The following is a 58,764-nucleotide window of genomic DNA, read 5'->3' as shown; positions in this document are numbered from 1 at the left end:
CTCAGTTTTGTTTGTCAGAGGAATAAAGTTGCTGCGTGGGATGTTTAGGTGATGCAACAACATTCACATCAAGCATGCTACAGTATCTTAGCACCAATGATATGTCCAATACTATGATCTCGAGATGGAGTCAAGCCTCTGCAAATTGATTTCATGCTCTATCAAAAGTCTGCATGGTTGGGTATATAACAGCTCAAATATAAAGGGCAAAGGTAATCAGCAATAGATAATATTTACAGTATAGGCCTTATTTAATATAAGAAAAAGATAGTAGGAATATGGGTTGACCCCACCCCTTAACCTTTATCCTAAAAACAGAACACATGTAAGAAAATATCTATCTGCTGTCCTTTAAGACTGTCTAAGAGAAGCAATAATATCAAACATGCCGTTCTCACTTTTTTTTGGAAGCCACATATTGCAGCATCAGCCAAAGCATGGGCCGCATCTTGAAAGCGACCCTCAAGTAAGGAAAGGAGGAGTCAGTGCAGGAGCTTTCTACTGGAAGCATCATTAAGCCTGACAAATGTTAGTCAAAAGATTTCTGATGTGTTTGGCTCGGGCATTATTGTTATCTGACGGAAACATCTTTGTGTGTTTCCCCTTTTGACTGTTATCTCACAGAAAGTGTAATAAATGCCAGCAGGCTCCCATTTCTGCCTAAACTATTCCATATGATGAAAGTGCACAAGAAACAGACGAAAAGCCTCCATTAAAAGATACATTAGTGGGTATTATACTGCTAATCCCAGGACCTTCAGGGACCTGCTTATCTGGATTATTCTGTTTGTAGATCATTTTATAGTATCATTTGACAGCTGCCCTATATCAATCCTTTGGTTTCCTTTTCCTTTAAACCCTTCAAACCAAGGGACACTTTATCTTTGCTTGATTACTTTACACTTCGGGTATTTCCACGACATGTCACAACACAGTCAATCAAAGATTCTTAGTTTTTCGATAGTTAAGGCTCTGTATGCTTAATAAAAATTGCATGTGAGAGGTTTCATATTCTTTAATCTGGATGATCTTTTATCATTTAGACACAATTTCTACCATGCAATTTTTAATTTGGCTTCAATAAGCTTCCAGACTAATGCTCCGTTAGCAGTGGTTTTTTTTAAGATTCAACATGTAGTGGATCTTTGTCTTCATTATAGGTTTATTAGTGTTTGTGTTATATGTTTTAAATCAAAATATCCATTGGTTCAGAAAAATTGGTTCAGAAAAATTGGTTCAGAAAAAAAGTATAAAATATTGATATACTGTAAATAGCCAAACGTTTAACTTCAACATAAGTGGTAGTTAAAATGCTAAAACCATTGAAATTGTTTTATTTTATGTATTTCTTGTTAATGTGTAAACTGTGGCTGGCAAGTTTGTATAGAAACAAAATGCCCTGTGAAAAAAAAAAAACATCTTTGCTTTTCACTATAAAGGTTGTAGCCCTTTCAGGGCATGATGGCCCTGATGCCCTGTGTTGTAGGTCCAGAGGATACATTGTTAAGATGTTAAAGGCTTCAAGGGCTGACTGCAACATTAATTGGATGAGTTTGACATGTGGTTTAAAGTGGATATTGGTCTCACATAAGGACATATTTACAGTGTAATCAAGCTATATACATTAAGGGCAATTACAGAGTAGTTTCATGATTGTTCAGTCTGTGATTATTAAGAATTTGATGTGAACTACAATTTTTAACAATACAATGATGTGTGAGACAGACAGAACATAAAGACCATTTTTAAAATATTATTTTATAATGTTATTCTGTATAGAGCTACTACTTGTATTCTGTCAAAAATAGCTGAATTGGCCTTTGAGGTATGCTATATTTGGATGTTGCTACAACATCCAAGAAGAACATGCTGCAATGGCCAGTTAAAGTACTGGATGTTGCTTGGCAACTGTTTTTGAAACACAATGGGGTGTCTTGATTGGATGTTGGAATGAAAGTCAATTAACGCCTCAACGATTGCAAGCAATACATTTAATGGGTTTGCTGAGGGAATTTTCCCATTATAATCACTATACTGATAAAGCTGCCTGTACTCTTTAAGGTTATCTGTTTTAGCTGTATCCATATTATGAACCACAATCTAAAGGCACCATCACAATGTAGAACATTTGTAGGGATGTTTTGGTGTACTATGCAATATACCTTATTATTATAGCAATAAGTATGTGCCCTTAACAGAGTATTGATGATTAATGTTGTCCATTGTCTGAATCGACTTTGTGTTTAGACTTTTTTTCTTGACCAAAGCGTTGCTTATAGTCAAATGTCTTAATCCCAGACCACAGTTTCAGAAATCGATGGATCATCTATAATATTCTTTATCTTGGGTAAAATGGTAAATAGTCTTTCCAGGGAAAAAAATATATTGATAAGTTAAAATATTATTATCATGATGTACTGAACAGAGATGCAAAATCCCAATAAAAATGGAATTCTAAACTTTGAAACAGATTTAAAAAATATGGCTTTTTTAAAATTGCAACTTTTCGTTAATAACCAAATGTTTATTGCAAAAAACTCAAAAAGTGAGTCACTGATGCTGACCCTGCCTCCCCAGCTTCTTCTCCTTCCTATCTTGTTACCCTCCATGTAACAGCAAACCACAGAGAGCCTCAGTACGGGAAATCACATTGAGTTTTCCATGATGTGTTCACTCTTGAGAGCAATCAGACCACAGCATGTCTGACTCATCCTAACACTTTAATGTAGCAGACCAGCTTATCAGCAATCTTATTATGGGAATGTGGCTGGAGCGATGGAAATCAGAGCCAGTTCTACTATGTAATCCTGTAATTCTGGCTCTACAAACAACAATTCCACGTAAAGGTGATAAAGAAGAGATTGAAGTGATATAAATTCCCAAGTTTGTAACAACCAGTGGGCAACGTATCGTGTTTGTCTTTTGGACTTTGGCTGTGTTTACATATTTGTAAATCATGGATTGAAAAATCTTGTTAATGAAATGTGCTTCCATGTGTCAAAATGTTTTTATGCTGAAATACACCAAACTACACAACACCCAAAAATCAATCAATTTATTGCTCAAATTTTACAGAAAGGTGTGATAGATTCATGACATTCAATTCATATTTTAAACAAATACATTTCCATTGTATAAAGAAGCTAAATTAGCTCTCAGAGGGCATTCAAACATTTTGCTCTTCTTCCAATGGATGGCTACAGCTGAACCGTAGCTTTAAAGACCACAGACAATCTGTGAAAAACTGGATGTTTTCCATCCAGTGCAATGTTAGTAAGTGTACACCTTGTGGGAAAATTGACTGAAGAGTACTTGCAAAGAGGTGAGAGGTTGCCATGGAAACATATTACCAAGGAAAGAAGATCTGTTTGCCAATATCTTAACAAAACATCTGACTCAGCCAATATATCTGTTATTAGTCAGACATAACTGGCATGGCTGCAGGCAGTGTGAACAAAGCATAGGCCATGTGTAGAGTACACAGAGTATAATTTATCACATTTGATCATAAAAGATATAAACAAAGAAATCCTATTATATCTTGTGGTGTTGCAGGATTTAAATCACATAAAAGTTGGAAATCTGTCAAATTGCATCATTTATCTTCCTCGTAATTTATCATCCACTTAAGAGATAATGGAAAGAGAATATCTGAAGAGACTTGAGGCCATACAACAAGATTGAACATATTTAACAACCCATTAGCTGCCCTCAGACGCTGGCTACAGATAACATTCAACCATTTTATAGCCAACTTTACAGTTTACTTGGATTCATGACTGTCCTATATGCCTACCATCACTTTTTCACATAATAATGGTAGCACTCAGCGCCTTCATAGCTAATATCAGATAGTAATGGCTTGTATAGCACTTTTCTAGTCTTCTGACTTTCAAAACACTTTTTTACACTGCAGGTCACACCCACTCATTCACACATTGATGGCAGAGGCTGCGATGTAAATTGACCATCAGTATGGACTAATCCTGTAGCCTACATAACCATTCACACGCCATCAACAAAGCAGTGGCAGCAATTTGGGATTAGGTGTTTTGCACAAGGACACATCAGATGTAGGTTACCTGCAGGAGCTGGGGATCAAACCCCGAACATTCCGGTTGAGGAACGACCAACTCTACCACTTAGCCCCAACCCAAATACACATCCATATGGGTTAACTCTTATATTTGAACATTAACAGTATTTGTATTTTAACAGTATTTTAACAGTATGTCAAAGGAGCACTTTTGACTAGGCTATGATATTAATGCTAATATGATGGATGGTTTTATGAGTGAGAGAAACGGAATTGACCAAAAAAAAAAAAAAACACTTTTTTTTTCCTAATCTAAAGGAAATAAATTCCAGTGTCATAAAAAAGTAATTTCATGTGAAGCAAACCACAGGCCTGTCTGTTGGTTGCAGCATCCTCTGCTCTTCAGTCCATTAGCTTTACACTGCAGTCAATGGATCATTAGGCTGCATCCGCTTCAATAATGCAAAAAGAGCAAAGTGGGCTAACGCCACACAATCATACCTCTCACCTTTCAACACAGCAGGAAGTAAACAACACATTAGCCATCCAATACTGTGTGTGCACCAACTGTGCTCCTTGGCTGTAAACTGTGTTATGAACAAAGTCATGAAGTTAATCATTTTCTACAACCCTGTAAATGTAAATTTAGGAGTACTTCAATAATACAAATCATAGGAAAAAGTGTGCACACATCTTAGCAGTGCTGTTTAAAAAAAAAAAATCACAGAATATCTTGACAGATAGCCACCGTTTTACTTCTCCTCTCCTGATGACTAATCGCAGGTAGAGGCAGGTAGGTTAGTGCTTTGTGATTTGACATAGCCTTTCACAGCCCTGCCCACGTTGGGGACAGATCAGCCAATGGTTGGACTTGATGTCTGTGCGACAGAACCAATGGGAGCGGAGCTGCTTTGGTTCCCTGCCTGCATGGCTCTGTTTAGTGCGCACATGTGACCACAGAAGGCGCTTACCGTTATTTAAACATCATCAATTGGATGCAGAAGTGGACAGCACCCCATACAGATAAACAAAGTATTACTCAATGGATAATTTAGCTCCATGTCATGGATGCTCTGAAGCCCTCACGTCTTTTTAACTCTGAGTGAAGATCTCCATTTTCCCAGCCGCGCGTCAAAACATCAATGGACTTGTTTTAAGCTGCGGACGAGAAACGCATCGTGTCCTTTTAACAGGAGACAGTCACAGGCGGATGCTGTGACACTTGTAGCTGAATCTGGATGTCCACCTAATTGTCTAAAACAAAGAGGAGGTTCAATTGTTTCACATCCATCAAGCGTCCGCGCCAGAAGTGTGGAGCTCCGGAGCTGTTTGATCTCGAGTGGGGAAGCGCAAAGGTAGCCTAAAGCCATTTACGGACGCATTAATTTCTAAGCCGCTCTCGGTGCCTGCTAACAGACAGGAAGGAGCATGGATAGAGAGGAATTTGCTGTGACTAGAGCGTTGAGGGGATTTGTAGAGCTGGGGGTGTGCGCCTGTGGAAACTAAACTAAGGACAGCTGGCTAACGCGCCGACACTGTCAGCTCGCCATCGCTCTCCGAGCCATCTTTTTCTTTCTTTTTCATATTTTTGACGAGGGGACGGGTACCTTTTTTTTAAAAAACGGTCATGGGGAAAGAGGAGTGCAAAACAATGCTGGACGCTTTGAACAAAGTGACAGCCTGCTACAGGCATTTGGTCATCGCATTGGGAAGCACCTCGGACTCGCAGAACCTGCGTGAGGAGCTGAAGCGGACCCGCAAAAAGGCCCAGGAGCTGGCCGTGGCCAACAGGACTAAACTGACCTCACTGCTCAAAGACAAGAGCATCAGTAAAGAGGACCGGGCCGAGTACGAGCGTCTATGGGTTCTCTTTTCGAGCAGCATGGATCTCCTGGAGGTGGACATGAAACGGTCCCTGGAGATAGGGCAGGATTTCCCCCTCAAGGTGCCCACCAGGCACCTCATCCAGACCGGTATGACCGGCAGCACCACCACCGTGGCGGCCCGTGCCATGAGCGTGCAGAACATGAAGTACGAGGCGGATAGCAACATCGACACGGCCGACCTACGGGACCTGCAGACCGAGATCACCCAGGTGAGCCAGATGATGGAGGAGATGGAGATGAAGGTGCAGGTAGCGCCGTGGGCCGTGGAGGCGAAGCAGGAGGCGGGCGCAGAGCTTAAGTCCAACATGAGTGTGGGAAATTCCTCTGTGGGTGTCATCTCCATCTGCGAAGAGGAGCCCAAAGACGAAGAAGGAGGTGGAAGCAGGAATACTGGCTCTGCATCGATCTGCGCCGTGTTAGTGTTCCTTGTCATCGTGGGGGTCGCTCTTGTTTTGGGATATCTGGTCATCAATATGTCTTGAACTGTCTGATCCCGAAGCCCACACAGATGGACACGCTGCGCGGCTTCCCCCGCAACCCAGAGAGCAGGCAGCTCCACAAAAGAGGGAGAAAGAGGTTTAAACATTTTACGCACGAAGATTTAATCGCTCTCGGATTTGTGAATGTATTCGGTGGAAATTGGAGAGTTGCACTAGAGATAATATAGAAGAATAGAGTCAGAGAGTGGACGATCAGTGGGCACAATTTGAAATATTTGAGAAGCCAAGAGGGTCGTGTTAATTTTCTGAACAGTGGGGAGGGGGGGGGGGGGGGGGGGGGGGGGGGGGTGAAAGTCGTGAAATTACGTGACAGTGTCTGGCCATCAGGATGATACAAACAACACGTAATCCAAATGGATTAGTGGAAAAGATCAAGCGTAAATGTAGCCTATTGTTAAGTATTCCCCCCTTGATGTTCTGCTGATTGTTGCTTTCAATTTATGAATACAATCCAGCAAAGTCAGCTGTGATGGACCATGTAGTGAGAGCAGTATAGAGCTCAAATAGTATGGACACTAATAGAGGCAGCGTTACAGCTAAACTCCTCACATCACACAGGTTGGATGTGATCAAATCTGCACTGTCCCACACTCCCGTTACAACACTTCTAATACAAATCTGTACAACCAGGTTGTAGTGTAGGTCTGGAACTTGACTTTATAACATTAAATCACAATGTGCTTAATGAGAGCCTTGGGACCTAAGAGACACCCACTGTCTTTGAATAATGCACCCATTCACTGTAAGCCTGTTCATGTTCCTTTACTTCAGGGTTTCTTCTTGCAAACAGTGTTGAATGTATACATTGCAACATGTGAATATAGAGGGTTATTTGTACATACGGACTGCTGTGTCAGATAGTGTACATACATAATTATATTTAATATAATAAAATTTTCAAACACACTTGAAAACTGAACAAAGCTGTTTACATAAGTCAGATGTGATTTATTCTTTTTTAAGAGTGAAATGTTTGAGTCAAAGCTGACAAGTTAGATTAGCCCAGTTCATGTAGGCCTGCACCAGATGCACACAGAGGTATTTTCAGCAGAGGATTAGTATCCTAATGCCTTGGCGTTAAAATAGTGTTTGGTTTAAAATGGAAAACAGACTAACATAGATGCTTTAAATCCCTAATGGTTTTAGATGTAAGAGCCTTTGAAGGTATTCCTGGTATTCCTGGTAGAGAAGCCTATGTAGGTGAACTGAAGCCTGCTGCTGTCAGAGCCAAAGCCTCTGTAAAGTTGGCTGTTGGTGCACGGGCCGGTGGATTGGAAACGTTCTCGTTGGTGGTGCATAAACTCAGGGTACTTTAAGAGACACTTTCGGGTCATCTCAGAAATACTTTAGATATCTTAATTAAATGTTATGAAAGACCAAGCTGAAGAAAACCTTATCTACTGGTTGTTAGTTTACACACAGCATTGTTAAAAGTGAATGCAACATCAGTCAGTAACTTAGTCTTTTGTGAGTTTATGAAATAAGGAACACAAACAAGAAATGCTATTGGAGATCTACATTCCCCTCTATTATCAGGTTTTTAAAAAAGGTTCAACTACGGGAGGCTTTTCCGTAAGCAGATATGTGTATTTTATTTAATCAGATAAGCACAGCAGTATTATTTTGAGTCAGTAAATACTGAAACATTACATTGCAGTATTTTATTATTCATTTGGGCTGAATCAAAAAGTAGATGTATACTACACCTTGTTTAGTAACTAACAGATCAAATATGAAAGTTGGGTTCAAAGAGACAAAACATGGAAAGTGTTTCAAACAAATCCTATTAAGGAGAAGCATTTGATGACCAATGCTCAAATGTGCTACCAAGGATCTGTGTCTCTGTTTCTATCTTTCTCATAAGCTTGTTTGTCATTTGCTGCTGGTGCTTTCAGATAGCCAAAAGAGTTACCTTAGGATGCATGGACCCATCTTCAGCTGGTCTTATTGGGCATAATCACATTACAGACATATTAACTGGGTTATTGCTTCAGTGTGACTAATATTGAAAGGTTTGTAATTGGTTGCAGATTAACAGTTGGAGATAATTGTATGCTGTACACAGACCCCTGGCATTTCAAGAGCTCTCAAATTTGTTTGCAGGCCGTTTAAGTAAGCGGTCTATAAAGGAATTAATTTAAGCACAGATACTCTCCCATAGAGGGCAGAAGCCTGCCTGACTCCCTGTGGGAGTAATTGATTTACAAAACAACATTTTGAGTTACATTTAAAAAAATGTACAAGTGTCAAACATACAAGATGCAGAATTAGACAAGCATCGCCTGGGACGTTAAAAGATTATTCAGCAGACTGTGAATATGCATTTTCCTGTTTTATACTGTTTTACTTCCCAATTGATCTTTTTCAAAGCCGTTCTGGGTTAGAAACCTGTGGATGAACATAAATAGAAGACAGGAGAAAAGACAGGGTTGAGACAATCATTTGACAGGACTTTGATGAATGAAAATGAGCGGCATGCTAAGCTCACACCTGATTCACTGTAGGCTTTGTGACATCTTGTTTATCCGTGTTGTCCTCTCAAGCAGGCACTAAGCTGTGCTCACAGTGAGTCCGGAACTTCTTGAAAATCACCACAGAGTCACATTGTCATCCGGTGATCCAAAAATATAAAGCCAATTAATTAAACATGGGTAAGAAAAGGAAGAGGACTTAAATAGAGACGGAATAAAGCCTCCTAAAACGCTGCACTTTCTTTGTCCCTCGCGCTTCACAAGGAGGAGGAAGGCTCTTGCAAAGTCTCCTTTGATGCAACTTTCTAAGACCTTTTTATGTCTGCTGGGACAATTTTGTTGCAGTCTTGTTATGTAAGCTGCTTCTCAAAATAGCCGCAGCATCAAAGTTTTAGAGTATCTGCTTCATTAGGTATAAAAAGTAACAAGCAAAAGGTGAGTAAAAATTCTCTGCAGTCATCTGGAGGTGTTTCGTTTCATTGGAACATTTTATTTACTTCTCTGCGTCGCTTGGAAACAAATAAAGTAAGCAGACCGGTTCACAGAGAGGAGCGCTCACAGCTTGGCAGAGACAGACCACTGCATCATCACCTCATCTGGACGAAGATGGTGGGTTTCCAAGGCTGTAGGTTGCCATAGAAACCCCTCAACGGACTCTAAACGGCAAAACAGCACAGAAGGTTGAGCGGTGTTATTTCAACTCCCCTTTCTGCCGTCACCATCCTACACATGTAGCACTCTGAGGCAGAAGGAGATGTGGTGTGAGGACAGAGAGGGGGCAGTGCTAAAACCAGGGACTAAACCTAAGCTTCCTCCCCCCATGAGGAGAGATCAAATGTGTCGAGAAGATGAAAATGAGATTGAGAGGTGCTGACCTGTTCTGGTGTGGTGCAGTGCTTTATAGAAGAAATCTTTTCAATCAGGTTAATGTGATTTAAGGGGACCCTTTTTTTTTCAAATTACACAGAGCAACATTAAAGTGCAAATATTTATCTTCACAAAATGACATAATAAAATCCCCTGCTCTCTTTTATAGTAGAAAAAAACAACTTTCATGATACAGTCTATTCAGCTTAATTCCTGCTTATTTTGCTCATCTCAGCAGCACACTAGTCTGTCACATCAAAAGAGCACTTAGTGTTTCCGTGCCAAAAAAGGGCAAACATGTCCTGAAAGTATCCTTCAATCTTCTATAAGTTTCATCTGCATTTCTCCATCTTACTGTTCCACAATGTGATTGTATGTCTTTGCACATTTCTTGTCTTTGCACACAAAAGGTAGAAAATAAAGTATTTTCTATTCTATTCTATGAACATTAGGGCCACATCGAAAAACAAATAAAAGTCTGGTTTAGAGTACTGTGACTGCACCCACACAGTAACTTAAAAATGATATCTTAATTGATTATATAATTTGACCATTAAGAGCATGCATTAGACAGATTGTCAGGAACTCTAAATTCAACTTATTCTTATTATGCATTACAAGCAATCATTAGTAAATGAACTAAATGCAGTGATGACCAAATTAATAATGAATAAATTGATCAGTTTAATAATAAATGAACTCATAAATGGCAGACACATGGGTACAACCCATTTGGCAGAGATGATTCCTTATGAGTTATCAATTTGCTTTAAAGGGCACCGCTGTGAGCAAGGAAGACACCCAAAGGAGACAGAGTGGGACCCCTGCAGAGCCTCCATCACTGACATATGCACTCCAACTGAGAGGCACCAGCATAACACTCTGAACACACACACAGGCCTATAAGCTGCTGTAGGCGTCATCTTAAAATTCCTTTGACATTTTAGGTCAGAACAAATAGTACTAAATTTATATATATTATTTATATAGTAAAAAATGATACATATATTTATATATACACACACAGTATATATATATATGAATATATTTTCAGATAGCACTGACAATCTGAGTTAAACACAATAAGGCCAAAGCAATCACTTCAGTCTCTTTGTGTTTGCTGATAAAAAGGTTTTACCTAAAAACAAAAAGTCCTTACAGCCATTCAAACCGCCGGGAGAAGAGCGGACTACCGTCATTGGCAAGGTCACAAGAACAGTAAACACTCAAATAAATAATGACTGAGTTTCAATGAACTGCTTCAATGTCACAATAATAATGATTAACTTAATCAGTAGTTATTGTAGTATAACTAAATTGATGTAGAACATTTAAAAACAAGTGTACAAGGTGCATGTACAAAAACAGCATGCAATTTAAGGGTCCTGGATTTGAGCAGGCTGCCTCACTGCCAGCATAAGGCCTGGATACATGTGGATTTAAAGAGGTCAAATTGTGAGGTAAAATCAATGCTTGTGGGATCGCTGTGATCAGATGATTTCCGTGCCACAATGTTTTCATCATTGGTAAACTTAGACACATAAATGTGTTCAAGGTACTGATAGCATGCTGCCTTGGCAGTGCTGCTATAAGTGGGAGCCGAGATCCAGGGAATCAAAAATGAAAATCATGGCAACATATCAGAAGGTTTCAATGCTCATTTCTTTTTAACCTCCTCCGTCAGAGTAAAATCAAAACAGTTGTGATTTACAGGTTCAATGATGGAAGAGGTAAAGTTACAAATACATCTTAAAAATAAATTGTGTGAGTGAGAACATGTGTTGGTTGGCTGATTTGTTTTCCTTTTTCCCCTCTCCCTTCTCTTTGTTTTGATTTGTGCGTGACTGAATTGTTTTCTTGAGACTGGAGCTCCATGCTACATACCAATGTTTTCTGAACACCATGTGTAAATCTGATATTATCATCAGCAGTGCTATAGTCTGTTTCTGCAAGTAAAAATGTTCCCATGAATTGGCCTTACTGGTTCAGTACATGTGCACAGAGAAGTCATGAGGGGAGTCACAGCTGACTTTTTGAGTCCAGAGGGGCAGCTTCCTCCAGAACAGGGAGCAGGTGGTTGTATTTTGGTGGGATGGTGATCTGCACATTTATAGTGTATGGATCTACGATCACACTTCGGTGCAGAGCAGGAGCATCCTGTGGAGATTCAAGGTCTGACTCCGTGCATGTATCCACCTGAGCCTCTTCTGAAGTGTCCAACGGGTAACTTTTGTCACCTGGAAATGGTGGAGCCCAGGAGAGCAAGGGATAGAAGCAGACAAGAGATGAAAAACAAGAAAAGGTTAATCCACCATAAACTGGTACTGTTCCATCACTCACATTACAATCAGAACAAGAGAACATATTTGATTAAGTGCCAGGAAGCAGATGTGCTGTCAGCCGTTACATCTGGGTAAGTCAGGATGCACCACTAAACGAAATCAGCAGCAGGTGGAATCCAGCCCCCACCACTAAACACAGAGACATTACTGTATACTGTACAGTCATGACAGACTGTAGTTTGACTTCAACTGGAGTAAAATGTGTATGTTTGGAGACTATTTTCAGAAACTTATTTTGAAGTGATTGTTTGTATGAAGGATAGAATATGTGGGATTGACCCACAACACACAACAAGACCTGTGTTTATTATAATGAAGGATTGTGTCACCAACTGTGTGTGGCTAAGAAGTGTGTCTTCTTTTGTGTTTTGACAACACGGTAGCTGTAAGGCTTAAAAGATGAAGATAAAAAAAGGCTCCGACTACACAACAAGGCGCCGACTGTAACTATGATCATTTCATTGTTGGTGCTGTGTTTGCTAAGAATAAAGGAAATCATTTTAACATACACTCACTTTCATTCCTGATGGTAATATAAAGCCGCATTAAATCAATTACTTTACCAGTGGAATAATAATGAGGCTGCTTCACTGCAGGTCTGTATGAGGATAAGTTAATGTAGACAATCAGCACCTGGCAGCAGTGATATAAAGGCTCCATCTTCAGTGAAAACAACAGGCAGCCATTGCTCCAAGCCCTCTGTGGCACGCTGGCTGGAGAATTTGTGGAGGTCATTCAGCAGAGGAAGACGACACATGCGGCTGAGCTCGTAAAACTGTGGGGGGGCGATCCAAAACTCCTGTGCCTGGTAACTTTGCAGGACCTCGGAGGGTGTGGACCACTGAAACATACAGAGAGGAAGGCTTCTTTCAGTTCGGTACATTAAATGATACAGCGGTATCTGTGAACTTGATCAGTAGCTGTCCTTCAAAGGACTCCAGCCAGAGTCAATGTTGTTAAAACTTCTGTAGTGATTCATTTAAAGCAGTGCTGAGGAACTTGCATTTTGTGTGTAAAGAGGCAGTGTGTCTGGTGTGGTGAAGATGTTGATCAGGCTAGCATTGCAATCATAGTTGAAATTAATTATGGAAGGATATATCCTTGTAAACAGTGCTGTTTGTAGGACAAAGAGCTATGAGAAAAGTTATCTTATTTGTAGCTATGTAAGGTTAACAATTGTAAAATGATGGCGTTTAAACTTTAGTAATTTTGTTGACAATGTTTACAGTTATTGGTGTTTCCTAGTTATGTTTTGTTTTCATTATAAGATTGGTTGCAAAGCCAACATAAAACAATACGTTATTCTCTCTATAAGAGAGACTTTTCTTTAGACAGCAACGCCTACTGTAACCTTCATTGACTGAACCATGTCTTCAAGAGTAATTTATTAAGTCAATAGATGTAATAGATGTTTAGGAGGAGGACGGACACGGGCTGAGTTCTGATTTTTTCTTCATTGTTTGCATGACCAAACAAGGTCACCTCACCTTTTACCTTTTCTTCATCACTTCAACTTTTTTTACCACACAATTCTTTCAACAATATAAATTGTGTAAGAAAAAAACAATCTGTACTTGTTTTTACCTAACTAATTTACAACTTAAAGGTGCACTATGGAGTTTTTGTAATGACATTTGAAAGTTGGGGAAGTGAAACAATTCTATGTTATATTTTCTGAACTGAATACACAAACTTTATTCAAAGGAAAAAATGGGTCCCTGGGACACTGTTTGGAGTTAAAAAGCTACCAGGAGACTTACGGTTTCACTGTTGCGGGCCCTCCACCATAACTTCTCGCGTATCATTTCATCTTCAAACAGTGCTCCAGGGACAGTTTGCGTATAGAGTTATGAAGATATACCACAGAATCTGTACACTTCTCCAACTTTCACATTTCATAGTGCACCTTTAAGTTACTACCAAACTATTTTTGTGAAAACACAAGAACAGGCTCATCCAGTGTACCTGCTATGAAGACCATTGTCTGATTTCAAGGATCAGTGACAGGCTTTAAGAACTACAGTATGTAGAAACAACCTATGTTCTCTGTATGTTTTGATTACATGCAGAGGCCCGAGACAGTTTCATAAGTGTAAGCATTAGAAGTAGTACCGTATTTAGAAAATCTTGTGGTGTGCTTTTAAAGTCAATAAGCGATTATTTTCCCAACAGTCACATACTCTCTGCTTATAGGATTTAAACAAAGCAATTTCATGCTCATCTGAGTTAATAACAGACATCAGGTCCAGTAGGCCAAAGTTATACCTAACTAGGATCTGGTATCTGTTAGAGGAACACCACACTGAATGTACAACAATAACACTCATGTCTTGTCTGCAAATTGCAATACATCATGATTAAATATGCTTGACGTGGGATTGATTATTTTGGGAATCTGCTTCATGTTTTCATTCTAAAAACTTGCTACTACTATGTTTGAATCCGTAATCCCAAGGATCAGCAAGAACAGGTGTGTCTCAGCTTTATCTGTCCTCTATGCACTGAACATTGGACGACCTTTAACAAGGGCCGTTTTTTACAACTGACTTAAAGTGCCCTCAGTTATCTGAAAACAGGGCTGCAATAAAGTATCACGGTCATCATTGCTTGATCCTGCGCTTTAAAGCAACATAGTGTAAACAAATGTTTTAACTGGATCGTGTTGGTTTTTTGTAAACTACATTATTATACATGACGGCTGAATCATACGTTTAACAAATGACTATGTGTAAAGTGAAGGCACCAATTCTAAATGGTATTAATCCTGGTTTAGCATTTCTTCTCTATACAACTAGACATACATAATTAGATCAAAAAAACATTAATTTCAGCAAAATAGTAACAACATTAACTTTTTTGTCAATATACTTCAGTCATTAGTTTTATAATTAATTACATTTTTACATCACTTGGTCAAAATGTGACATTTCTAAATGTGGTCTTTAAATACAAAGATTTGATTCACGCTTCACCTTAAAGTGTACTATTTCTTTTTCATCTTGCAGTGTTAATGGGATTTCCTGCAGGCAGCAGATGAAGAAAACTGTGTCATATCTAGCCCCACGTCGCCCTGTAGGGGTGAGCCAGTTGCTCCACTCATGTAAAGCCCAGATGTTGGGCAACACCTCCAGCTCTCTGCACATCCTGATGAAGTTGGAGGGGTTTTCATTCACCAAGGCCCTCCATTTAGTGACGTCACTACTGTTTAGCTCGCTCACTTTGTTATGGAGTACTTTATCAGAGTCACACCTGCCACCAATGTCTTTTAGCAAACTTTTCTCCTCCAGTTTAGACACGACCAGGAGCACGCCGGACTCCTCAAACGTCTCCCTCAGGGCGCATATCCTGAAGGCGACCTCCCCGGGGATAGGAGAGCCCAGTTTCAGCCGGTCTGTGGCGAACATTGGAGGTCTGGTCTCCGGGGGCTGTTTGACCCTCCTCAAACCAAAATTAGGAGAGTTGCTAAAAGATTTAAAAATGTCCAGCCATTCACTGGAAAAGTCCGAGGCGTCCACCATACCTCCTGGAAACACGTAAGCGTTTGGCATGAATCTGCTTTTACTGCTTCGTTTGAGCAGTAACACGTCGTAGTCATAGAAGGACTTGTGCGGCAAGTGTGACCGTCCATCGATGCTACCTGGCGGTGCACCCGGTCCCGGAGCAGCGGTCGGCGGTGCACCTGGTCCCGGAGCAGCGGTCAGCGGTGCACCCGGTCCCGGAGCAGCGGTCGGCGGTGCACCCGGTCCCGGAGCAGCGGTCAGCGGTGCACCTGGTCCCGGAGCAGCGGTCAGCGGCGTCCTTGACGGTAAACTGCCCGGACCAAGCCTGTGACCGGCGGCTAAAATAAGAGTTGCCGCCTCCTTCCAGTGCCTCAGTGTGGTGTTCATGTTTCTTATTTCACTCAATGCCTCTGAAAAGTTGCAGACCCAGGTTGGTCTGACATTTGTTTTGGCGGAAGTGACGTGGTGCGGGAAGGATACGAGCTCATCGGTCTCCAGCTTCTATCGCCACCTACAGGCATTTCATTCCTCTGCACCTTTCTCTGCAGATTTTAGGAAATTGATGCATTTTACAAGTTGAAACCTCCCACATTCTGAAAATACTTATTACTGTATTTAACAAGAAAAGATAACTGAAGGAAACATTATAGCTCAACTTTGATAAACCTGAGACCAGATAAAAACTGTGTACAATTTCTGATAAAGAATAATAAATGTTAAGTGAACAAATGTATTTGTCCATATTTTTAACAAGATTTGTATTAATATACACACCCTGCCTTTCAAATAATAATAATAATACATTTAATTTGTAACGCACTTTACATTTTTGCAAAAAAATTGTGCTAAAAGTGCTAAATCTATTTCACTGATTATTTTTATGATATGGCAAAATTTCATTAATATTTTTTTGCATGCATGTGTGACAGATGTGGTCAGGGGAGTGAAGAAAACCAGACTTTGACTGTTTTCCAGTTTTTATTTTCTCCTGCAGAAGACAAAAGAACATTCAATTTGCCTTCTGGACATTTGTTTTCTGCACCTCTGCTCCTACACATGCAAAATAAATATTATTTCAACTGAGAATATCTGCCTGTGTGAATCACGTGACACAGGCGCTGTAGGATATTACACAATTCAAAAATGACAAAAATACTTAACAGAAATAAATTATAAATGAAATCTCAAACATAAATTGTAAACTGTACTCAAAAATAATGTGCATTTTAACTCCGTTACACATGTATGATCCACACCAATCTATGTTTTTTCTTGATATAATTTCAAACATTTCTCCAAGTCTCTCTTCTCAAAGATTGTTTTGCTTTAAAACTGTTATTGAAAAAACGAAAGTTATATAGTGATTTTCTTAACAAGGTTACAAATTGTTTAAGATCAAAAAAATACAAAGGGATAAAGAGGAAAGAAGATAAAAACAAAACAGATAAAGTAGTTGTAGGGCCTGTCTTTTGAGATTGAATGAATGGTCACGCAGGCTTAAGACAGGCAAACAATGGACTTGGGCCTGCATCTCCATGAGCTTCTCACAGAGATCTCATTTGAGTTATTCACTGAGATCACAATGAGACCTAAAGGACTCTTACTCCCAGAATCCCCTGCAATACTTCACACCTACGTGTGAAGAAAGGGGGAGGACCAGAACCTCCCTCTTCTCATTGGAGGGGACCTGAGGTAGACCCCCCCCCCCCCCCCCCCCCCCCCATGAAGCAGGCCTTTTAAATTTAGGCGCGCAGAAAATCCGCGGACGGCAGCATTCTAAATTCCGAGCTCGGATTGTCCAGTGAACGCATCTCAGTTTCTTGGAGCGCATCAGACTATAACAGATTATCAGAAAGATAACGGTCTATGGTCTTATCTCACAGGTGAGGCTTAATTAGGTCTGGGCAGAATTAGCTTTAGAGAGTGTTTTTAACAATTGTTTGATTGATACAGAAACTGTAATTTTTATCTTTGTTGGACCTCCGCGTCCTGAGTTTATCTGTTTAAAACTCTTGTTGTTGTTTCGGACCGCTGCGTCCTGTATGTGTTTAGTGTAACAGCGTTATAACCGGGTATTACTCTTCTGATCAGAAAGGCCAGTGTAAACCGTATTAACTTGAATTCGGCCATTGGTTTGTTTCTGTGAATGAAGGGAATTACTCCGAGTTGTGGCGCGGGATTCGAACTGTGATCCAGCCTCTTCAGGCACGCATTTCTCTCCTTCTTTTCTCCTCCTCTAACTAACGCGCGCGCGCGCGCGCACACACACACACACACACACACACACACACACACACACACACACACACACACTCCCGTGTAGTCGCACATCTGGAGACTAACTCCACCACCGCGCCATTACGCACATAGGCTGCACAGTCACACATAGAGATCTGTACACTCGCAGATCGTGTAGGGCCGAACTTAACTCAGCCTCTTTAGACAATAGACCACATCAGGTCTTTGTTAGGTGTGCGCCATCGTAAGGGCGACCACATGAGTACGAAGCCATCTCCCCCTCCTCTCTCTCTTTCATCCACAGACACACACACACACACACACACACACACACACACACACACACACACACACACACACACACACACACACACACACACACACACACACACACACACACACACACACACACACATACAAGCAATTTCTGCACATTTTAGCATTTTGTTGTCACCTGGGTTTGATGCCAAGAATGGTATCATAACTGTTTGCTCTTTCATAACAGTGTGTTTTTTCCAGTTTAAACTTTCTAATGCTTTGACAGTATCAAAAATAGTGCAAACATTTGGCTTCCGACTAAACAATTAAACCAAAGTTCATTTTTTTGTTATAATTCATTTTGCTGGATTTCCGACAGAACACATTGACAATAATTCACATTAAAGTGTAGAGTTGCACATTGTAGTGTATATGTTTCTTGGTCCTTACAAAAGCACAAATTCTTTTCATATTTCTCTCAAACCCCCTCTCATTTCAGGGGAAACAATAGTCTGCAACTTAAGCTGGAGCTTAAATTCATGCAGACCCAGGGGGGATAAAGGGGGCCAACTCAGACGATGCTTGACTTTAGACCTCTCTTATATGTCTGATCAAAGCTACAGACAAAGGAAAGTGAAACAGGTCATTAGTATGGATCTGGTGACAGAAAAAATATGTAGGCTACAACAAAAATTATATACAACACTTGCAACAGGTTTTTCTTTCATTTTTGGGCATTTTTTTTCCTTTATTGGCTAGGACAGTTGAAGAGAGACATGAAAAGTTGAAAGGAGAGAGTAGGGGATGACATGCAGAAATGGGCCTAGGTTGGATTCAAACCCACAGCTGTTGTGACGGGGACTACAGCCTCTGTACATGGGGTGCGTGACAGGGTTATTCTTGATGCAAAAATTTCCAATTGAGTAGTATGTAGTATATAACATAATATTGTATCTTATTGCACTATATTATATTATACAATGTTAGATTATGTTTTTGTTTTAATTGCACTGTTATTATTATACTGTCATATACACTGCTGTTTACTTAACTTGAAGCTTTTGATCACATTAGTCACTTTAAATTATCACTGGTCACTTTAACTTGCACATAACTCTTAATTGTCCAGTACAGTTCACCTCAATATTTATATTCTTCTATATATACCTCCCATCATTATTTTTTTACTTGTATTTATCTTACCTATTCTGTGAATTTTGTTACCTACTTCTCTGTCTTGCTGCTGCAACGCCCACATTTCCCCCCTGGGGATCAATAAAGTATTATCCTATCCCATATATTTAAGAATAACAAGGTCACACGGAGCGCATGCACATCTCTTCTCAGCTATCATGTCTTCTGCAAGCATTGCACTTTGCAAGTGTGATAATATTTCTGTCATTAAACAACATAGCGAGAAGTAGACTGCTTAAGACAAGAGAACGGCAGAGAAGGGAATGAACACACTCACACCCATGCTGGGGTGTCATGTATCCTTATCAAAGAGGCATTGTGAAGGAAATCAGGCAAGCTAAGGTCAATAAGGGGGGAAAGTGTTTCACAGTTTTTCTGTTGAAAATAAATAATTTCTGTATCAGATCAGTCACATGTAACTTTGTGAGGCTGCACACTATCTTCATGGGATCAGAATGTTGCCTGAGCAACAAAAGAAGTGACTGATCAGGACAGTCACTAAAAAATAAAACTCATTAACCTCAATCATATTCTAGAACTCTATGTAATACTGTTTAAGTCAAATAATATAAGTTTGTTATTATTATTAGTCATTTTCCATATTTATCTAAAAATTAACCCATCACGAAGAGTGCTTCAACTTTGTTTTAAAAAATAGTAATCACATTTCTATTTTCTTCTACTATCAGGTTAACTCCACATCTCTTTAGCTCAGATTGTGTAAACTTTAAAAGTGAACAACTGTACACAATCTGCCTCCCTGTCATTACTCACCTCCCTCTCTTCCTGTGCTGTCCTGTGCTGTCCACAATATCCAATCAGATGAAGGAACCTCCCACTGGGGGAGTGTGATCAGTCTTGCAGAGCCCATGGTTTTATTTTGCATCAGACATTCCTGGTCTCCCCTGCTGCTTCATATCACTGGAAAAAACATATGTACTGGAAAAAACAACAACATTCAAAGATCATGGAGCAGCACTGAGGGTCTTTTGGTCAGTCATATGTAAGTTAACATTTGTGGAGATATTATGTATATATATATTTAAATTTCTTAATTTATGAATCACAGGACAGCCAGCTGTAAAAGTAATTTTCCACTCAGACATATGTATTGCATTGTCAGTGCCAGTTGTTTAATACTCTTTATTACCAGCATTAAGACCATATGGTCTTGCCAGATTTGGTATAAACACACACCTTTAAAGTTCAAAATGATCATGTGTACTGATCTATCTCTCTATCTGTCTGTCTGTATGTCTGTCTGTATGTCTGCCTGTCTGTCTGAAAAAGGTCCATGTTCTTGAGTTAAAATTTGAAGGGAATTGAATTGTTGTTTTTTCTCCCAACAAGGATTCATACAAGTTGCATCATTGTAATTTATGGTGTTCCCATCTAACTTGAAAAAATCCTCCCAGAATACACTTACATTTTACATTCTTGTACATGGCTTAAGAAATAAGTTGAACACTTTTTCTTGTTGATTTGCTGATTTGAATAAAAACAGTAGTGCAATAATAGTGTAGTAGTGAAATAATTAACAAAAGTCAAACTCTGAGTGCAGAAGATCTGGAGCAATACCACAATCAGTAAATTCACAGGATTAAAAATTAACTGTTGTTTTACTGGTGCGAGCCTCACGATTAGATCAGAGGAAGCGCTGGTAGCATTTTACGGGGTTTCCTGTTCCTGGCCTTTAAACTTTATCATGACTTGTGTGCTGTGATGAACTTTGAAAGATGCATCTACAAAGATGAGATGAGATAAGATAAGTCCACAACGTAAAATTAAACCGAAGTCAGAGTAAATACAACATGAAATATGTTATTGTGTTTTCTCATCCACCCAGCCGCCTGAAATGGATGAAGGCAGCATCAGGAAGGAGTCGCAGAACGGCTCCAGCAGTCACATCAGGGATGTTGGGACTGAAGAGCAACAGCCTGCCAAGGCTACTGTGCTTCAAAAAGATGTGTGTATAATGTGGGAAGGTGTGCATGTGTACCTGTTTAACTGACCTTGTTCATTGTAGGTTCTGTGAGAAAAACTCACATTAGATGTTCACACCAGTAGGATCCCACCATCTGTACCTTTTCATGCTAACGGGGGCTATAACCGAGTACCAGGTTGTACCACTCCAACTGTCTCTTCTTGTTAACTTTACAGTGATCCTCTGAGTGATGTCCAGGCCCCCTAAGCCCCCTAAGCCTCTAATTGAGTTTAGATGAACTGAAACAGTTTCCCTGGATTAGTTAGGATTATTATTTTAAGGTGTTTTAACAATTAATAACCAGCACCTATACATAGATTCATCTCAAAAAGTATTCTATACTTCTGGAGTCATATCAGGTTAGCTGTGATGACTTTTCATTATCAAATCCATGGTAAGTATGCTTTGCTTTAGGGACATATTTCAGACGTCTCCAGAGGACCCTTGTAAGTAACTCTGAACCAATAAATGAAGATGTTGAAATGAGTCACTGGATGTACAACACTTCTCCTAGTGTTTCACAATAGTTCAGTAGACAGCAATCAACAAAGTTCAGATGTTACCTTTGAAATAACATATTTTTTCCTTTCCTTTTTGTGCTCAGGTGGGTCTGCTCAGTGGCATCTGTCTGATTGTGGGGACAATGATCGGCTCAGGAATCTTCATTTCTCCTAAATCTGTTCTGCTGTACTCTGGAGCTGTGGGACCCTGCCTCGTCATCTGGGCGGCATGTGGCGTCTTAGCCACTCTGGGTGAGAACAAGTGCAGGATTCAGCATTGGGTCTCGCCATGTGTATTGTGTCTTTTGATAAAGACAAAAGATAAAACATACAGTACACACAGACTGGGCTGGTATGGACACAAATATAACCGCAGGTTTTATGTCTGTGTTGATTTGTTTAGGGGTCAAATATTGTTATCCTGTTATTTAGTCTTTCAAATAATCTTACTGACATCAATGTTAGTCATTGGAATCAAATGAACAGCACATTTCCTGAACATTACCATTTCTGTCCATGATCACACTTTTCTCAGTGATTAAATGTAAAAGCAAACTAATTCAGTTGATTTGTCAAAGTATTGCTGGTGGGGACCAAGTGTCATCCTCTGATGTTGAAAAAATGAAGCAAACATGGAAGTGCAAAGAATTACAGTTCCTAAAGGGTCCACTTGAGGCTGGCTCCAAAAGCCCCTGAGGTCACATACACAACCCAAGTTCAAACGTATATTTTGCTAAAAACAACTTTTTAGGTTTGCATAGCTCATGCCTTTATTGTCACACACTGTACGGGGGGTGAATTTATTTATAACTCATCTGTTTCGAAGATATTAAGGCTAAGAGTTATTCATAAAAAGAGGCGTGGCTGATCTGTGCGCTGTAGCTGTAGGAGACTTAAAGCTCGCCTTGGTTCCAGCTCATTGTCTGTTACTAGGTTCATGGAAAGTTATAGTATTTCCAACGTGGTCGCTGCATTCGTTTAGCTTCAAAAGTGAGCTTCAAAAACCAATCGCTGACGTCACTGAGATGGAGACAAACTTGTTTCATGCAACTTTCATTTTAAGTTGATCAATGAACAAAGAACTTAAATTTTAAATACGTTACAATCATTAAGTTAAAACCCTGGCCAGTACTATTAGGATAACATGAGTAGTTGAAACGATTTTTGCACTTAAAAAGATTTTAACCAGAGAATTTTGTTATTTTTTATTTTTCTGTCCATAATCAAAAGTTATGAGGCATCATTGTAAGGTCCACAGAAGGACTTTATAGAGTGCAGCATGTCTGCTGTAGTATGTATACAGTAAGACTTGCGATAACAAGGTTAAGATTTATGCATTGACGGACATGCACAACACTAGTGCTGTTTATAAAATATGTTTAATCTGAATCTGTCTCACAGGCTGCTTCAGCGGAGAGAAGTTGACAAGAATTGTTTTTTTTAATTCAAGTTTGGACACAGTCTTCTTGTGCTGCAGTGTCTCTGAAAACGAGCTGGCAGCCTTCACTGGCATATTTTTGTCCTATTCAACAAAAAAAGGTTCATCACTCATTTGAAATCCCTCACTCATCACTGTTTGTTGTATGCATGTGTTGGATGAACTTCTTTGACCATACGCAGACTCAAACACTGGTGTATTCTTAATCTTAGGTCTACTTCCTTCATACATTCTGACCTTCATCAGTCAGAAGAGTACAGGGACTACACTCTTCAATCCCAGGACCTTTTCTTACTCTCTGTTCCAAAAGTCCAAGCTGAACTGGGGAAAAGGTTTATTATTAACGAGCTGATTTTGTTGGATGCTTGTAAAAGAATGTTAAATGATTTGGATGCCGATACATCTGGCTGTAGATGTTCTCCATGATATGTTTTGGGGTTTTGTCCCTGTATGTTTGGCTGCTCATTATTTGTTTGAAACTAAATTAATTGTGCTGCTGCCTGTCTTGGCCAGGACACTCTTGAAAAATTGATGTTTCATGTCAATGGGTTTTTTGCTGGTTAAATAAAAGAAAATGTAAAAAAAATAAAAACATACTGACTAGTCCAGAGTTTAACCAAAAGGGTTGCTCATGGATGAACTTGATTCTTAAACAAAAGATACATTTCTTTCTAATACTTTATTCTAAACCTAACCCTAACATATTTAACACTTTTGTAAATTCTCATGTATATGTGCTCATCTCGTCCAGGGAGAACATCAGAAACTAGCACAGATTGTCATCAGCTTTTCACTGTGTGTGTGGTTAGTCTTCTCTGTCCATGTGAATGAATTGTAAACTTCCATGTAATGCTTTGACTCAAGTGCCACATTGTGCAGAGTTACAACACTCACAGTACCAGTGGAGAAAACAGCGCCCTAACAACAACAGAATGTTACGGTTTTCTATCATTCAGTGACTGTTTTACTGTCCAATGTGTTTAATATTAACAACAACAGATAAAATGTTTGGACAACATGTCATGCAAAGAAGACAAGCTGCTCTTCAGGGGGTCAGGGTGTGATACTCAGGTCTTTAAGATGAGGGTGGCAAATGTTAATGTATGTCAGCATTATGAAAGATAAGTGGGCAAGTTGTACTAATTGCCGCATACTCTCCCCAACACATGACAAAGTTATGATTATTCAAAATAATGAGCTGCAATTTGTCTTTGAATAAAAACAGCTCAATATAAAAGTTAAAGTTTTACAGAAAATCTTGCTTTAAGTATTCAACAGTCTAATGGTGTGCTCTGATTTTAGAGCTTCATTATTTTTGCATTAATTTTGGTTTAGGTTAAAATTTAATATTAAGAAAAATGTAGAGGGTGTTTGGTGTTTTTTTTAACCCCACTATTGTCTTTCTTTAGCAACTGTAAGGAAACAAAGGGTGTATTTTTTCTTCTTCATTTATCTCTGTGTGTTTTTGGGCATGTTTGTACGTTTGTCTACACAGGAGCACTGTGCTATGCTGAGCTTGGCACCATGATCACCAAATCGGGGGCAGAGTATTCGTATTTGATGGCGGCTTATGGCTCAGTTGTGGCCTACCTTTTCTCCTGGACCACGGTCATGGTGCTCAAGCCCTCCGCCTTTGCCATCATCACGCTGAGCTTTGCAGAATACGCCTCCACTCCTTTCTACCCTGGCTGTACTCCTCCTGTTATTGTCACCAAGTGTCTGTCAGCAGCAGCAATATGTAAGTGGAACTGTCATCTTTGTGCACTAATTAAGCAGTAACATAGTCATTGCCTTGTAGAAGGTTTGGATCAAAACTCTGTATTAAAATAGGACTGACCACTGAACTCTTTCTTTTCTGTCTGTGAGTGAGAACAGTAAAAATGCTGTTTGTTCTGGGACTGTTGAAAGCAGGGGAAAATAAGTGGATACAAGGTTTAAGAGCCATAAACCATCTAAGGCTATAATTTATCAAACTGCTATTGTATCAATCATTTATTTCAATGTGGATGTTTAATAAACTGAGACAGGGAACACAGAGAAGCATTCAGCAGCTAAAGAGACAGACACTGTTCTGAGGAGTGGATGCAGGCCAAAACAGAGCCACATTGCTCCACAACTCCTGGATGTGTAAATAAGCAACAGTTAGCTAACAAATTGAAGTCATGGTATGAGATTAAAACACGTTTGCATCTATAGCAAGTATCTCAAGGTCAGCTAGCTATCTGCTATGTGTGCTTGTTTTAAAAAATCTGGTGATTGTACACAGCACTGCATGAGCACAGAGTTAATAATACAACATGACACAAGCAAGTTAGAAACTGATGGCATTCATGCCACGCCTGCCAGCCTCTGCTAGCTTCTCTCCCTCTTCCTCTTCTTTGCTAATGATGAACAAAGATACACACCACCAGTAGCTGCCTCCTCTTATTGAGCTAGCTTACCCTTACACATGAGGTACTTTGCATTTCACCACATTATGTTCTATGAAGAAAATGCACAGTCATGAATTGTAGGAGATAGTGGGTTATGGTTAGGATTTAAGTATTGCCTACTTGCGAAACCATTGGCTAACTGTTTTGACTTCAAATGTGCAGATTTGAGGATATGTCAATTACAACTGAAGTTATAAAGATAAAAAAAAACCTGGTAAAAACATGTAGTTAGTTTGTCTGAGGCCCCAGTAATAACTTTAAATCACTAATGTATTAGAAGGGTTATGCTAAAACTAATTATATAACTGATCACAACATGTCAGCATGACAGAGGATAAACAAATATCAATTAAAAAACGTTTATGCTGACAGGGGGAAGGAGAGTTTTGAGTACAGTAATTGTCTGAATATGGACTGTATATTATGATAATGCTTTTGTGTCTTTGCAGTGTTGATCGTAGCTGTTAATTGTTTGAGTGTGAAACTGGCGAGGTATGTGCAGAACTTCTTCACTGCAGCCAAGCTCTTCATCATTTTAGTCATAGTGGTTGCTGGCATCGTTGTGCTGGCACAAGGTAGGCATCCTTGAACTAATGGTAGTCCTTTCCTATAACATTAAATCATAACAACTTATTTACAATTTTGTATATTTTTTTTTCAGGAAAAACTGAGAATCTGTCGAATGCATTTGATGGAACACCTTCATCTGTGGGAGCGATCGGGCTTGCATTTTATAATGGGCTTTTTGCGTATGATGGATGGTAACAGTTTACCTTCACTTGAATTTTTATGTTATATGATACGATTGGCTTTTTCTTCTTTCTGGTCTTTATAGTTTTATTTATTGGATTTATTTAGTGGGGGGCCATGAGTGGCACTAACTCCGCCTTAATGTTCCCTCAGGTCTTGTGCATGTTAGATGCATTCTTGTGCCTGGATTTGAGCGTATAAGAAGCTTGTGTCTCATGTGCTTTATCAGCCCGGAGTTCATACCTCATTAAACTTCTTCAAGGTTGGGAGATTGTGCAAGAACATTGTTGCATTATTGAGGTTTCTTTTTTTATTTATCTAATCGCTCAAGTGGAGGTTTACAATCTCCCTGCCAGTTACTTTTTTCAGGCAGATGTGAAACCTGTAGAGGTGGTCTGATGTGACCCGTTCAATTTTAAAGTCATGTTATGATCACAGCTGAAGGCATAAGTGTCAGGCTGTTTGAAGGTCAAAGAGGCCAGTTGGATGGCAAAGAGACTGAGGTACCACGTAATGTCGGACAACTTATGGTGATCGCACTGAGATAAACTAGGCTAAATGTCTGGTGACTCCATGCGATTTCAGTGTGTTTCCTTTGCAAAGAACAGTGATCAAGCTTTGAGATTCTTTAGATACTATTGTCTATGATAAAAGAAACTGAGTTGTCTGTATTTCGTATTTCATGGCAGTATTCTACATGTGTTTCTTGTTTCCTTATTTCCCTGTTGTTTTTTTTGTTTTGTTTTTTATCAGGAATCAACTAAATTTTATTACAGAAGAGCTGAAAGACCCATACAGGTATGGCAATGTCATTTTGCAATTGGTCCAACTGAACAGGGTTGAAAATTTGGCATTTTACAGTGTTATAACAAAAAGTCCTTTATATGTGTTTAGACAGATTATATGTGTCGGATAAATGAGGCAGAGCATACGTTTTGTCAAGATGTTTACAATATTCAATATTCAAGCTTTTCCCTTGAACATATTTTTTTGTCTATTAATCTTAGGAACTTGCCTCTGGCCATCATCATTGGGATCCCTTTAGTGTCTGTGTGTTATGTGCTGGTCAACATCGCTTACTTCAGTGTCATGACCCCCACTGAACTCCTGCAGTCTCCGGCCGTTGCTGTGGTAAGAGGTATAAAAGGTTGTCATGGTAATCGAGAAGATGAGAGCCATCAATCTTTGTGTTGATATAAAAAAATAGATGAACAAAAGCTGCCATGCAGGAACCAGTTATTATCTCCCACATGCATACATAATGTTTCTTGGTAAATCCAGGGAATTAAAGATGAAACCTGGTGAACAGCTCAGTATTGATTAACTCTGCTGACTGGTCTTTTCTGGATTATTTGTACTTCTTTAGACTTTTGGAGACAGAGTCCTTTACCCTCTTTCCTGGGTTGTTCCTCTCTTTGTTGTCTTCTCTACATTTGGAGCTGCCAATGGAAGCTGCTTCACTGCTGGCAGGTAACAGAGACAACATTTACACAATATATTAAAAACAAGCACTTACCAATACACTTCTTTTCTCTCTGTACATGTAAAACGTTCTGCTGACAATACATTGAGAAGGGAAGCCCCTTGAGAGACAGCAGTAAAGAATTATGACTAGAAATATCATCAATAAGTACAACTAATAATACAGTACAAGAATACCAAAACAACCATATTTCTGTCTTTCTTTCCTCACAGGCTGGCCTATGTGTCTGGCAGAGAGGGTCACATGGTGAAAATCTTGTCCTACATTAGTCTAAAGTACTACACCCCATCCCCTGCTCTCATATTCAATGTGAGTTTCTGAATATTTAACAAGTCACCGATTGTTTCCCCTCTCTAACTGAATGACTGCAAGTCTTTTTTTATGAAATTATTAGAAAAATAAATGACCATCTCTCTTTGGTTTCTTTCTGTTTTAGGGTATGTTGGCTATTTGCTACATTATCCCAGCAGACATCAACACTCTCATAAACTACTTCAGCTTTGCTACATGGGGGTTTTATGGACTGGCAGCACTGGCTCTCATAGTCATGCGCTTCACCAGGAAGGATCTCCACAGACCAGTGAAGGTGAGGCTTGTGAATTGGATTAATTTTATCTAAGAGTGTTTCGACCAAACAGATCTATGAACTTTGATACTTTGTTTACTGATCCTTATCTTTACACACTGTTAGGTGGGGGTTGTTTCTGTAGTAGATGGACAATTATGAAATCGTGAAACAGACTGTGGATCATCTTAGATTTATTCAGCCATGGTCAGACATCACAGAAACATAACACATATAGCTGACAAAGTGCGGACCATCGCTGACCCATGCTGACCAACATCTCACAATCATTGACAATCATTGGCAAAGTGGCAGAATGGCCAAGTCTTCATCTTCACAGTGTTGCTTATATTCTGCTAGAAGGTACATCCCACAAATTCTTGGCTACTTTGGTACATCGCTATAAGGCAAGAAAGAAGACATCTGCTTGACTCGTAAATGTCAAACATATACATTTCATTCTTAGCAAACCTTCGCTTACAACAGACAGTTGGCTCCAAACCAAATATAACTCTGCTGCTATGAGATGTTTTACATAGATATGGTTACAGCTTCAACCTAAGAGAAGAGTTACTCTTAGATGGTAGACAGATTTAAAGATATATCCACAAAATTATCAAGATGAATCAATTCATGAAAATATGTACTAACACACACATTTAGACAACTAGTTTGACAGACACAAGTTTAGTCATTCCAGTGACTAAATATTCACCCTTGAGTGAATATGGCCTACAATGCTAAGATTTACTAAAATGATTCATCTCAACATCATTGTCAATGTCCAGGCAGAATCAGATTAATCCCCTTAAAGGCTAATTTTAATCTTCAACTTTTTGACTTTTTCTTCCAATTCTGCTTTTATTGCTCTCAAATAAAGAAAAAGAAAGTTCCACTCTTAATCTTTTCTTGCAGTTTCAGATCTTGTGAAAGTGACTATTACTCAGAGAACAGGATAACCTTTCAACTGTCTGACAAGTTGGTATTCCACAGTGGTCCCTAACTGTGTGTTTCCATGAAGGTACCGATTGTGATACCCGGCCTGATGGTCCTTGTGTCCTGCTACTTAGTCTTGGCTCCTATTATTGATAAGCCAGAACTGGAGTACCTCTACTGTGCTATCTTCATCTTCAGTGGACTACTCCTCTACTACCCTCTCATCCATCTAAAGGTCAAATGGGCAAGAAAAATCATGAGTGAGTTTACCTTTCTGTCTTTACTTGGAGTTTCTCTCAAAAGATTTTTTTTTTTTTTTAAGAAATAAATGTTGTGTTGAGCTGTCTGTGAATTCTACTGATGTGGCTATTGACCTCCATGCCCTTCTAGGTCCCATCACCATGCATCTCCAGCTGCTGATGGAGGTAGTTCCTCCAGAGAAAACCGAATGAGAAGCCACCGCTCTGACAACCAGGTCTGGTTTTAAAAAAGGGGGTTAGAAATTTGGTGCCCAGACTGGATCAAGCCGAACATCAGAGCTCTACTCTGTTGAAAAGCTGCAGATATAAAAGTTAAACGTGATGCACTGGGTTGTTGAGCCCCTGTACAGGTGATGGATGAAATCATTTGTCTTGTGGGTTCACAGAAGAAGAAGAAGAAAGGATGAGTGTTTTTAGAGTGTGCCCTATAGGAGCAGCTCTGCTGTTTATAAAATGAACATAGAAGTGTAAATGTAAGGTTTAGAAGATGTCTTTCCTTCAAAAAGAAATAAATCGCTTACTTACCAAAACCCTTCCTGTGATGTGAAGGTACCAAAATAAAACACAGAATGTTAGGTAGGCCTTTTTTGAGATACACATTTTGTATTGCTATAACTAGCATGTTTGCATTAGACACACTGTTAAAGATGACATGAGACATCAGCAGATTCTGCAGCATCATGTGGAAACAGGTTTATTTATGTGCTCCTGTGGCTCTAAACAGAAACACTGACAAACATTGACAACAAGTTTCTTTAAACTGTGTGTCTGCACATTTGTAATGTTCTCACTCCTGTCTTTCACACTGGAATATACTTGGTCGGTGCTACATTGTGTTTGATGGTGTTGAACATTTCTAGATATAAAATATATCATGTATTTAAGGTTGTGTGGGCAATTTCTTTTTATAAAAATCATGGATTTATGGACTCTGTGTGATGCCTACATCAAAGAACTTCTAGACATTTATAATGAAAAAAGATGGCGATTTTGATTGTGTTCATTATTATATTAAAATTAGTGTTTGTCTTTCCCTTGACCCCAAATGTCCACCAGATGGCAGTACAGAGCTGTTAGATAGACTGGAACTGCATTGACAGACTGTGCTGTAAATATCCTGTCTTACCATTAATACTTTTACTATATTATGTAGTAATGGATGTATTTTCACCAACCCAATATATTCCTTATTGTTATTGTAATCAATACCCTTTGAGGTTGTTGTAATATTAGACTGAAAGAAAAGATAGGGTGCATGTGCTTTTGTCAAAATGATGTGCTGTAGTTAACCACCTTAGCTTGCATGGTTAAAGGAGTATAAATATGCATAAAGAACATAGGACTGTATTACAAATGCATTTGTTCTTGTTTGTCGCCCTCTAGTGGTATGGTTTCTCCATACAGAGTCATACTGTGCCATGGAGGAGGCAGCAGTAAATCAGCACTGGCTGTACTGAAAAGACATTTGCAGAGAAGATGCTCAGTAGCCTCTGCCAAATGAGGCTGGAACTGTGCAGAGATTCAGCATGTTGGTTGTGAAGTCTGTTGTGTTTGGCTCTGTCTAGATTTGCTTGGTGCTTTTGTCTGCAGAATCAACTGAACAGAAAGACCGAATACATGTTGACATAATGCAGGACTTCTCCGCCAGTGGCCGGCCCTAAGACTGAGTTATGATTCAGCACACATAACTGTAACATAACATAATGCCCTCGCTTACATCAGAACGCCTACTACTATATTTTGTCGATTTCTGAAATTTAGAGTAGAGACGAGCAGTTACATTCTGTTTCATCACTCTTTAATGAAAGAAACAACATTTTTCATTTCAGTCCTGCAAAGAAAGAAGTAAAGCTGCTCAGGACTTTCAAAAAGAAGTTGTGTCTCTATGTGCTGAAGTGCTTTTGAGATGATGCAAGACCATCCCTCAATTTAGTGTCATTAGTGTTCTGGGATTTATTAGCATTGCATAAAAGAGTCAAGTGAATTTTTTTTGTAGTTGTAAATTACATGTCCTCATGTGCAGAGTTCCAAAGTACAAAAGTGATGTGTTTTGTTTTTTGCCTATGTGTGTGTATTTTATAAATAAGTGTGCTTGACAGTGAGCCATCATTTATCTGCTGCTGATGGTGTCAGGCTGATAAACAGTTTACGTCAATGTCACGATGAATAAAAGCCTGCTAAGTTGATCAGCTGCATACAAACTGTGTTACATTGACCGACATTGTCATCTGTCCAATGTACACAAATCTTTTTCTTTTTCTTTTAAATTTGGATCAGTTTTAGAGTGCAACATGTAAAAATACAACATTGTAAAAATGCAGAGTAATGTAAAATGTACCAACGTTCTGCAGTTAAATCATCTATTGATCATTATGTGAAGGATTACTATATGAATGCCATAGTGAGTTTAACAGCAGTTCACCCTGGAAGCTTGTTGAGATAAAGTTACTATATGGATCAGTGGTTCTCACCTGGTGGGTCGGGACCCAAAAGTGGGCCTCAGAGCTGTTTTCTGTGGGTTGCGAATGTGTGCCTGGAGAAAGAAAATGATGTCAAAAAGACTTTGAAGTGCTTTATAGACATGTTTGTTTTGTTCTGTTTCTTTGTTTTGGCACATGTTTCATCTGTAAAAGGTCCAAACTGCACGATTCTTCATAAAATAAATCTGATTGGTTGATTTTTCAAGAAGGACTTGGTGGTGGGTCCTTATAGACCAGTTGAGAACCACTGGTATAGCTGATACAGTAAAGTGGGGTAGTTTTGACAGGTGGTTTATCACTTGATGGTCAGACCCCTTAGATAAATATGAGAGGTCTTGAAATGAGAGAGGAGCAAGGAAAAAAGTTTGGATGCACAAATATGCATTCTTACTTGGAATTGCCACAGATTTCCTTTTTTAGGGAAATATTGGATAAATCTATATGACTTTGAACAATAATTTAAATAAACCATCAGAGATGTTAGAGGGTATACGCTCTTAGGTGGAACTTCTAAAATCCTACATACATTTAACTCTAGATATTGAACGACCAAAACGACCCCCCCCCCCCTGCTTTGGATGCACATTCAGAAGTTAATCTTAATACTAACATAAAGATCTATAATACTTGTGTTTTAAAACTGCAGCAGAGATTAATAAAATATTTGGAAAAGTATGAGTGCATACAATAAGCAAACAAAAACCAGGGCATGTAAGATTGTTTTGGATCCCTGCTGACCTTCCAGCAGTTACTGCTCTCCCCGGACTCTTTAGTGCTTTTGGGTCAACCAATTAACCAGTATATTTTGGTAGAGGGAAGAGAAAACGCAGCACCCATAGGAAACAAACTCATCCTCCCCACAGGACAACAGGAGATTAAAAATTGACTCTAATCACTCTGCCGGAGAGACATAATCAAAAGTGCATTAGGTACCTAGATGCTTTACCTGCGTCACACTCCTAACAAACAAAAGATCATAGAATCATGATCATGCATCAGTTTTTTTAAATGTATGTCCAAAATGTATTAGTTTCCTGAAAGACGATAAAATCAGTGTGTGACATAAAATCAAGTGCAGATGCCTCTGTCTGTTTATTACCAATGTAACATGTCTTAATCAAACTTTGCACAAGTGCATTGGTGGATTGATTGAACATTAATATGCTAAATATTCTGATGAAAGCAAATGTGAGCTCTAACATTCACACATGCACTTTGTTCAATTGTATAAGGCGCACACACTCAGGCATGTACAGTACGCTCAAATATCATCTCATTAATGAAGACGACTCTGATGAGAACTCATCTGCATATCATTATCATCATATTACTCCAATTTTCCAATCAGTCACTGAATTAGCATTTGGATTAGAACCTCGCAATCATTCAGCGACCTTTACAAAAAGTGCATGTAAGGTTTCACTAATGAACACATGCTACAAATCAAAGCCACGCCTGTTCTGATTATTTTTGAGTTATCACAAATAACGCTACAACAAAGAACACAAGGTGATATGTGATTTCAATCAGAAAATGACATCATTGACATTTGACTTACCTTTTATCTGGTTTGCCGGAATTAATATTTTTGATATTAAACCAGAAAAAATGGTCAGAAGTGAGAGTAATCAAACGTTAAATGCACTCAGCTCACTGATTATGGCATCCTGGGGCAGACAAAATTAAATCACGGCAACATTTTTTTTACATTTTCCAAACACAGGTGGGAGTAAGTAGCGCTTCAACATCCAGCAGAGGAGACTGTTTTGTCAACATGACCCGGTTTCCTCCATTGGAGGGCACACTTGAACAAGCAGAGAGGGTGAAGTGAGCCTGAGCCATTTTCACGTTCACTGTGATCCTTTTACAGTAGAGCATCCACATCCATTTTTTACAGACATGTTCCCCAGATTTGTGGCTCACCCACACCTGGCATCACTCCCAGAAATGTCCAAGCATTGCCTTGAGTGTTAAGAACATAATGAAAAAATGCTCCTGGTTTGAATGATTATGTTTCAAATGACTGTTCTCTCACAAGTAGTTTAAGTTATTAAATGATTTTTGACAGCCTTTCAGCCATCATGAATGCTTGTCTGTCTTTCTGTGTGTGTTAAAATAAAACGTTTTTTAAATCAGTCCCCGGTAGTATTTTTGGTAATATTGAATGATCAGGATTTGAGTTTGTTCAGGTGCCTCTCCTCCAGTCGTCTCCATCGTTGTGTGCCGGGGGCAGGTAACTAACTTAGATTGTAACACCAGGAAGGTAGCTCGCGTAACTGGGGGAAACATCAAACAGCAAATGAATTGAAGTTATTCGTTGTTTTAGAACGGGGCATTTTCTTTCTAATCACAGTAATGACGTGGAAAAATAGCAGTGGTGGTCTTGATTTAAAATCTGGAGTCCACCCAGTCTGAGACAGAGACAAGACCAAAATTGCTTTTGATTCTGAGACGAATCCTTTAAAAGTGCTCATGAGACTGAGACCGATCCTGAGTAGCCTACTACAACACTACATACTATCTTTAAAGACTGAGTGACATCGTGTGCAGGTGAGTTGCAGAGAAAGAGAGAGGGAGAGAGAGAGAGCTGCATTAGGGAGGGAATCAATTTGGCTGTTTTTAAAAGTGTCTACTAGTAGTATGTCAAAATACCCATATGTAGTACTTACTTGGAAAACATTTACAGTATGCATCAGACCAGTCTTAGTACTGTTTCCCACAATTCAAAGCACCAGGTCAGAGAATCGAAAGGACCAACGTAACAGGGGAAATAATCACAATCAGACAAAGATATCACTAGTGATGGTGTTTTGATTCTGAAAAATACAAATGAAGCACTTGTCAGATTTTTTCACATTGTAAGTGGGTGCTACACTCTAGCAGTGTTCGTCAGCTGCAGGCTGTTGTAAATTTTGCATTCCAAAACCAGAAACCAGCCTGGCATACTGCAAAAAGAACCACAGACTGCTAGTCATACTACTGTCGAAGGCAGTATGCAGTACTACATTTACCAGTAGTATGCAGTAGGCAGTTTCAAAAACAGCCATAGTTTTTCTACCCTGTGATGATGTAATCAACAACTTTTACTATTAAACCTGTTTAACCTGGATTACATCTGTCTTTAGCATCAGTCTTATGTTACTCTGTCTTCAGCATGATAGTGGCCAACTTTCTGAAGCAATGCCTCTACATTATCTTGAAATTAAACTTTAGTGTGGAAAAGTCTTTAAACCAGTACTTCAGTTCAGTAACGTCTCAGTAATATCTATCTGAAGTTTGCAAATGTTAGCAAACATTATCAACTTTAAACTATACAGGCATGTCAAGACAAGGGTGTGTTTTTAATTCATGAATTTAAATGTTCATGTGTGAGACGGTAAATGTTGTCTATCATGTTGCAAAAACGAACATAACCTTGCTCTAAATCTAAAGACCACATATCCTTCAGCCCTTCTAAACTTGAATGAAATACATAAAATGACATTGATGAAACATCAGGTAGGCCTGATAGTTCTTTACTAGCCATTTAAAAGTTTCTATTTTTTACAGATGAGCTCCACGTTTTATTTGTTTCTCATTTTGATTATGATAATGTGATTCTGTAAACGCGGAAAGGACTAGCCAGCAAAGAGTATTTCACAATCAATTTGAAAACCTTGTCTGCAACCGCGTACAGTGTGCTTCTCAAGGAGCCCGAGTCTCTTTCTTAAAGTCTAACCATTTGGTACCTTGAGATATCTTTTCTTTTATTGTCTCTCTTCCACATCACATACATAATGCACACACACAAACACAGTTCTGCTAGAAGTGTGGATTTGTTTGTTTGCTTCATGTTTCAACCTTTTCCAGGTGTAGACGAGCCATGCCCAAGATGTTAGATACCGCCGCTGATAAATTCTTAATGACATGATTTGACCTTTGTTCTCTGACAAACTCTGCCAGCTTACGAGGGGTTTACAACAAAAATGACTTCTGCCGTGACCCCTAAATTACTTATTGTTGAGGCAATTAATTATAACAGAAACCTGAACATCAGGGTGACTTTTTGCCATCCCGTCCATTTCTCATAAAGTGTTCAGTTTCTCTTCTCGTTTAACTTCTTCCCTGCCATTCACTCCCACCATCACTCTCTCTACACCCTCTCACACATACACATACACATACTCCCCCTTCCTCTGCCTCCTCCTGCCAGGATTTTCTCTGTATTCCCTTTGATCTCCTTCCTCCTCCCCTCTCCTCCTCGCCCTGTTGAGGCTCTTTACTAACTTTAATTGAGCAACTTAAAGATCAGGGGCTGATGCCATTGTGAACAGTCACTCACAGGTGAAACTAAGGTTCATTTTAATTTACATATATATATACCTGTATTTGTGTGTGTGTGTGTGTGTGTGTATTTTTTAATACAAGTGGATTATTTGCATTTTTATGTTTGTACTTTCCAAATTTGTATGCACATACTCATGCACTGTTTGTCTGTGAAAATGTCAGGGATCGGGGTTGGAATTAAAAATATATATATATAAAAGCAGAGCCTGCTAATTGTGTTGCTGTGCATGCACCAGCATTTCAACTAGCTGTAGTTTCTGGCTGTTTAGCGGCTCTTTGATCAGCAGATAGTGAGATGGCGGGGAAGCTGGTAGTGCTGGCTTCCCCAGCCTAATGCTAGGTTGGCTCCACTACACATTCTCCAAACTGTGTGTGGAATAAATAAAAAAAAGAAAAGGAAAGGCAGAAAAAGAGGGAGGGTGAGGTACAAAAGAAAAGATTGGCAAATTTAGAAATTGTGTTTGGTGAAAGAGAGGAAGGCATGGAAAGAGAATGAGGTTACAGATAGGTTAGGCAGAGAATGAGCCAGATTTGAAGGAGTAATGAAGGAGTGCAAACAGCTTTCATTGGATGCCTGGCAGGCTTCTCTCTGATGTTTGTCCTGTGAGTGTATACTTCTAACAAACATTACCACCAACCAACCAGTGCTGTTCCACAGACAAGTTATCATCCTGCAGCTCTTTGTCAAAGATTGTTTCCACATCTGTCAATAAGTCTGTACAGTAGAAAACAACATCAAAAAAAGCATTTGCACTTAGCTTAAGTGTTTTGCCGGTGAATGTCAGAGGACTCATCTTGAAAAAATACTCAAAGGACTGTATCAGCTGTCTTCTACAACATTTGTTTTGTATCTTGTATGATTGTTAATATCATTGTTTTGTCCCAAAGAAGAACCAAAACCATCATTCAAAATAGTACTCTTATACCATCAATAATGCAGTTTTTACACCTATTTGACAAACCATGGTAATCTATTTCATTTTCTATTCCCCCTCAGAGCAAAACTACAAGCTGTGTTGCTTGTCCTTCAGTCAATAACATTCAGCATGCCTATCAGGGGATGACATTAATAGATAAGAGACACTCTCGTTCATGGACAGATGTGTTCACATAGATTTCCCATACAATCCATCTATGGCACGCTGTTGAAAGCCTGCCTCTCATATTAGCGTCCATGAATCAACTCTCTTTATCGACACATGGAGTAATACAAGTGTAGCTAGGTAATCATTGCGTACAGTACAGGCTGTGATTTGTATCTGTGCCTATAAATAAAGATGTTAGAATGCTGCATTGGAGCTTGTGAGATTTTTTGGCGGGGTCTGTATTCATCACAAGGAAATTTACCAAACAAGACAAGGAAAACATCACAGAAAAAGATGGGAAAACAATTCAGAGAGCAATGGTAGAATGGTGATGTAACACACTCATAAACAAAAATAAGGCAACGGTGGTAGAAAAATACTGTGCTGAGATGTTAAGTTATAAAACAAAATGCTGTAAGAAAACAGAAAAAAAATCAGACGAATGCACAAGACAGCACAAAAGAAGGTAAGAGACATTAAAAGGCAAGGGTTTTTTCATAAAGATGTGTTTTAAGCCTGTATGTGTATTTTTCCATGTGTTTCAGGGACGTATAGTAGTTAAACAATGGTGTATTTAAACACTGATAGGAAGGGTTAATGCTGTTCCACTCAAAGTGAGAATATCTTGTAAAAATAATTACAAGATTAACAATAGCTGAAATGTTTCCATTCAACTTGTCCATTAAATAGACAATTTCATGTAAATGATGGTACATTTTAAATGTTTGTTTTGAAGACAGCTAGCTGTAGACATCACATCAACACAACTCAGTGTATGAAAGTAGGGTTTCCACCTCTGAGAAACAGAAGATGCAAGGATGCTCTTCAAATTTAATTTTTTGTGTAAAAAAAAAAAAAAATCAATTTCAAATGTGTTTTCTTGACTTAAGGAGCGACATGACATGAAAGATAAGAAAGCGTGTGAGATTGCAGTATGTAGAAGTAACACCTTGGATATTGATTAAACCATATTGAATTACCCCAAACATAAATGAAATGTACCGCAAAACTATTCCACCTTTCTACCTATAACATAAACAAGATTCTCGGATGTTTCTCAGATGATCAGAGTTTCCTCTTCTTTGATGTGAGCCATGAGCAAATTAATTTGGGAGGCGCCCTCATGGCAGAAATGCTCTTTAAAGAACAGGCCTCAGAGGAGCGGTTGCTGTATTAAGCTAATTTCTCCTTGCACTTTCACAGGGCTACAGTCCTGTCCCTCTGTGTAAAGGGGCAAATCCAGCTAAATATCCCTGCACATATCTCTCAGTGAATAAGACAAGGTCAGACGACTGCCAATGGAAGCTGTCATGTTGGATCAGAAAGGAAATAGCGGCTTCTGCATACATATCAAAGTTACCCCACATGACAAGGGATACAACACTCAACATGTGATGACACCATTCCTGGTTTCCTCAGTGAGCTGAATTTACTAACCCGTGTTTGATCCAGTGTCTAATTAATTCCTTAAGTTCTTGTGTTTATAGCAGGGGAGGGGGCGAGGGTGTACGGTATGTAAGGAGAGGGGATCTGTCTTTGAAGTGCTGTTCTGCAAATCTCTAGAGGACAACCAAGCCTGAGGCTGGACTCAGGCTGTGGGGAGAGAAGCAACAACTACTTAACCACTGCAGGGGGCTGGGCATGACCATGCTTTTTTACACTAAATTATCTGTTTATCTGAAACATTGTACCAAATCAGAAATGTAATATATAGACAGCAATAGATCAACAGCAAAAGACTGATAGTTTGCTTTGATCGAGGCTGTGAGGCATAACTGCACTTTCTCTAGCATTGTTTGCCCCGGCACACAAACATGGGCAGCACTGACTAACGAGATTCTGCAATCCTCTGTGGTATACTGTGCCTAACTAGCTAATGAACTATCAGCTATCCATCTGCATGCCATCCAGGGCCCACTTGTCCTTCCCTGCAGACAGAAGATACTTCTTGGCAGGTCTTGCTTTAGGGAATCAAAACCTCCTGGCACTAAAGTAAAGTGTTGCATTCTTCTGAAAGTCATGTTGAGGTGGAAAAACAGATTTCAGCGATGCTACGTCTCTGGTAGTAGACAACACCATCCACATTTGTGAACATGAAACAACCCCAATGTGAAGCCAGTGCAAACAGCAAAATATTAAATCTTTTGTCACTTCAGTCAGAACAAGTTGCAGACTGGCTTTGTGGATTAAATGCTTAAAGATAAACCCCCCCAAATTAAATTGACCAATCGATATGTATAATTTTGGACCAGCAGAATCTCTAAACATGCAATACCAGCGGGGTGCTGGTGGCGCAATGGTTAGTGCACGCGCCCCATGCATGGAGGCTGTCGTCTCAAGCAGGCGGCCCGGGCTCACATCCCACCCGTGGCCTCCCTCCCGCATGTCGCTCCCCGCTCTCTCTCCCCGATTTCCGACTCTATCCACTGTCCTATCTCTCCATTAAAGGCACAAAAAGCCCAAAAATAAATCTTAAAAAAACAAAAACAAAAACATGCAATACCAGCAAGATATACAATATGTTTAGGCATCATTTTCTAATTCCCAAACAAAATAATATTTTCACTAGCTCTATAGCACTAGCAGACATTAGCAGCACATACTTTTTGTTGAATGAATTTCAGTACGCTTGTAATTCCAATAGTTGACATGTTAACATGGTTAAGAACTAACATTTGACAATTAGATTTATAAAAGCAGGGAAAGTGAAGGCTTTTAAAATCATTAAATATATGTATATATACTTTATTAAACCCCAAGGGGGAAATTGGGTGTACACTGTGTTACTGAGAGACATGCCACTCACACACATAGCCCCCGAATTACATGCACAAACAGGACCTGTAGACATTTATTAATGGAGAGAAGTCTAACATCCATACTTTGGTCCGTAGAGGGACTTGAACCGGCGACCCTTCAGTTCACAACCCAAGTCCCTACAGACTGAGCCTCTACTGCCCAACATATGATGATGCCTCACTTCTCCTGAGATGTATTAAGACTGTCCAGTGAGCAGGTATACAGGCCCAAGAACTAGCATCCATCTATGAGTGCAGCCAAAATGTAATTCATGTATCACATCACTGTCTGATGAGGCAAACTAAAGAAGGCCTATGTGTATGCTGAAAGTTGAAGTTTAGCATCACCATGTTGGCAGGCTTTTAGAATTATTATCAACTACGACTGAAGTGAATCTGGCCGTTAGTTTGAGATATTTGTAAAATGAAATTCTGTCAAGGGTCAACACTACTTAAACGTCTTCAACTTGGGACTCAATAGTAAGTAGTCCAATTTCAAGGCCATTCATCCAACAGTTGTCAAGTTATTTGGTTCAGAAGTGTACAAGTGTTGGACAACTAGACTGAAGGACATACTGACAGCCGGCCTACAATGAAAAGCCAAAAGGATAAAAACTGGTAATGCATGCTTTTTGAGTTTATTGAATTTAGAGTTAAGGAAAAGTAGTTCTGTTAGATAGTACTTAAATTACACAATCTTTTTGGATATTTCTCTCAGCAGTAATTTTGATATCAATTAAAGTTATAATTGCCACATTCCATATACTTGTGTATCTTTTTACCATGAGAACAAATTGTGCAAAAAGCAACAACAGGCTCTATTCACAGTTAGAATTGTTCTTGTCCTTTGACTCGTTAAAACACAAGAACTGTACACAATATACGCTTGGCGTTCCAGCGATTAGGCTAAGTTGTTACAACACCCCTGTCAGAAAACAGCAGCATGCTAGAAAGCAGGAAGACCAACTTAATGCAGGAAGTGCAACATCATGACAGAGGAACGTCACTGAGCTTATGGGGATAACAGTTCCTCAGTGAAGATAAAAATACGAAGAAACAATATGACTAAATAAAGTGGGTGTTCTTATTGATTATTATCATGAGCACAGAAAACACAAACACATTTCAAGGTACCCATTTTGACTTGTGGAAGTATGACAGCACAGGGGTTATGATAATCAATCATCATTAGTATTACAGCACACAACTCACTCTTGAAAGTGAGCCAGCCAGCACACAATATTTTGGCCTGAAACTTTAAGTAAATAAGAAATCCACCATAATTTATTTTATAATCTTGGCTATACGGATGCTATAGTCTGACCTGCTGGCGAATTCAATCACTCTTCATACAAAGAATGAACACTAGTATGCATGAATGTTGCATTTCTTCACGGTAATTCTGCTTTTAAAAAATAAAATAAAACAGAAAGACCTAAATTTGAATGTTTAACTGCAAAGTTAAGCAAGCAAATTTAGCTGTGAAAAGCAGAGGAAAAACAGACCCACTTATTTTTTTAGGCCCACCAACAGCAACCGGTGAAAATACTTGACAGTGTTGTAGGAAGATACTTTGGTACGGAACATACCATGTTGACTCCTCTAAATCAAACATTTTAAAACGAGCCATTTACGGAGTTTAAATTGCATTATGGTTTTCAAAAGATAAAATAACTTTGTATGTGTTTTTGTATCTTTTCATCCAGAACAAAAAACACCGGTTTAACTTTTGGGCTGACCCGGTTACTCACACATTTCCCCCCTCTCTGGAAGTGGTATGCTCCGCACTCTCCAGCTGATCGGCCCAGGATTCCCCGGTGCCTCCGTCCGTCGTGGGCTGCTTCGACGGCTTAAATGTCTCACCGTAACTTTGAACTGTTTTAATTTCATGGAGTCTGGGGCCGCTCGTGTCGGCAAAAAGCCTCTTTTCTAGTGAAATAGTCACAGACAGAAGTCTGTCCGGGATATTGACTGTATACTTGTCAAAGCCAATACGAGGCCCTCTGTCCATCCCCGGATTCACCTGCTACGAGGAGAGCCTCACACGGAAGACCGACATGGGGGACACGGGGAGCGAGGGCAGCAAGCCTCCGAGTAACGTTAACGTGGTTCCCCCGCGCTGCCCCTGTGGCTTCTGGGGGTAAGGCAACAAAAAACAAAAAAACAACAACCTCAAATGTGTTGCTTTCAATTGCTTCCTTTATCTGACAAAAGCTAGCTAAGTCGTTAGCCACTAGCTTTAGCAGCTCAAACAGGGATGAGCTGCTTTTCTTGTTATTACCCCCCTCCCCATTGTTTTGTAGCATTAGCTGCGAGCTAACACCAGCTGGCCTCGGTAACCTTCTCATGTAGAAGTAAAGAGCAGGATAACATGTGACAGGTGTGACAGCGTTAATTTACTGGCTAGTTTTAAAGTATTAAGTTCATTTACAGACAACAGCACAGACAGATCGTTAAACACAAACTGGACTTTAGTTTTATCAATTCAAACTGGTGTTAAGCAGGAAATGCTAATGACACACTGCTGCACACACTGTGACACTTTTCCTTAACACATTCATCTTCATGAGTATGATTTATTTGTCCTGAAGTGTTTGTACTTCACAGCTCATCTTAGGCATAAATACTACAACTACTGCTACTATTATTATTAATACACGTTTTGATATAACAAGTTATTAAATTAACCTTGTAGCCTGTATCGTGAGCTTATCGACAATTCTACACATGCCCTCAATTTGAATTGACAAGGCCGGTATTTCTTTAACCAATTCATTATTTAATTATTGCTGCTACTGTGTACATTATATTATTTGTATAACTTGTGTTTTCATTTTATTCTTTGTTGGTGTTACCTGCTGCTGGAATTTGAATTTCCTGAGGGAACTTTCCCAAGGGATTAATAAAGTTCCTATCTCTCTCCCCCCCCCCCCCCCCCCCCCCCCTCTCTCTCTCTCTCTATCATCACCTTGTTGCCCTTAGATATTAAGAATAAGGTTATAGAATAACATAGGCCTTGTGGTTATGGGTGTATTTGGGGAACTAAACAATATTCAAAGGATCCAAGTTAAGTACTGAGGTGACACTGTAGATTGTTGTCAAATTTACTGAAGTTGTAAAGGCGCATAAGCTGTGTTGGACCCTACCAGGCCAGTGAGATCAATTAACCAGAGGTCACATGGGTTTCATCTTTGCCTACTTAGTGTGGAATGTAAACCAATTTGTTTTTGTTAAGAGATGTAAAAAAAAAATTGAAGCTGTGGTCCCACCTTTGCTCACTAATGTGTTTCATTAAGTGCTTCTTTAGATGTATGTCACATTTCCAGCAGACTGGGTAACACCTACACAATTTGCCCGAGTTTTGCACCTTTTAATTGCAAGTTCACAACTTTGATGTGGAGTCAGTTATGTCCTGTCTACTCTAATCTTCCTACTCTCACATCAATCAACCTCCCCTTCTCATTTTCTTCTCTGCTTTTAGCCAGTCACTTGGCACATTTAATGTTATATGAAAATGTTATTTAAATCAGTTGTTTGTTGTGTTTGATAGACATCATTGATGATTGTCAGACATAAGGACATGACAGATATTGATATCATTATCGTTTTTTTCGCCCAAGCCTCATTATAATGTGATAATTATCGTATTATCGGTCGGGCCTATCTAGAATCCAGCCCCATAATTAATTTCATCTGCTTGCAGGCTTTGTTGTGAATAGTGTGGGTGACCTTGGACTTTATTACATTATGTCATTGGGTTTGGGTTAAAAAAAAGACTTGGTAGGAGTCACCTGTAAGTTGTTTTGTATGCTGCAGACTTGTCAGCATGATGTATGACAACACTTACTCATACTTCCTCCAGGTGTCAGGGCACTCGCTTGTCATGTGTCTCTTTCTTCTGGTGTGACTTCCACATTCGTCTTTCTGCCTCAAACTTTGTTCTGAAGACAAATTCAGGGGCACCATGTAGGATTGTGATTGCTGCTGTGTGGCTCGTGAACCATAATTTTAACTGGCATTTTGAAAGCGATTGATGCATTTACTTCCTTTTGTCATTTCTCCCTGAGAGCAGAGGCCTTGATTGTCTCAAAGTGATCTTTGACAGGAGGCTGCGAAAATCCTTCCTGTCACTTTTTCTAAATCTGGTATCCAGAGATCTCCCTGCATTTGTTAAAGTTGATCTTGCTGCAAAGTTGGTAATACAGAACTGTACTGAAGACTTCATTAAGGATAATCCTGACTTAGGTTTTGGTGATCAAAATGTGTTTTTGTTGTACTTTTTGTACTTTTTAAATCCTGTAAAGGTTTCTGTTTTCACAGGAGCTTATTTTCATCGTGTCGTAACAGATTCCAGGCTAGTTATTCTTTTGCATGTAGCATTCCTTTTCCTTGCAGGTGTGGGTTGTTTGTCTTGGTCTTTGTTAGTTGTGTGCACGTGCAGCTTGATTTGGACTTGTCTGTCTCGTATAGTCAGGGTCTGTATCTCTGCCATGTCCCATCGATGTAGTTGTTGAAGAAAATGGCCTTTTATGTTACAGATATTTTATGATATAAATGTGACTATAGCTGCGATTTCCTTTGCAATGTGTAGTAAAGTCTGTTCCTATACCATTATCTCGATACATTCATTATATCTGCCTAGCCTGACATGACTAGTGTTATTTAACGTAAACCTGTGAAAACTCCCTCATACTAATAACAGTGTTTTGTGTTTCCTTCAAGTAAAGGCTCCAGACTAATACAGTGCCAACCTATTGTAATTATGCATTTTCTAATAGCACAATAGAAAACTGTAAAGAAATCAAGATGAATCCCAGGAATCCCTGCAATAAATAACCAAGAAATTACATTAGCAGGCGTTCTGCTCCCAATTATTTTAATTCTAGAATTTCTGCTTTTCACTGGGAAAATGCCAAACCCATGAGTTCATTATCTGGTTTGGTACTAATGAAGTACACTTACACTGCGTTGCACTGCATAATGGCTTTGTAAGAGACACGCTTCATTTTCTTTACTTCTGACAACTGCAAAGCATTATCAATCTTGTGTCTGTGTAGGTTCTCAGTCTAATAGGTCAATTCAAAGCTTGATCCAAAGGCAACTGGACTCTTCAACCAGTCCAGTTGCCTTTGGATCGAACTTCCAATTGATTTGTCTTATCTGCTAACTTGTGTGTTATGACATTGTTCAGCTCAATGTTCTGCTTCGGCTTTTCTTGCAAGTTGAAAACAAAATAGTAACCTGCATGTTCGTATTCAATGTTAACTTCGCTGTATGTGTTTGAACACAATGTGAATCCTTGGTGGACAAACTGAACAGTGTATTATACAGTGTATTATAGTGTAGTTCCATCTGACGCGCCTGTAAAGATAGAAGCGGAACTACTGAACATGTTCAGGTGCAAAGACATAATTATATTCTCATCATTGAAATCATTAACCCCAGCTGAACTCTTCTCTGTTGCTTTCCTCCTCATTGATAAACCATTGTCTTACAACTAATTCAACAGCATTTGTGGCTGACCAAGTTTCTGTGAAAGTATCTACTGTTGAAAGACTTCTGACTCTCTGTGAAGTCATTTTTAATTTAACTGCTCATGTCCCTAAAAATGCATCACTAAGGCGATGGAGCCTATCTTCCTGTCTGTTCTAATCAGATGTTCTCATTAGGAACAGCAGTGGGCAAGCTATGAAATAGACTGATTGTGTCTGTTCAGAAGTCACCCGCCTGAACAAGCATGCACTTTCTTTCCTGCATGTATTTTTCTCACCCTTCCTCACCCCTTTTAGTTTCTTAATTAATCAGTGATTTGATTACTTCTGATTTATAAGGCTGACAACAGGATATGACTGGTTGTTTACCCAGTATCAGCTTCCCTCCCTGCCTGTGTCTGATGATGTGCTTTCTCCTCTATCTTACTTCCCTCTTGCTCTTTTGATGCCCTCAAGCACACAGCAGCAGACTGACAGACACTCCTCAGGTTGACTGCAACTGACCCTACATTTAGAAATGAGGACAAAGGTGTGCAACCAAGCACCCAAAATAAATAGAATGTGACTGATAGCAACGACCGTCACGCTCGATGCACAGACAGTAAGGACGAAGAGTGGAGAGGAAATGAGAGGAGCCCTCAGAGGAAAGCTAGAGCCATCTGTTGTGAAATAGTTGTGCTGCTGAAATAAGTAAGGCCTCATCCCTTTTAACAGCTTTATTACATCAAAGATAGTTATCCACGGTTAGGTAGGGGCAGTATATAGAGGTAACAGTGGGATTTTTTTACCATTGCAATACATGAATGATTCAGCTCGTAGCAGCTTCTGTAGCTGGCAGAGAGGGGAAGTTAATGAGGTCTGTCATTTTCTCCATTTCTTCCTCTTGCTCACATGTCAGCGGTGTGTAGTGCCAACACACAGGATGGAGGCTTTACATTTTTGGGCAAAACCAACCTAGCAGCATTTTAAACTCTGCTCCACAATCAATGCTAGTGACAAAAGAAGTGAACATTCACCCTTTATCTCATCTCGTAGGCCTAACTGTGTCTATTGTTTTGTTTCTAAACTACTAAAATAACCAAAATATAGGTAAAACAACGACAGATGTAATAAGCATGTACAAGAAAATCACAGATTTAACAACAAACTCAAACAGTAAGGACTTCTCTTCATTTTGTAGAATACAAATAGGATTCAGGTCATTTGAAAGCTATATTAAGCAATTGTTGATGTTCACAAGTAAGCAAGTTGAGTTTAGCCAAGTTCCTGCTGACACATTTCATGGACTTGCAACACGAGTAATGTTCCTGGAAACCTTGTTATTAAAAGAACAATTCTATACCTGTGTTTGCTTTAAGATTGTTAACATACTTAAATTGGAAGGTTGATACTGCATATTCCTGTGCAGGTAGAACGATGTGCAGTCAAAGGATACAGAAGTTACAACCCAGTAGAGTTGGTTCCTTGTTCGTCTGCTCCTCAGACCTTGACATCCTCATTGCACTACAGCTCTGAATTCAGTGAATATTACTGTTATTTTTTCTCTATCAAGACTGAAAATGAGAAATAAGTACTCAACCTGGAACTTGGACTATTTGATTTACACACTCACTTTCCCTCTCTGCTCTTTTCCTCAGGTCCAGCAAAACTATGAATCTCTGCTCAAAATGTTTTGCAGGTAAGATTTCATTTTTTCCCCTCAGTGTGGGTGATCTCCTGTCTAACATAGAGCGCTGCTGGTTGGGGTGCTAAAAGACTTGTTTTGAAAAGGCCTTAGAGTGAGAAAAGGCAGACAAACAAGTTTGTTTCCTCAACAACAACTTGTTTAACCGTGTCTTCATCCAACTGGAGATTGACTTACATTTTTTAGGTGTTTCCTGGAAAACAATAAAGCAGTTGATGTTTCTCTATTTGCTAACTCTTTTCACAGATGATTTGAGGTATTTGTTATATCTAGTTCACTATTTTTTCTTAAACACTTTTAGTGCAGAACTTTAGTTCCAGTTTCATAATAATATTTTCCCCCTCACTCCAGCTTAAGCTTGTCCTCTCCTAGAATCAGTATCTGGGATATACAGTTGCAAGAAAAAGTATGTGAACCCTTTGGAATTTCTTAGTTTTCTGATTAAATTGGCCATAAAATGTGTTCTGATCGTCATCTAAGTCTCAACAATAGACAAACACAGTCTGCTTAAACTAATACCACACAAACAATTATATGTTTTCATTGAACACAACATGTAAACATTCACAGTGCAGGGTGGAAAAAGATGTGAACCCCTAGGCTAATGACTTCTCCAAGAGCTAATTGGAGTCAGGACTCAGCCAACCTGCAGTCCAATCAATGAGACAAGATTGGAGGTGTTGGTTAAAGCTGCCCTGCCCCATAAAAAACACACTCCAGTTTTGAGTTTGATATTCTCAAGAAGCATTGCCTGATGTGAACCATGCCTTGCACAAAAGAGCGCTAAGAAGACCAACGATTAAGAATTGTTGACTTGCATAAAGCTGGAAAGGGTTACAAAAGAATCTCTAAAAGCCTCGATGTTCATCAGTCCACGGTAAGACAAATTGTCTATAAATGGAGAAAGTTCAGCACTGTTGCTACTCTCCCTAGAAGTGGCCGTCCTGTAGAGATGACTGCAAGAGCACAGCGCAGAAAGACTTATACAAATCTCTGGCACATGCTAACATCTCTGTTGGCGAATCTACGATACGTAAAACACTAAACAAGAATGGAGTTCATGGGAGGACACCACAGAGAAAGCCACTGCTGTCTAAAAAAACATTGCTGCACGTTTGAAGTTTGCAAAAGAGCACCTGGATGTTCCACAGCACTACTGGCAAAACATCCTGTGGACAGATGAAACAAAAGTTGAGTTGTTTGGAAGGAACACACAACACTATGTGTGGAGAAAGACAGGCACAGCACACCAACATCAAAACCTCATCCCAACTGTGAAGTATGGTGGAGGGGGCATCATGGTTTGGGGCTGCTTTGCTGCATCAGGGCCTGGACAGATTGCTATCATCGACGGAAAAATGAATTCCCAAGTTTATCAAGACATTTTGCAGGAAAACTTAAGGCCATCTGTCCACCAATTGAAGCTCAACAGAAGTTGGGTGATGCAACAGGACAACGACCCAAAGCACAGAAGTAAATCAACAACAGAATGGCTTCAACATTAGAAAATACACCTTCTGGAGTGGCCCAGTCAGAGTCCTGACCTCAACCCGATAGAGATGCTGTGGCATGACCTCAAGAGAGCGATTCACACCAGACATCCCAAGAATATTGCTGAACTGAAAAAGTTTTGTAAAGAGGAATGGTCCAAAATTCCTCCTGACCGTTGTGCAGGTCTGATCTGTAACTACAGGAAACGTTTGGTTTAGGTTATTGCTGTCAAAGGAGGGTCAACCAGTTATTAAATCCAAGGGTTCACATACTTTTTCCACCCTGCACTGTGAATGTTTACATGTTGTGTTCAATAAAAACATGAAAACATATAATTGTTTGTGTGGTATTAGTTTAACTATAGACTGTGTTTGTCTATTGTTGAGACTTAGATGAAGATCAGAACACATTTTATGGCCAATTTATGCAGAAAACTAGGAAATTCAAGGGTTCACATACTTTTTCTTGCAACTGTAAGTAGAGAACTTAACATAAGATTTGAATTTAACTGTGTCAGTGTACCAGTTTCTAAATTAAATTATGCCTCTTATTGACACACTTGTTTGGTTAACAACAGTTCATTACTACTAAGCTGTTTTCTAACATGTACACAAAGACACATATGTCACACCATTTGACTTTTTTCATAGACATTCAGAAGAAACAGCCGGACAGTGATTGCACTCCAAAGGCCATGCCGAGCTCCAGCAGCAGCCAAACAGACATCTTCTGTAACGAAACAAGCAGCAGCATCAGTCAGGCGCTGATATCGATGCCTAACACATCAGAAGAACCTTCATCAGGAGAGGCGGGAGCGATACCTCTACCTGCTCAGGACGGTAAGACAGCAGTGTACAAGTAAGAAATACATAACTCATCGAGTTTCCTTCCTAGCTCAAATTGTGCAGGGGCAAGAGCTTCTTTTGTATTTCTGCAAATTTAGCGGTGTGTTTTAATGTACAACATATTGGAGGTCAGAACCTTTTCAGAGTGTTGTAGCTTTTCATCCATTACACGTTTCCAAAGACAACTTTAACTAGATTCTGCAAACAGAAGCAGCTGCAGTGCCTCTGTCCTGGCTATATTTGTCCTCATGGCACAGATAGAAAGAATAATAGCAAAGGGTATCCATTCAGAAGTGAAGGTTTTAAAGGGACACCTACAATTGCCAGGGCATCGGTCATTGCTGTTCAGTGACAAGGTTATTTGTGGAGGCTGATTCAGGACAGGACAACACAGTGGATAGCAAATGCATGTGCAGGAGACTTATGCACACAAGAACCTGCTCCTCTGTTTGAGAAGAATTCAGATGTGCTCACAAGAAATCTATTAGTTCTGGTTTTTCATTAAAAAAGCATCTCAAGGAACAAAGACATTTGACGACATGACCAAGAGCTTGACACAGCTTCTCACAATGTTTTCTTGACATTTTGGAGGAACGAAAGTTACCTGTAATCAATAAAATAACTGGCAGGTTAATGGATAAAGAATGTTATTTGTTGTTGCAGCAGCCCTACATTATTTCTCTCTGACTCAAAAGTGCATCTTTGCATGCTGTGGTTCATTTTGGTCAAACAGGTCACTCTCAGAGCAGAAAGTTTGAATACAGCACTTCACGTTGAATTTTGTGTAACGGCATGATATTAATGTCAGATTTTAGAAGTTGCAGAATGAACTTACATCTTCAGAATGGTTAAATGTGTAATATTCCCAACTTTAACTCACTTTAAAAACAGTAAAAGGTTCAGGTGTGTGATACTTTCTTTTCCACCCACCCACAGACAGATGTGTCCTGGCTAGCTGCAGTTTGCACACATGCACACTGTGGTCTATCCCTTATATAAATCTTACATAGTCTCTGTGAAAACCAAAAGAAGTTTACAGGATAGAATGGATTCAGTACACCCCTGGCACAGCCTTATTATTCTGCTACTGTGTGGAAACAAGTACAACTGTATCTGGGCAACCAGCTGAGGACTCATGAATAACTTCTGTTCTCAGGCTGTTAGTATTATAAACCATGTTCCTTTTCAGGCAACCCAACATATTCACTTTAGTGTCAATCCATTGAAGTTAATCAGCTTTTTTTTTATATGTATTTTGTTTGAATATATTCCTTTATTACAGTTTTTTATTGTATTCCAAGAAACTTAATTGCAGAATTATTTATTGGTTTTAATTTTTTATTGGTCTGTTCTTAATCAATATCTAGGGGCTTTTGATGTTTGTTTTTTTACTTGTATAACAGCAATTATTACAAGTTAGAACCTAGTGTCCTTGTGTGCTCTCCTTTCTTCAATCTCATCTTCTCTCTCTCTCTCTCTCTTTTTCAGAAGTATCCAGCACAGACACAGTCTTCAGTTCACTCTCCACTCCCACAAAACGCTCCTTTGAATCAGGTGTGACTCAGCTGTTCCTTCACCTTGTCCAGTGTTGTCTTTTGCACTTTGCCATTATCATGTCCACTTAAAGCATTGGACTGAAGGATCCAGTAGCTTTTACGACATTGCATTGATCCAACGTGGCCAAATTAATTTCACATCCAGTGGAAACAACAGAAGGGAGGATACTGGGGACGCAATACAGCATTTCTGTCAGAGGGTGGAAATGCAAAGCCAATCAAGCAGTTACTAGAATAAATGCACCAAACTTCATGCAGTGGCCGCCCAAAGTTAAAACCTAAGCAAATTATACACAAAAGAACCATAGACAGAAGAACTATTGGACACATTGCATCAGTTTTTAGTACTCTCACATTTAAAAAGAATATGCTGTGTTTCATTATAGACATTTAAGAAAAAAATGTAATTAGCATTGTTGTTTAGAATAAGTAGAACTGGGCAGACTTTTAGTTTTCTAGCATGTATTTTCCTTATTTGTGCTGTCAGCCTTATGTGACACAGAGTAGGCAAGGCTCAGAGATGGTGTGTGAACATGTTGATCCTGGGTCTTATGTGGCTGGATCATGTGAGCACACACATGTAGAAGCTGGCCTCATTTAAACTGTGTGCTGTGGCTGAAACGTTTCACTTCTCACCATCTCTACAAATGAGGTCCTGTCATTTTTCTAATTTTTTAGTCTTTAGTCTATACACTGAAGCTTTACCAGTTCTTACACATTTCACTCTGAGATCAGTTGGAAATGTAATTATCTTCCGATGTGTTTTTTTGTTGTTGTTGTTGTTGATGTTGACTCGCATCTGACTTCGACTTCTTAGTGAGTGTAAATTGGCTACAGAGATTTACCGGGATAACAAAAGGAAGGCAAGGGTGCAACATTTTTTCCACAACATGCACTTCTACATGTACAGACACACTCTCACATATATAGGGATCAATGTGGCGGGCTTGGGGGATCTGGCTGCACAGCCTGGCCTAGTTCTCAGAGATTTATTGAGCACTGATCAGCATTCGGCCGGGCCAGAGAAAAAGTCTGCAGGATTGATGAGAAAAGCTGAGTTAAAATTCAAGGCGACAACTAGAACTGTCTACACGCTCTTCTTGTGTCAGGGGCTGGTTTGAATGTAATCTAATGTAGGAGAACCATTAATCTCAAAGAATGTGTTTCATTTAGTGGGCTTTTTCTGTTCGAGCTATCATCAGTTCCATCCAAGATGCAGACATGACCAAATGTGAGGGATGTTTGTGTGAATTAGTTAAGTGAAACCCTCCCCCAACATATTGTAGTGTTGCATATAGAATACATCAAATGAAGCCTTTATTTCAACTTAATTTTTGTGTGCATGTACTTTCGTTTGTCTCCAGCCTCGGAGTCAGAAAGCGACGTTTCACCCGAAAAGCGAGCTAGAGTGGTCGAGGTGCCAGAGGGTGAGGAGTCTTCATCATCGTCATCATCTTTGTCTGCGTCATCATCATCATCCTCCTCCTCCTCGTCTCGCAGTGGCTCTAAACAGCGCAACCGCAAACGCTGCCATAGCTGCCAAACCAAACTGGAGCTGGTTCAGCAAGAGCTGGGTTCTTGTCGCTGTGGTATGATGATACAACTCTACACACTCGCACAGTTTGATACACAACATACATTTAAATACAGATATCCTTTTATACTCCTTTAACTGGCTGTTGAAATAAGAACCCTCAGTGGTGTGCATTAGGTTATAAATGATAGTTTAAATTTGAATATATGTAAAAACATGCTGGTTAACTTGGTTATAGTTGGGTGAACTAAATCTAGAGCAGTGAAATGCATTAAGCCTCTGTATGTGTTGGTGTGTTGACAGAAACGTCGATGACCAGAGTGCTTTTGCTAGCCTTGGGGGACCCTTTCAGAGAGTTTGAATGTTTCACATAGCACATAAAACATAAGCCAATTACCACAAACACTAATGCAGTTTAAACCAATACTTGGCTTGCTAATCAACTTGTTTGCATACAAATTAAAGTACTTAAAAAGTCACAGCTCTTCACTGCTTAAAGACCATCTGCTTAAACCCACACAATAATTTCTAAATTGGAAATTGACTTGCCTTATTTTCCACCAGGCGCTGCTTAATGCAAGGGCCATCCATCCTTAATAGTCCAATGCTTACTATGAAAACATGCTTTTTTTCACACTGAAGGGGAAATGGTGGCAATTACAGTGATTTCTGACTATTGCAGTAATTGCAGTTTTCTTTTCTAATGGTTCTGCAGAATGCCTCAGTGTAAGCCAAGAAGGTCTGATAATGACTTGAAAGCATGACAGCTTTCACATGGTAAATTGAGGAGAAATGTCTGTTCCATTGTTGTCTCAAGTCTGTAACACAAAGACTGTAATACATTTATATAAATAGTTGTAATAAAGACATAAAGTAAAGGCACGGGAACTTAAAAAGCCAATTATATCAAACGGTTTCTCCTCTGATGTGGAGGGTATTCTTGCCTGTTACTTGTTACAAACGCCACTTACCACTCGCAAAGCATTGTGGGATACAATGAGTGGACTACCATATATAGGATATGATAATGCTAACTTCTGACACCACTACAAAACAGCATATTGACCATATAGTGAATAGTGTGTGATTTCGGTCACAGCCGTTGTGTCCTCTTATCCGCTGCTTGTGTCCTCACCTCAGATGAGCATCAGCAGTTACACATGTTGTGCCCTGTGTGGGTGTTATACATGTATATGGACATTAGTCCTCATAAACTGCAGAGTGTCAAATGAATTAGTAACATTTTGTATATTTAAGGAATTGAAAAGTATAGTACAGTATTTCTAGGCAGCTTAACACTTGGTACTTAAAGTATATGCTATTTTAAACAGTCTTACCTTTACAATTTTATGAAGACGTTTTTTCTTATTGTTGTCGGTTACTGGAGGTATTTTAAATAGCCCCCATGGTTTTTCAAGCTGTGTCTGAGAAGTCTATCCCTTTTTAAAAGACTCAAATATTCCACAACTTCCTCCTCTCCACTCCAAACATGAGCAGAGTTATCATAGAGGTTTTAATTGCGTAGCAACCAGCTGTCACACTGGGCATTTAATCACTGCGCATTGAAAGCCAGAAGTGTTATTATGTGTATTAATGAAGGAATTTAAGACGATGAGAGCTAACGAGCTTCTCTGAGCTTATCGTGCCTCCTACAGTGGCAGGGCCTTTTGTTGAGAGCGCTCCAGCAGAGACGGAGAGTCAATGAGAGGGATGAGGGCTGTCTGCTTTGGTTGAATGGAGTCAAAAGAGGGAGCTGTCTACTCCAGCAGAATCTCCTCTGCTGACAAGACCTTTTACAAAGGCATGGCTGCAAAGCAATACATATTATCATCATATAATATGGCCGTTTGAAAAGACATGTATATGTTAGGAGATGTTTATTCATCTTAAATTACACATATAATATGATGCTTTTTTTACATACATTTAAGTTGTTACAAAAATGCTCAAATAATTCTCATATTTAACCAGAGCTGCTGTAAAATGTCTATTTAACCAAACTAACAAAATGAATCATCCCTTTCTCCCAATAGGTTATGTCTTTTGTATGCTCCATCGGCTCCCGGAGCAGCATGACTGTCTGTTTGACCACCTTGGCCGCGGTCGCCAGGAGGCCGTCCTGAAGATGGTCAAGCTGGACCGCAAGGTGGGCCGCTCGTGTCAGCGCATCGGAGAAGAGTGCTCCTGAGCAGCTGTTTCCTAAGAAGAATCTCCATGTTTAAACGGTGTCTCAGCACTTACAGGGATTTGATATTTTTCCCCTTTGGTTTGTTTTTCGAGATTTCTGCAGGTTTTTTGGATACAAGCCCGGCATAAAACATTTCTTTAGAATATTACTCGCTCTCTTAAATCCCACTGTTACTCGTTTCCCTTTCTTTTTTTTTATCTCTCTCTGATGGCTTGAACAGATCCCTGCTGCTAAGATGCCTTTTGGAAAATCCAAAACCAGGAATGAACGAACAATAAAGAGTAAAAGAAATGTACATTTTCTTCACTTTTTTGGAACCTCCTGACTACACAAGTGTGAGAAGTGTAAGGGGAAAAAGGACAAAGAGAAAAAATACAATGCTTTGTTAAGGTGTTTGTCCCAGAAGCCAGTTTAAGACCTGAGTCTTTACCTCAAAAAAGAAAGAAAAACAACAAATGACAAAGAGGAAGAGGAGGATGGAATGGTTACCCTTTGTGTGTACATTTCTGCTTTGGCGCTCTTTATAGACTGTGCTCTTTACCTCAAAATCAGACAGAGCTGCTTTGTATTCGGCGCCCAGCATGGACTTTGTGAAGCAAACCGAGCTAGTCAGCCTCAGTTTAAGTCAGTGTCTTACCCCTAGGTTGTCCACTACCCCTAATCCTAAACTTTTAGAAACACCTGTTCATCATCCACCTCAGGTTATCAGGATATCAAAGCCCAAACTCCAACCCACCTTCCTCCAACACAGAACCTTCAATTTTACTCAACAGGAAATCTTTTACTCTTTTGTTTTACTCTTGTAAGGGTGTTCACTCTTTGCTGAACAGGACAAATGAAACTGGGGAGACAACATAAATCCAAATTAAAGACTTTTGGTGCAAGTCTGACTGAAAGACTTTATGCTGGTTGGATTAAGCTGGGAGTCTAAGGTTTGCACACAGATCTGTCTTCAAAATTGTGATGTGATTTGTTGCAGATTTTCTCTGTCTTCCTCTTTTTGTCTTAGTCTTTATCTCCTAAATCTCTACAGCCCACCCATGGAAGAGGAGTCCGCGTCTCTTTTCCGGCAACATGTGGATTATTTGTGCTGGACAAGTACTAATTTACAGGACCTGCAGTCCATTGAAGGGGGCATATGAGTCATGGCCTGAGATGTCTACATTGTACATTTCTGCAGATCACTATAGTTGTGTATAAACACGCTTTCTCAAACCTTTCTGTTGTTTTGTGTGCTCAGCTGTTGTTTACATTGAGCATAAGCAGGCGAAATCAAACATTGTTGTACACGCTGAGTTTGGACTGAAGCAGAGATGGATGATGGTCTTTATAGTTCAGGTTTCTCATAATGTCTTAGTTATGTTTGCAAGGTATTTTTTTGGCACCAGCTTTGATGCAAGATGTCACTGTTTGACTTTCACTCCTTTTCTTGTCCGTTAATTCTCCTCCTTCCTTCAGTTCCCCGTCTTTTCATTTCCATCTATAACGATGAGCTCACGTGCATTCTCCTCCTTTACACTCCCTCTCTCATCTTTCCCCTTATTGATTGCTCTATTTTTCCTCGTGTCACCCTCTCTGCCCCCCTCTTCCCCCCCTCTCTCTTTCTCTGTGGATGGGGGGAGGAGGAGCTGAAAGTTAAAATAAGCAAATAATGACTTTCCAAATGTTTTTCTGATGGACTGTGGAAGGAATGAAAGGATCGTGTATAATGAATGAATATTCTGTATCTTAAAGAAAACCTTATTTAACCCAGTTTAAGTTTCACTTACACTTTAGTATAGAGTTGATTTTTTTTGGTTGTAATGTGGTCATAAATTAGGAAGATGAATGTGGAAAATTCTATATTTTTGTTTCCATTCTTTAACTTTTTTCTTCCCCTTTCCAATTATTTTTCTTTATCTGAGAAAGAATAAACTGGATTAGACAAAGAGTGAACATCTGTAGTGTACTTATTGATATGCTGGATGGAAAGATGAAGGATTGCTCAGAAGTATGTTGGGAGTTGGAGCTAGAGAAGTACTCTAGTCACTCTCTGCAGTATGAAGTATGGGAATGAGATGAATACATGTATTTTGCATGATTTCAAACGAATGCATGGGTGAGGTAAGAGTGGTTACGAGGCCCAGCCTATTTGCAACACACTGCTGGCTCACTGCCATGTCCTAACATCCTGCCAGTTTTTTTTTATAGTGATGTAAACGTCTGTTTACTGCTCACAGAGGGCCGCTATAAAGCTACTCTCATTTATTTAACAAATCTGTTTGAGCATGTTTGTGTGTGCGAACATGTGTGCACACTAATGGAGAGTTTTAACCAAAGAGGCTACTGATGGCAGCCATGAGTCTTGTGGGCCTGGCTGCGCTAATTAATGTTGTGAAGGAAAAAAAACACATGTAGCCTTGATCAAAAGACGTCTTCAAACACTGAAGCTGGCCAGACGCCAGCCTGAGCGTAATCCCTCAGCCTCCACCTCTCCCAAACCGAGCCAAAACTACGGAAGTAAGGAGCTAAATGTGAGGTCATTGTCATTGAAGTTTCTCCTTGGTGAAGGTGGTTGAAACTTTAAACAACGCTGCTGGTTTACAGATGGCATTTCGCTCTCTTAAAACTTGCCCTGTGTGTCCTTGTCTAAGTCTTATTCTACATTTGTGGTTGAGTTTTCTGTCAGAGTTTCTATGCACTGGTGTTGGTCTGTACATCATCTCACATGTAGAGAGCATTGTAGAGGATCTCCAAGAGACTGATGCATTTTTTTTTTGATATTTAAAAAGAAAATTGGGACATTCATAATATCTGTTATCCATTTGTGTCTGATTCTATCTTCCATGGCATACTTTGACATACTTCATACAGTTTTGAGTTTGAAGTGGGGGAATCAGGTCTTTCTGTAGCAAACTGAGGTTGCTTTCACATATGAAGTCCGGTGGACTCTGTGGGATTCAGGGTTGAAGTTGTTTCATTGTTGCCAGTCTTTCAAACTGCACTTAGTCAAGCGCACTAAAGCCTGTCCAATATTTTGTGAGGTAGCCACTAGTTGGGGCTGTAGCTCCGGTCAATGGCTTCTGCCATCCAGCCTAATGCTGCACTATGACCAGAGAGTAAACAACAGGACAGTGAAAGAATGTCATCCTGTCGTGCAGCACAGTTTGGCAGTATTTTCATCTTTAAAAATGGAAATAAAGTAATATGTTGGAGAAACTGTAACGATCGTATTTCCCTCTGGGATTAATAAAGTATTTCTGATTCTGATTCTGATTCTGAACTTGAGGACCTTAGTGGGAGTGGCCTGCGGTGCTGTGCATTCTGGTATTTGGTGTCTTTCATCCACATGAGCCAAAAATACACTTTCTGCCTTTTCTCAGCCAAGAAGGCACCAACTTCAAAATGTATTTCACATTTCTACTACATATATGACCCAATGTCAATACAGATTCATGTTTCAACGGGTGAAGTATCCCTTTAAACTGGCAAATCGACCGGCGCAATGAGTAACCACACTTAGCACAGGTGTGTTAACCTGTAAGGAGGACTGAAGGTTGGTGTTGTTAGCAATGTTTAGCCTTGCTCGTCTAACCTATATGACATCGTTTACAGACAGATAAATTCAACCCACAATGCACTGCATTTTGGTTGCTTCCCTTATTT

At 39.5% G+C, this 58,764-nt stretch overlaps 4 protein-coding genes across 6 annotated transcripts; 3 read left to right on the top strand and 1 right to left on the bottom strand.

Moving 5' to 3' along the window:
- The first annotated feature begins 4,998 nt into the window (after positions 1 to 4,998).
- Positions 4,999 to 6,791, top strand: si:ch73-167i17.6 (regulator of G-protein signaling 9-binding protein). Its single transcript, XM_061041020.1, has one exon. It carries the CDS (start codon positions 5,664 to 5,666, stop codon positions 6,402 to 6,404), a length of 741 nt encoding a protein of 246 aa, XP_060897003.1. The 5' UTR covers positions 4,999 to 5,663; the 3' UTR covers positions 6,405 to 6,791.
- A 1,942-nt stretch (positions 6,792 to 8,733) lies between these two features.
- Positions 8,734 to 16,162, bottom strand: nudt19 (nudix (nucleoside diphosphate linked moiety X)-type motif 19). 3 transcript variants are annotated; one of them, XM_061041011.1, is made up of 4 exons: positions 15,872 to 16,156; positions 15,075 to 15,781; positions 12,736 to 12,943; positions 8,734 to 11,997 (listed from the first exon to the last, which is right to left on the bottom strand). In XM_061041011.1, exons 1-4 carry the CDS (start codon positions 15,987 to 15,989, stop codon positions 11,780 to 11,782), a joined length of 1,251 nt encoding a protein of 416 aa, XP_060896994.1. In that variant the 5' UTR covers positions 15,990 to 16,156; the 3' UTR covers positions 8,734 to 11,779. The 3 variants fall into 3 exon arrangements, 2 of the variants coding, with proteins under 2 accessions (XP_060896994.1, XP_060896989.1); XM_061041006.1 differs by having other exon boundaries at positions 15,075 to 16,157; XR_009673369.1 differs by having other exon boundaries at positions 11,895 to 11,997; positions 12,666 to 12,943; positions 15,075 to 16,162.
- Positions 16,163 to 20,226: 4,064 nt separating this feature from the next.
- Positions 20,227 to 30,219, top strand: slc7a9 (solute carrier family 7 member 9). The gene is made up of 13 exons (XM_061040996.1): positions 20,227 to 20,295; positions 21,139 to 21,258; positions 21,881 to 22,028; positions 24,710 to 24,952; positions 26,096 to 26,221; positions 26,308 to 26,407; positions 27,150 to 27,194; positions 27,404 to 27,527; positions 27,763 to 27,866; positions 28,092 to 28,188; positions 28,316 to 28,465; positions 29,466 to 29,640; positions 29,771 to 30,219. The coding sequence occupies exons 2-13, from the start codon at positions 21,148 to 21,150 to the stop codon at positions 29,830 to 29,832; spliced, it is 1,485 nt and encodes a 494-aa protein (XP_060896979.1). The 5' UTR covers positions 20,227 to 20,295; positions 21,139 to 21,147; the 3' UTR covers positions 29,833 to 30,219.
- Positions 30,220 to 42,107: 11,888 nt separating this feature from the next.
- zfand3 (zinc finger, AN1-type domain 3) lies at positions 42,108 to 57,049 on the top strand. Its single transcript, XM_061040989.1, has 6 exons — positions 42,108 to 42,469; positions 47,459 to 47,499; positions 49,647 to 49,835; positions 51,330 to 51,395; positions 52,762 to 52,986; positions 54,965 to 57,049. The coding sequence occupies exons 1-6, from the start codon at positions 42,387 to 42,389 to the stop codon at positions 55,117 to 55,119; spliced, it is 759 nt and encodes a 252-aa protein (XP_060896972.1). The 5' UTR covers positions 42,108 to 42,386; the 3' UTR covers positions 55,120 to 57,049.
- Positions 57,050 to 58,764: the final 1,715 nt, after the last annotated feature.

This window comes from Labrus mixtus, chromosome 1, assembly GCF_963584025.1.
Source record: "Labrus mixtus chromosome 1, fLabMix1.1, whole genome shotgun sequence".
In the NCBI taxonomy this organism is placed as follows: domain Eukaryota; kingdom Metazoa; phylum Chordata; class Actinopteri; order Labriformes; family Labridae; genus Labrus; species Labrus mixtus.
The sequence above is the reverse complement of the archived record's forward strand: the minus strand, read 5'-3'. Positions and strand labels throughout refer to the sequence as shown.

Excerpts from the sequence above, each read along its gene's own strand:
- slc7a9 (XM_061040996.1), top strand. The coding sequence starts at position 21,148 with ATGGATGAAGGCAGCATCAGGAAGGAGTCGCAGAACGGCTCCAGCAGT. Across the intron at positions 26,408-27,149 it reads CTTTTTGCGTATGATGGATG|GAATCAACTAAATTTTATTA; the intron begins GTAACAGTTTAC and ends GTTTTTTATCAG. Across the intron at positions 29,641-29,770 it reads ATGGGCAAGAAAAATCATGA|GTCCCATCACCATGCATCTC; the intron begins GTGAGTTTACCT and ends ATGCCCTTCTAG.
- nudt19 (XM_061041006.1), bottom strand. The coding sequence starts at position 15,989 with ATGAACACCACACTGAGGCACTGGAAGGAGGCGGCAACTCTTATTTTA. Across the intron at positions 12,944-15,074 it reads AAGAAATAGTACACTTTAAG|TGGTCCACACCCTCCGAGGT; the intron begins GTGAAGCGTGAA and ends TGTATGTTTCAG. Across the intron at positions 11,998-12,735 it reads CTTTATATCACTGCTGCCAG|GTGACAAAAGTTACCCGTTG; the intron begins GTGCTGATTGTC and ends CACCATTTCCAG.
- zfand3 (XM_061040989.1), top strand. The coding sequence starts at position 42,387 with ATGGGGGACACGGGGAGCGAGGGCAGCAAGCCTCCGAGTAACGTTAAC. Across the intron at positions 47,500-49,646 it reads CTGCTCAAAATGTTTTGCAG|ACATTCAGAAGAAACAGCCG; the intron begins GTAAGATTTCAT and ends CTTTTTTCATAG. Across the intron at positions 49,836-51,329 it reads ACCTCTACCTGCTCAGGACG|AAGTATCCAGCACAGACACA; the intron begins GTAAGACAGCAG and ends TCTCTTTTTCAG.
- si:ch73-167i17.6 (XM_061041020.1), top strand. The coding sequence starts at position 5,664 with ATGGGGAAAGAGGAGTGCAAAACAATGCTGGACGCTTTGAACAAAGTG.